Source organism: Calonectris borealis, chromosome Z, assembly GCF_964195595.1.
Source record: "Calonectris borealis chromosome Z, bCalBor7.hap1.2, whole genome shotgun sequence".
Lineage (NCBI taxonomy): Eukaryota > Metazoa > Chordata > Aves > Procellariiformes > Procellariidae > Calonectris > Calonectris borealis.
This window is the reverse complement of record NC_134352.1, coordinates 24,512,618-24,584,706: the sequence shown is the minus strand read 5'-3', so window position 1 is coordinate 24,584,706 and position 72,089 is coordinate 24,512,618. Positions and strand designations below refer to the sequence as shown.

Genomic DNA, 72,089 nt, shown 5'->3' with positions numbered 1-72,089 from the left:
GCATGAACAGTGCTGTTACTAGCAGTATCCAACCAAACGGCAATGCCACTGGCCCAGCAACGCACACAAATCAAGGCAACTGATGGCAGAGCCTTTACCTTGGGTTGCCCCAGACAGGATGGCTTAGCCTCCTGCTAGTCAGACCCCGGTCCGAGGTCTGCCCAGGGCCCTTGGAGGAGAGCCTGGAAGGCAGGTGGGGTTATCAGGCAGGCGGCTCTCTCCCATCAGGGCCACCCTGGCTCAGAGCACTGAGGTGGCCGCCTGCTCTCCAGACAGTCTCATGGCTTCATCCATTGTTCTTCTTCGCACACCCCTCACCCATTCATAAAACTTGTGGGTACAGATTTTACAGATGTCCAACTTCAGCTGCAGTAAAATGGGTCTCCAAAGAGTAGTGAAACACTTGCAGAAAAGCAAACTTAACCAGGAAGAGGTTTTATGATGTGTCCTCTGCCTCTTACCTCTTTTGAATTTCTTGTTCATGGAGATCAAAGTTTTATCTGCGGAAAGCACTTCATTTGAGTTTCTTAGTCAGCTCTGGTTCAGAGATGCATTAAAAAAAAACTTGGGGGAGGGAAGGGAAGGTGAGACCGTTACTGCTTCTGTGTCACCATTAAATCCATATGGACTAGTTCAAATATGGACAAGTTCCCACCATGAAACAACATTCATTCTCTGATGCTGCAAGCCAAAGGCACAACTCTTCCACAAAAAAATGCTGTTACAGTTTAATTGCTTTTGAATTTAGCAAAGGGTAAATTTTGTACCACCTTCAAATGCACTAGATCCAGGATTTAAGGAGGCTTCGGGTGGGTCTTTAAAGGGTGCTGTCACGAGCCTGGTTCAGGTGAAAGCGGTGCCATGAGCAGGGAGTCCTAGCCAGGCTGCCTCTCTGTCAGTGTCTCTCGCCGCCGCTGGTGCTGATGAAGCAGCTGAGGTCAGGAAGATCACGGGGGGCTCATTTACACTAGAAATCCACTTTGAATCAGGCAGAGCATTCAAACACAGTGTATCGGGTGACTGCAAGAGTAAAGTAACCGAGCGGTCTTCTGCCTCCGAGTCCCTTTGACGGTTCCATGTTGTGACTGGAATTGGCCTGGCTGTTGATGGCAAGTTATTTCAATGCTTCTGTTGCCTTCAGGCTCAGGTTTCAAGCCTGGCAAGTACATTGCAGGTTCCTCTTAGAGCCCAGGAAAGCCAGGCTCTGATTTGGCGAGGACCCTTCAAGTCAGTTGATTTGTCACTACCCCTGTAACTCCCCACGCATCCCATCCGAGTGCCCTAGCACCTACCAATGGTGTCAAAAAATATTTTCCTTGCAAACAGGAAACCCCTTCCTTCCCATATCCATGCTACACTTAGACAGGTACCCAAAAAACACAGAAGTTTTAAATAAAATATTTTAAAATTGTTCCGGATACCATCAGCAAGTGCTAACTTTCACAACTGTCCCTTGTTTCAGCACTATTCAAAAACTCTCAAATCCCACACAACCAAATTGAAAAAGCAAATTTACACTTCTGAGACTAGAGTGGGTCTACTGAGAAAACCACATTAAAATACAAAACAACACCCAAATCACAGTAAGTGTGTTCTCTCTTTTATCCCTCCTATTATGAGAGTGCTACCATGGATAAGGTATTAAAATTCTTTTGAGTATTTGTTTAAATACTGCTTATAGTGTTTAGTGTATTCATTATGAAAATTGTCATGTCCTTATGTTCATGGTTTCAAGTTCTGCACAATTAGGATATATCCATCAACACCATCATAAAACATACACATGCACTCTAATCAAATCCAAATATAAACTGTAAAAATCCCCTCCAACAAAATATTATAATGTGCACACTTTGGAAATTTTAAAAGGACACATCAGTCTTAAAACCCTTGCACTGAAAACAAAAAGAAGAAAAATTCAGGGCCCTCCTGACTCTGACTTTTAGCTCCCACATACATGGAACATTAGTTTGGTTCAAAAACTGATCAAGATCTGTCTTAAAAAAATAAATGCTCTTAAACACCTCACTATTCATCTTGGAAATTTGTTTCTGAACACACTGCTCTGATTAGAAGGTGCTTCCTAGCTATTCCCCAAATCATCCTCTTTTATTTTTGTGCTAGTATTGCCTTTTATTTGAAAAAGTTCCTCTCCTCCGACCCTGACCAGTTTCCTTCATCAGGGTTTGATCCAGCATCATTAAACTGCCCATCAAGAATAGCAGAGAACAGTAGTTAAAACTCCCATGTAGGTAATACATTTCTGCAATATATACATTGCGCAGGCTGTAGGAATAAATGGCTTCTGATATCTTGAACATCTGCTCCCTGAAAGCTATGCCAGGTCTGCAGCATTGGAGCTACAGCGGTGGACAGGGTAGAGGGCAGGCGCTTCCCTGCTGTCCTTCACAGTGAGACTGAGGTGTCTCCTCCTGCGAGGCCAGCTGAATCGCCGTCCAACCACTCCCCCTTCTACAGGTTACGTGGATGCAGAACAGCAAGCTGATGAAAGCAGAGGGTCAGCAGTCTTGCTTAATTCTTTTGTGTTTCAACAGCTAACCTTTTTCCTTTTACATCATAATTTCTTGAAAACAGAATTATTTGTTATGACTTCAGACACCTCATGTAGCAACAGATTAAAACAGATCTTACACACAAAAAACCTTTTCAGACCCATTGAGATGGAATTCTTGTAGGTTTAGGGCAAAACCCCTGTTATTTCCCAAGGGTAATTGTTGCCCAGTGAGAAATTGGAGCAATGCTTTGTAATAAAGAGAGAAAAAGTGGCGCTTTTGTCTGTCATGTTTCTTCCTTACCAACCAGTCGTCTTCCTCCTCATTACACACAACTTACAGCAAAATGGAGGAGTATTTTAGGGTATTGCATTATTGCAATATGCATACCTAGAAACATCTAACATCCAGTTTTTGAAAGAACATCTAGTTTTTGAAAGAAGAAAATGATGAAATATGCAAAAGCCTCAAGAAGGTTTGCTATAAATGTATTCAGCACTTCAAAAGTACTCAGACAAATGAAACCTCCTCCGAACTCCAGTGCACTGCACGATCATCTTTCCCAGCTACACCTAAAGGTCCTTCTGAAACACTGCCTGTAACAGCAACGTCTACAGACTATTGAACTGCCAAAGACTCTGACCGACAAACGTGGAGCACTGGTTTTCCTTGGACTTTTACTGTAGCATGCAAGAGGCAATATAATAGCCAAAATGATCAAGAAAAAGAGGGAAAAGAACGTGAGAAATTCTAGTTTCTTGCATTGTAAAATATAAATTGTCTGGAAGGTATTAAATGATTCTATTCACCCAGCTTCTGCTCAGTCTATATTTATGGCCACAATTGACAAGCAACTTAGAAAACAGAAAAAGTATTCAAATGTTCTAGCATAAAATGCCACGTTTCAAGGTGCAAAGTATCATAAGTCACTGTTGATTTATCTGAAAGGTCAATATGCAAAATTGCAGAAGCACATGTACTCTAGAAAGGCATGCTGTCAGCTTCTGGAAAACTCAAAGTAACAATGGTTTTGTCCTATATAAATCATATAATCCCAATTCCTGCCAGGTTAGTTTGTCCACTGTAGAAACTCACACTAATTCAAGATAATAATTAGATTAATACCTTTTAATTGCTTTTTTCTGTTTGGAGTTAAAAGGGCTAGCGTTTCTGCATTTCTCTTGGGAGGGGAAAGAAAGCAGAAACCAAATAAGAGCCTACTCTACAAGATCTGTCACTTGCCTTTCCAGTGTAAGCCACATTCCTGCTCTTATGGTCTTGTTCTGGGCACAGTGGAGAAAGTGTTCCCATGTGATTTGGGAGTCACAGAAGACAGATCCCCGTATCAGACCCCTATGCCTACACAATGTTGGGGAGAGGAGCTACCACGGCTCTGGATTTGCTCACCGCTGTTGGGAAGAGGAGAACGCTGTATATCCAGAACCAGGTAGCAGATGCAAACCAATGTATGACCCCCTTTCTACAGTACCAAATCCCCTTGCCTGCTTTCTCAGGGAAGAAAAATGAACATCATTGTAGAGATTAAGTCTAGTCAAGGAGAAAGCAAGGGGGCAGTGGAAGTCAGGGCAAGTAAAATGGGAAGGGCAGAAGAAAAAAGAAAGTTCAAAGAGGGAAGAAAAGAAAAGGAGGGGGGAATAACCACCCAAATTCAGGTGGGAAAAGAGGGAGAAAAATTGCACTGTAATCACTGTTATGCAGGTATAACTGATCTAGCACTATGTTAGCTGATTGACACAGGTAAAACTTGCAGTCCAGCTACAGTAGCATGGGCAAAAGTAGTCACTGCTGAACTGAACACCCCCACTGAAAGTCAAAGCTGTCCATTGCCGTACACAGGGGTCCGAAGACTCCAGCAGGAACCATGGAATTAAACAGCTTTATTGCCACAGATTTCCGGGAAAGACTGTGAGACATTTTTAGGCAGGGAGAGAGCAGAGAACATTTCAAACCAATGGGTCTTTGAGAAAGGTTTGAGTAACCAAGGAGAGAGACCAAGGCCTGCAGAGTGGTAGATGAAATTCAAAAGGAAAAAACAAAACAAAGCAAAACAGAACACATTTGATCAGCTGAAGTTTGTTTTTAGATGTGACATAAGAGGGTTTTCAGATGTTCTCCACCCCTGGTAAACAGCAATGATGCACTTAAAAGTGAATGGTAGACTTGCTCTTATTATAGAAAATAACTTGCAACTTGTGTGCTCTTATGCTGTTTTTGCATTAACTTCTCCCACTTCAGTGTTCTGCCTGGGACCCTCAATAGCTTGTTTGCTCCACCACTGCCTACGTTCTCATTGAGAAGGGTACATCTACATGCATACATACAATGTCCAGAATAATGGGACATTAGTGCTAGGTATTGAAATAAGAAGAAAATTCCACACATGAAAAGAAATAAGGAAAGCTGCATACACAAAAAGTTGTCAAATTCATAATATAAGTAGGCTGAAATAAATTTCATGCAATCTTGGTTAGTTCCTTGGGATGATCCTTGTAAGAACATGAGAAAGTACTTCCAAGAAGCAAAGGCTTGAAATTGATGTTACAGTAAGTACAGTCTAACTGATCTACTAAAGGTCTATCTTATGTGAAGAAGGAATAAAGCAGGTGTTTTTTTTTTTTTCTGTATTTGAACCAGGGAAAAAAATAAACCTTGCTATTGTTGAATGATTCCCAACTTTTCTCCATAGCCCACTACCTTTTTTTACATGCTTCCCCTCTGCCTGCTCCTGCAGCATTCTCAGGAGAGGGCAACCCTGGCTACCTGGAACATTTCAGTTCTTACCTCCTCACTTTTGCAAATTAGCAATGAATATTTTGCTCAGCAAGTTTGCATTCTGGTTGACAAAGCTACTTGCCAGTTATCTTCCACATTCTCTTTTCTGGCCATGCATTCCATGTTTCCACCTTCCAACAGGGGCAGAACAGATCAGCAGAGAGAAAAACCATCTCTTAAGTAAAATGCTGCTTGCTTGAAAACAGAACAAAACAAAACAGCCAGAGGTACAATCCCTCATAACCAACACAGTATTCCAAAACCAACCTTCATCCCTCCCTAAAAGCTAAAGCATCCCTTATTCTGGACCTAGCTGCTGTACACCGCAGACAAATGTAGCATTTCTTTCCCCAGAAATATACAGGAGCACTCAGGGCAAAGCCATTGCTTGTTTTACAAAATTAATCAAGGGGCACATGTCCTCCCAACTGCAGCACAAGTTCTGATTAAAAGTATTTCTCTGCTGATTGTTTCCTGTGTAAGAAGAGGCATTCCAACTATATTTATAGCCAGCTTAAATTTTAGCTCTGCAACTCAATGAGCAATCCTATGGAGGATTTAGGAGCAAGATTTTAATGTGCAAACTAAGAAGAAAGATCAAAAAGCATGGTATCCCACTAGCTCACCTGGGAACAGAAGTTCCTGTTTTGGGTGCAGCAAAGCTCTAAACCAAGAGGAGCCAGGGAAAGTTAGAAGGCTGGAAGAGATAAAGTGCATGGTCAGAAGCACAGCCTCTTAACTTTATCCAATAATGAATATTCTATCTGCTTAATATTGTGATGCTACCTTTTCAATGTCCATAGTACCTCTTTGAAATAGAGCTGTACCTTGCAAGGACACATAGTACTGTCTGTTTCTACAAATCTTTGCTGTCCTACATCTTTGTTGTCCCTTGTTCTAGCCACATCAGCACTACTACTGTTACAGCAGGACAAAAGCATTAAGGAAGGGCAGCATGATTTACCTGTTAGACGTCAATATCATGTTTTAAAAGTTGTAGTTGCATATTTAGGAGGTATGGCTAAGACAGGAGATATATAAGCACCTATTTGTCAGAGGGCAAGATCAAGTTAGTGAATACAGATGTTCTTTCGCGTTGTCTCTTTATACCATTATTTGATCCAGATACGTGACAGCTGTGCCGCACAGGCTGTTTACAGAAATATTCCTGCACGATTCTTTCTCCTTCTCATAAAGTATTACTGGTTTCTCTGACTGTGATGGATGTCCTCTGCTTTTGTTTTCCATTGATTCTAGATTGCAAAGAAACAGTAAAACAGCCTCTTTGCTGCATTTACATCATCCAATGACACGTCTGAAGTGTTGAATTAGGATTTCAGGTACTATTTGTAGCCTACGGTTTGCTACATCAGTTTAGGAACTTGCTGCATCAAATAACTCAATTGCTCATTTTCTTGCCTCTTAAAAATTGCTTTTGTCAACTTATCCTCAAATGAAGGCTATTCCATCCTTAGTCAGAGCAAGCAAGTGGTCTGCTGGAGGTCACTGCACAAGGAGGGTGTACAGAAGGATTTCTGTGCTAAACATCACCCCTAGGCAGCCTGCAATGACTGACAACATCACAGCTGCTAGGGTGCAGTTTAACTTCAATCAATGAGCCTTTTGATAAAGTTTTGATGCTGACTGGAATGCTGGGGAAAACAAAATTCCACTGTATGAGGATATTATTGTCATTTTGCTATGGAAAACAACATCTGTAGACAAAGGACCAAACTTATAGTTTCTTACAAGTCCAGCTGAAGTATACCTTGGATCAGTGAAATGTGTCTGCATGTAGCAGGACTTAAACCTATGCAGTAAGTGTGCCAGTAAATAGATGAAAAGAAAAGCTCCTACTGCAACATGGGCTGCACATAGTAGAGGACAAGAACATTTGTCACCAAGGCCTAAGTTTGGGCCACTTTGGTGAACGTTCTGCTTTGGGGTGGGGTAGAGAAGAAGAGGTTAGACAAAGATAGCAGGATTGTTCATTGCATGGTAGGATTCAATCATGCTTGTTTTGTATGCAAGGACCAGCTTCTGTTTCCGTTCCTCATACAAAATCAAATAATAATTAAGAAACCCCACAAATTTCCTTGGTAGGTAGCTGCACCAATGTCAGCATGACTACTCCAAAAAAAAGGGGTGCTGTCGCTAGGGCAGATGGCTTATACATTAGTGGAACAAGCCATACGGAGGCTGATCAGTCGTACACAAGTTTTGAACACAAGACACATTACACTAGCTCTCAATATTTCAACAATTGCATTGTTTTGAAGTTAGAAGTCCTTAGGTAATATGCTTCTGGGATTGCAGGTTTATTTTATGCCACCTAGGACTGCCATTACCAGAAAGCATTAGAAAGGATGGGGAGTCATATGTAAGCAGTGTAAAAGCCAGCATTTTGCATTACAACCTGGTCAAGAGATCCAAACTATCTTTTAAGTGATATCACTGGATTTTTGCTTTTTAAAAATAATTTTTCAAAAAAGAGGAAAATAAAGCCACAAAGCAGGCCAAAAGCGTTTGAAAAACAGTATTTCCAGCTTGGAAAAGAAAATGTAGAAAAAATACGATCTAGCAAGACTCCCTGGTGTCTTCGACAGTCTGGAGAGGATGAAATGGAGACCCGTTTAGAAGTTAGTCACCTTAGTTCAGCTTGTCAAGTATTTTGGTTTTCTCTGTCAGTTCAGATGTGCCTTTACTAATAAGTCACAATTTCAGCCCAAAGCATGCAGGGAGCTATACAATAATAATCAGTTTTGTGCTAAGCTCTGGAAAAGGGAATGAGTTAATTGATCCACGGTGAGAGATGAGGGACCTGGAGGAAGGAGAGGTAATAAGTGAAGGGACAAAGCACAGTTTTGCACCTTTAGGACAAAGAAACACAAAGCCAAGGAAATCTGCAGCAGTGCAGAAAGAAGAAAAGACACAGATGAAAGACAGCAGCAACTCATGAGAGTATGAAGACCAGGACATTTTAATTCTGATTCTGTCACAATTCAGTGTGTGAGTTTGGGGAAATGGCTTCTCCCATGACTCAGTTCTCCTTTGTTTAATACTGGAATGATGGTATCTCAGAAGTGCACTAATGTATTTTTATATCCCACTGGCCTTTCCACAGTGTGCTAACCACTGATAAAAGCATGTGAGCTTTTGTGTCAGGGTTTGCCATCGATAAGTAAGGATGTAACTGCCTATAGTTTTCAAGTTCACGGTAAGAAATGTAATGCTTCCCATGCTGTGCTGGACCTGTCATACCTGCAACACAGATTTTTCTCTTACTCCCTCCTGCACAGAGAATGCTTCTCTGGAATTTGCAGGTGTCCAATGAAGTAGTGAGAGTTGCCAAACACCCAGGGCTGACGTACGTTATTGGCAAGAGCAATGAAGTAGGCAGACAAGAAAAGAGCTGAGGTGACACGTGCCAGATTCATTACTGCAGGGACACAGACACCATCTGGGTCAGAGTCCAGGTTTGTCTGACATTTCATGTCATTGCATGGAGCAACTTCAGACTGAAAACCTGCTATGCCACCTGGATGCTCACAAGTCTATGGGGCCGGATGGGATCCACCCGAGGGTACTGAGGGAGCTGGCAGAGGAGCTTGCCAAGCCACTCTCCATCATTTACCAGCAGTCCTGGTTAACAGGGGAGGTCCTGGACAACTGGAGGCTTGCCAATGTGACGCCCATCTACAAGAAGGGCCAGAAGGAGGATTCGGGGAGCTACAGGCCGGTCAGCCTGACCTCGGTGCCGGGGAAGATCATGGAGCGGTTGGTTTTGAGGGTGCCCACGAGCCATGTCCGGGACAACCAGGGGATCAGGCCCAGCCAGCACGAGTTCATGGAAGGCAGGTCCTGCTTGACCAATCTGATCTCCTTCTATGACCAGGTGACCCACCTAGTGGATGAGGGAAAGGTCTACTTGGACTACAGTAAAGCCTTTGACACTGTCTCCCACAGCATTCTCCTAGAGAAGCTGGCGGCTCACGGCCTAGACAGGTACACTCTTCGCTGGGTAAAAAACTGGCTGGATGGCCGAGCCCAGAGAGTTGTGGTGAACAGAGTTAAATCCAGTTGGCGGCCGGTCACGAGCGGTGTTCCCCAGGGCTCAGTACTGGGGCCAGTTCTCTTTAATATCTTTATCAACGATCTGGATGAGGGGATCAAGTGCTCCCTCAGTAAGTTTGCAGGTGACACCAAGCTGGACGGGAGTGTTGATCTGCTCGAGGGTAGGAAGGCTCTGCAGAGGGACCTGGACAGGCTGGATCGATGGGCTGAGGCCAACTGTATGAGGTTCAACAAGGCCAAGTGCCGGGTCCTGCACTTCGGCCACAACAACCCCATGCAACGCTACAGGCTTGGGGAAGAGTGGCTGGAAAGCTGTCCAGAGGAAAAGGACCTGGGGGTGCTGGTTGACAGCCGGCTGAACATGAGCCGGCAGTGTGCTCAGGTGGCCAAGAAGGCCAATGGCATCCTGGCCTGTATCAGAAATAGTGTGGCCAGCAGGAGTAGGGAGGTGATGATGCCCCTGTACTCAGCACTGATGAGGCCGCACCTCGAATACTGTGTTCAGTTTTGGGTCCCTCACTACAAGAAGGACATTGAGGTGTTGGAGCGTGTCCAGAGAAGGGCAATGAAGCTGGTGAAGGTCCTGGAGCACAAGTCTTATGAGGAGCGGCTGAGGGAACTGGGGTTGTTTAGTCTGGAGAAGAGGAGGCTGAGGGGAGACCTCATTGCGCTCTACAACTACCTGAAGGGAGGTTGTAGCGAGGTGGGTGTTGGTCTCTTCTCCCAAGTAACCAGCGATAGGACAAGAGGAAATGGCCTCAAGTTGCGCCAAGGGAGGTTTAGATTGGATATTAGGAGAAATTTCTTTACTGTAAGAGTGGTCAGGCCTTGGAACAGGCTGCCCAGGGAAGTGGTTGAGTCACCATCCCTGGAAGTATTTAAAAGACATGTAGATGAGGTGCTTAGGGACATGGTGTAGTGGGCGTGGTGGTGTTGGGTTGACGGTTGGACTCGATGATCTTAGAGGTCTTTTCCAAACTCAATGATTCTATAATTCTATGATTCTATGATTCTCTCATGTGGGGAAAAATTAACTGCAGTGGCTGCTAAGGAGTTTGATTTATGAGGCAAAAGAGCTGTCACTCCTGGGTGTTCCTCAGAGGCACAATGGGGCTACCTCTGCAGCGCTTACCACTAAACCGTCTCTAGACTATACGGCTTGGTTAGCTTTGGTAAATAAGCAAACAGTGTCTCAAAACTTTAGATGTTATACCGGATATTTTGCCAAAGTGTCTCCTTGAAAGGAAAAAATGATGGCAAGAGATAATGTCCTCTGTAAGATAAAGTTTCAAATGAAAATAAGTAGAAATTATGTTACAGCACATGTGAGTTACATGCTGAAAACAACCATAAGTAATATGGGAAACAAAACATGCTTCCGTCCTCAAGAAAGTTTTAGAACAAACAAAAAATTTATTTTCCTCCTTTTTTAGGTATTCACATTAATAATACAATTTTTTATAAGTTTCATTAAAGAAATTAATTTAATATTTAATTCAATCTGTTGAAGTAATTTCCAGCACAAACACAGCAAGTTTTTAATTAAAATAGGAGTGCTTTTTTGCTTTTTTTTTTTGCTTTTTTTTTCATTATGGTTTCTAAACAGGTGCTGGAAAATAAATTCTTTTCCCCTTTCAATACTTAAGTTGCTACTTAATGTTATTGTCTGGCAATAATTTAACTTAAAAAAAAAAAAAAACCAACTTTGTGCCGTAGTTCCAGAGACCTTAACATGTTCATTTAATCTCCAAGGACAGAAAGCGTGATTACTATTAGGGAAAAAAAAAAATGGTCCCAGAGATGAGCATGGATGAGTCAAGAACTGCTGGTCAAACTCAAGGGTAAGAAGGGTATAGGGACATTGCCCAGTTTTGTAGGGATGGAGTTCAGGAAGGCCAAGGAGCTGTACTTGGCAAGGGATGCAAAGAAGAATAAGAAGGGCTTCTACAGATATGTCAACCAGAAAAGGAAGGTCAAAGAAAGCATACCCCCGCCTCACGAACATGACTGGCCAACTGGTAACAACAGACGAGGAGAAGGATGCCAGTCTTCACTGCCAATCTCTCTTCCCACACCTCTTGAGTGGAGGGACCTCAAGGCAGGGACTGGGGGAGCAAAGTCCCTCCCACTGTAAGAGACAATCAGGTTCGAGACACCTGAGGAACCTGAACATGCATAAGTCTATGGGACCTGACGAGATGCATCCCAGAGTCCTGAGGGAATTGGCTGATGAAGTTGCCAAGCCACTCTCCATGACATTTGAAAAGACATGGCAGTCAGGTGAAGTGCCCAGTGACTGGAAAAAGGGAAAAATTGCACCTTTTAAAAAAAGGGTAAAAAAGAGAGAGCCCTGGGAACGACCAACCTGTCAGCCTCACCTCTGTGCCTGGGAAGATCATGGAACAAATCCTCCTAGAAGCTATGCTAAGGCACATGGAGGACAGGGAGGTGATTCAAGACAGCCAGCATGGCTTCACCAAGGGCAAGTCCTGCCTGACCAACCTAGTGACATTCTAGGATGGAATGACTACGTCCATGCATAGGGAAAGAGCTACAGATGTCATCGAGACTTATGTAAGGGCTTTGACATGGTTCCTCACAGCAAGCTTCTCTCTAAACTGGAGAGATACAGATTTGAAGGATGGATAAGGAATTGGCTGGATGGTTGCGTTCAGAGAGTAGTGGTCAACGGCTCAATGTCCAGATGGAGATCAATGATGAGAGGCATCCCTCAGGGGTCCATATTGGGACCAGTACCGTTTAATACCTTCATCAATGACATATAGACAGTGGGATAGAGTGCACCCTCAGCAAAATTGCAGACAACACCAAGCTGAGTGGTGCAGTCAACACATGTGAGGGATGGGATGCCATCCAGAGCGACCTAGACAAGCTTGAGAAGTGGGCCAAGTGCAGGGTCCTGCACCTGGGTCGGGGCAACCCTTGGAATCAATACAGGCCGGGGGATGAAGGGATTGAGAGCAGCCCTGCCAAAAAGGACTTGCGGGTACTGGTGGATGAAAAGCTGGACATGAGACGTCAAAGCGCGCTCGCAGCCCAGAAAGCCAACCGTATGCTGGGCTGCATCAAAAGCAGTGTGGCCAGCAGGTTGAGGGAGGTGATTCTGCCCCTCTACTCTGCTCTGGTGAGACCCCAGCTGGAGTACTGCGTCCAGCTCTGGAGCCCTCAGCACAAGAAAGACTTGGACCTGTTGGAGCAGGTCCAGAGGAGGGCCATGAAAATGGTCAGAGGGATGGAACGTCTCTCCTATGTGGAAAGGCTGAGAGAGTTGGTGTTGTTCAGCCTGAAGAAGAGAAGGCTCCAGGGAGACCTTATTGTGGCCTTTCAATATTTTAAGGGGGCTTATAAGAAAGATGGGGACAGACTTTTTAATAGGGCCTGTAGCGATAGGTACAGGGGCAATGGTTTTAAACTGAAAGAGGGTAGATTTAGACTAGATATAAGGAAGAAATTTTTTACAATGAGAATGGTGAAACACTGGAACAGGTTGCCCAGAGAGGTGGTAGATGCCCCATCCCTGGAAACATTCAAGGTCAGGTTGGACAGGGCTTCGAGCAATCTGATCTAGTTGAAGATGTCCCTGTTCATTGCAGGGAGGGTTGGACTAGATGACCTTTAAAGGTCCCTTCCAACTGAAATCATTCTATGATTATATGACTCTATGAAATAATTTCCCAGAAGTTTCCGGGGGGTTGCTGTGGTGGGGGGCCTCGGGACAAGAGGCTGCTCAGTAAACACTTTTATTTGTGTGGGAGGCCTGGGAGCTTGCAGGAACTGCAGTAAGCAATGTTGAGGTCTACTCTTGGTGCTCTGAAATCAGGCAGTTGCCTTCATTTAACCCAGCATAAGACAGACCCCTAACTTAGGGTGAAAGATTCACTTTTATGAGGTAACACCACTGGCAGCTCCCGGGGTTCAGGGTCACCTCCTCAGCCCTGCGAGAGCCACTCCAGTCTTATGGGGCAACTGCCTCACTGTCCTCAGAGAGAGAGGAAAAAATATGCCACATATTTTTAACAGTTTATTTCCACTTTCTTCACCTGCAGGACACTTCCCTCCCCTGCCCTGCTTGTGCAAGACAAATAATAAGCAAAAGCCAGAAGCATAGCACTTCGTACATGAGGCTTTTGATTTCTCAAGGCCAAGCAACATTTGTCTTTATGCTTATCACATTACACCTCCTTTACTACCATTGGTACATGCACTCCAAAACATCTTTCAAGAAACATACATCCCTCCAAAGAGTCTCTCCCCCCGCTTCAAAATGTTATTGCTTAAAAGGCATTCCTTATTACCAGCCAGTACTTTATGTACAACTTACAAACAAGCAAATAATAGTTTTACTACACACTAAGTTATGTTCATTTTTCCAGGAGCACCTAATAGCAAAGAAGCACAAAAGCATAGAAAACTGGAGGAAAATCCTTTTTTTCCTCCTGAATGAAAAATAATGACTTCTCAACACTGAAATCTTTTACCACATAAAACTCATGAGTACATTTCAAAAGGACTTACTTTACCAAATGCAGCTGCTAAGGCACCTGAGCAGGTCCTCACCCCAGGTTTGTCGGGGAGGTTGATGCAGATCAGCTCTAACCTCCCAACCTGCAGGCCCCCCAGCAGCCCCCTGCCAGGTGCCTGGCGCTGAGAGGGGAGCTGTGCTAGGTGGCTCAGTGCTCTAATGAGTAAGACCATTAATAAATAAATTATGAATAAATAAATGTGGCAATAATTAAAGCTGCCTGGATTTTTATCTAAGACATCTCTCTGCTTTTTTGTTCCTGAAATTTTTTTTTCTTTGTTTTTTTCCCCTTAATTTTCTCCATTTCAGAGTCAAAAGAACTGCCTGATGAGCAGGCACCCATGCACGCAACATCTGGATGCTGCTCTCTGGGAGGCAACAGCTGGCAGCAGGGCCACCGCTCTCCATCCAGTGGGGAACCCATCATCCCTAGAGGGGAACTGCAAAAACCATCTGACGAGGTGAGGAACCACCAACAAGCTGATTAACAGCAGGCGTAAGCTGGTCCACATGCTCCAGCTGCATGCAGCCACAAGATCCCCTGGCAAGGATTAAGCTGCTGCTTGTGGCGCGAGGAGTTGCCTCCTTTTATTAGCTTTGAAGGTGACTTTTTGTTGGTGTTGCTCGCTGCTCACCACCTCTTGGGCTGGGGGAGGTGGTGAGTGGCTTATCACCACATGTGGCCTGGGCTACCCCTGCTCCTGCAGCCCCACAGCAGCCCTTTTCCAAGCCAAAAGTGTCTAGCTTCCTCATCCACATCCCAGCTGGGAGTTTTCATGGGAAGAGCAATCTTAACTGTGTTTTTTTCATAAAAACTCTGCTGACAGAAATACAGCTACCACTCAGTGGATTGAGCCAATGGATTTGACATTTAAATGTAGAAATCTCTCACTGCGAAGTGATTTAACACTCCACTGAAACATCACAGTTACAATATTATTTCATTTTTTTCAGAGTATGGAAAGTTTAAAGAGTCACCTGTCCAACGAACGCATTCCCAGAAACTTAACAAGGCCTGTGGACACCTCCGTTTGGGTAGAAACCCTGGAGCTGCTGCTGGCACCGGCGGCATTGCCTGTGCTTCTCCCTTCTGCTTCACATCTGTCCGTGAGCAGCCGGGAGCAGAAGCGAAGGGGACAGACGGGCACGGGGGGCCGCAGCACACCCCGGGCGGCTGCACCAGACCCCCTGCTCTCTGCCTCCCCCGGAGACATGCTAAAGGAGCAGCTTTTCTGCAAGCTGGTTGGAGAGAAATGTTTCAGCATGGGAAAAACAGCTGTTTGGGAAAGAAAAAGAGATAGTGGAACAACAGAGGAAAAGCTGAGAAAACAGGAGGCCCCCAAAAAATCTCATGACTAGACACAGCATAGGAAGAGAGGAGAAAGAAATCAGTTCTTGACTGGAGAAAAATCCAAAATAATAAATAGACAGTGCAGTGGTTGCCAAAACAACAGATTAAAGCAGTGCTTTCCTCTGACTTTACGGCAGAGCTGGTCCAATGACTGTCCACTTATTCACAGTTGAGGATAATATATTTTGTATGAGGATTAATGTGAGGATTATATTTTGCTCCTCTTTACTATTTCTGAAAAGAAAAATACTATATCCCCCCAAAACTAATAAGACCTACTTTTCAAATCCAGAATGCATTTTCAGGACCTTATAATCCAATATTGAGAACTGCTGCACTGTACAGTATAGTGGAAAGATGGGAAGGTTAAAGGACAGTGAAAGAGAAATAAAATACCTATGTTCCCACTGTCTTATGTCTTCCATTTTTCCTGAGAGATGACTTCTGCTTTCAAAAAATACTTTCACCTCATACATGTCTGAGTGCTCAGAAACATGATAATAACCAAAGGGTTAATAGAAAGCATTTAACTTTCTGCCACTTTTACAAGAGAAGTAATAGGTATGTGCTGTCTATCTTTCATTTTCATTGCCTGCAGCAAAAACTTTTTACACGTTTCAGCACAATGATTTCTTCCTTTTCTTGATGGTGCTCACCACAAGGATGTTTCTGATAAGGACAGTATGATCTCTCTTCTACACTTGCAGAGACTTATTTGTCTTGTACATAAATACACAGTGCATTGCCTGGACATAATATGCCAAAACAAACTAAGGGTAAGCATGAAATCAATACAGTTAATGCATGGCTGAATTTGGTTCAATTTTTTTCATTTCATTACAAATACAAGAACAATTTATCTAAATTCTTTTTTAAGATTAACCAGACCAATGACAACAACAAAGTTGCAGTAGGCAAATAATAAAAATTTCATTTTTTCTTGTGCATTCTATTTAAAAAAAAATTACTATTTCATTTTATATGGGAAAGCACTTCCACATATAAGCAGCAAAAAATGGGCATAGGTGCAATGAACAGAACATTACAGTCACATGTAAGATAATAATAACATAAGAAAAGAGTATGTTTGTTAAAGATTTCAGTTGTATTTGATACACATCACCATGAATCGTTATATATACACATACTTCTCTCATTGGATGCAACATTTGGAAACACATACCAGTGCATGGGATGAATTTGTATCCCATCATGTTTTTCAGATTCCATGAACTGTTTCTAAATTGCCTCACAACAAGGAGAAATTGTACTGCAGTTTAATATGAGATTTCCACACCCCCCCCCCAACCTTCGGGGTATTTCCTCCTAGGAGTCACTGCCGCAGCCTTTCGCTTTTCTCTGGGATGTTAGGAGAAGGTGAATGTTGGAGGTAAAAATACATGGGTGCAGAAAGGACAACCGACTTCTAAATGAGCTATTGAATTTTTATATTAAGCAATAGATAAAAGAAGGACATCTTCATGAACCCAGGCTTAAGCATTCTGTAACTATGTCCAACTCTGGGCAAGATTCCATCACCACTTTCAATCTCAAATTTCCTTTTCTGAAAAAAAAAACATGGGAAAACAGGCTTACAGCAAAAGGAGACCCAAACAGAAGAATATTTTGGTTTTAAAGCTATTTTAAGTACACCCCTTACAGTGACACATTCTTCAGTATTTGCTCTAGCTGATGTTACATTATCTTCATATATAATGCTAACAGGCACCAGCAGTACCACATATCAAACCGTTACAAAAACAAACGCAGGAGAGACCACCCAAAATGTGCACATTCCTGGCAGCTCTGAGAGATGCACAGCTGGAGGACAGCACTTTCCCCATATCACCCTGGTCCGATGGTGTAGATAGGCACCTCATTTCAATGTCTAAATGAAGCTGTCCTAGTCTAGGCTAACCGAGGGAAACAGTGGAGAGGCAGAGGCAGGCACCCAAGAGGGCTTTGGGAGCAGCTTCACTCTTTCCACTGAACACTCAGGGAGCCTATGGAGAAGCCACCTGTCTGACTTAAGAACCTCCACAGTCAGTTTTAAACCAGCAAGCAGTAAGAGACCTGGTCCTTTATGAATTTTTCTGCTCATCATAACAAAAATAATCCATATGAAAATCCATTTGTTCAAGGAATTCCTCTTGCTAATACATAAATCAGTACCACAAAGCTGAGCTTGAGGGGTTTTTAAGCACTAAAAAATAAAAATGTCAAAGAACCAGAAAACGTCAGAGAGAAAACCCTGTTTTTTCTTCCCACCCCCTTCCCAGAGCAGTGGTTCTTTTTTAGGTGAGGCTTAAAGATAATGTTGCAGACGTTAATGCTCTGAAGAATTAATTTATACATCTGTAAATGTTACCTGAAATGATCTTTTTCTAAAGTAATTAGGAGGAAAATAGATATAAGGTATCTTCTAGAAAAGAAAGTATTCAGAAATTAAAAAAGAAAAAATATTGCAATGATACTGATTTCAAAATGGTTTTCAGGAACAAGTGACATGATTTGTCATAATGTTAGGCACAGATCTCAAAAGTCATTAACAGAATGTCTTATAACTGTAAAAAGGAGCCCTTTTGATTGTTTGTTTGTGTGAAACTCTAAGTGAACATCACCTGTCATGTCTTGTAGAAATGCTGGTCTAATCTACTACAACTCCTATAGGACCAACACTGTGTTTTACATGTAAAGTAAGCCTCATTAGTCTCATTTTATGGCCATGAAGGTAGACATTATGAGATTTGCCCAGCAAAACATAGCTGAAAATAATTTTGAGCTGAGGGGTGTCAAGGACTTCAGTTTGCGTTGCTATGCAGCAATGTAGCATCTCTGCTCTTAAGACTAGTTTGCAGGAGCGATGAATGTGATTTTCAACAGGGAGGAAGAAGGCACCTCTCTTTTGGCACCCTTACAAGGTGACACTTGCCGTATAGTATGCCCATAAATGCAGACCCAATTAACCAGTCAGTACTTGAGTGATATAAATGAGAATGAAACAGAGGATGAAACATTTAGTCCCAGACAACAGCCAGAGCAGGAAAGGGTTATGTACTCTCCTAGACCTAGGGAATAAAGAAAGGAACTTATATCAAATAACTTGTTTTATACCCTTGACTTAACAAAGGAGTGAATATTTAAGTGTATGTGAATTTGTAAATTAATTGCTACATACTTTGCAGATTTTCTAATGTCAAAATTCCTTAAAACATTTCCATTCTGTTATGTCTAAAATAACTACGAAAACTGCCAAGTAAAAATAGTTCATGTATTGACAACAGAAACCATGTCATTTAGAAAGCCTCTTTTACCAGCAACACATCACTCTTGTACACAGTATTAATGTACATGACATTGCCAATGATGCAAAAGAGAAAAAAAGGAAACAAAAGTACAGCATCAATTTAAATGTCCCTGCGTTGTAACCTGGAATAGGATCGAACTGTCAGACAGCAACTGACCGCTGCAACGAGCTCTTAGCCTGGAGTACATCAGCTAGAGCAGTATGAAATTGGATCAAGCTGTTTAGCTGGAAAAAAAGAAAAAAACGAAGAACAGGTGTCTCTGTAGATCCAATTTACAAACACTAGGCCAGGTTAAACCCTGCTATAAACCCCATAAATTCAAAGTTAACAGGAGATTAATTTAGTCCAAACTGAGTTATGAAAGAGCTGAAATACATTAGAGTGGAGATGGAAAAATCCCATCGTTGTGAGCAGTGCTAGCACAAGGGAGGACTGAAAAGGAGGTATGGACTGCTAGGTCCTCCAAGCAACAACAATCCTGTGGGTGGAAAGGAGATTCACCAGGTCAAACGGGAATGCATGCTGAGGCGTGAGCACCGGGGAGCAGGAGAACCTAACCACACACCAACCCCATGGACTGTTTCTGTGAGTACATTGTTTGACAGCAACATTTAAAACCAAAACCAAACAGCATTGCTCAGTACCGTGTAACAAACCTCATTACCACGTAGGTCTCTCATATTTCCATTCTTAATACTGTAATCATCATGCCTGTGGAACTGCACAGAACAAATTCAAGCTTGTCATTTCCTACATTCCAATGCCATTATATTCTTCTTTCAAACAAATACTAAATTCATGCTTTATCACACATTTATTATGAACTACATTTTTCTCAGTCAAAATATGCAAAAAGTTAGGATTTACCAGTGCCGAAGTGTTAGTAAGGACCTTTTTGGGTTTGCTGTAGTAACTTATTCTGTTACCCTGATAGTAAAACAGATAATAGAAACTGCCCCCAAATGTTTTCATGTTACATCATTGTGTTTAGAATGCGAATTTTCATATGCAAAACAATTTTGAAAGAGTTTTCTCAGTTTCTTTCTATTCCTGATGATGCTGTGCTTTCATAAGTGTTTATGAATTGTGATGATGTGGCCTGTGGCCGCATTTTCCAGATGGGGATTCAGCACTAATTTCTGGTGCCTGTTGTTTAATTTGGCGCAGCAGGGGGTTTTGTTCGCTGGATTTGTAGGCAAACTGTGGAACTATTACACTGAGTTTCCAGCAGCTTGTAAAAGCAGCTTGTCAAAGGACATGTTGTACATATGCTTGAGGTTTTGAAATCTCTTGAAGACCAAGTGTCACATGAGTTATCCATGGTTGCGTGTTTGCTGTCCCATGGTTACTGTTTGCTGACAGAACTGCAAATCACAGATGGTAATTCTTTCAGAGATTCATGAATATTGGAATTTGATTTTGCTACTTAATTTAGATTACTTGGTAAATCACATAAATTAAAATACATTAAAGATTATTGGCCAAGTCATCTCCTTTAGAGGAAAAACCCAAATTCCTATGACTAATCTAGTCTTTGAGACACATACAGCTGGCAGACATTATCCTTACTTCAGAGGCAAAGTGATCAGGCAAAAGCAGGTTTGTCTGACACTCAATGCAATTATTGCCTATTATTAGTCTTGGTATTAAGGAAAATACATAGAAAAAACTATCTAATAAGCAGAGAAATCAAGACAATACCTGATTTTGCCCCTTGTCTGCCATAAATTTCATTGAAATGAATTTTCTATTCTTTTGCTACTACTCAAATGAATAGAGCCCCTTGTGATAAATATGGAAGTGATGGCATTGTGGAATAAACACACATGTAAAACACATTTCAAAAATGCAGCAAGATGAAGTTATCCCATATATGTTCTAATTGTCTATTAAGTATTTACATATACAAGTTACAAGTGCATTCATGTAGACTGACACTTAGGTATACATTCTAGCCATAAAAGTTTAAACAAGAACACGTAAGTCTACTGTACCTTGAGATTTTAGTACAAATAAAATAGTTGCCATCTGAAATTATACTGTACTCATTTTTCATTTAAAATATAAAATTTAATATATGCACTGGTGAGAAAAAATTGAGACTACAGTCAATTTAAAAAAAGCATATATTCTGAAGGCTGTCATACACACACACATATATAATTAACAATGAAAGTTTATGAGGGATATTTATTCTACTGAAGTTGACAAGAGTATATATTTAAGTGAATGAACCATCCGTTTCCACTACTGTCTCACCTTAATGTTGACATTTTACTTTTCTCTCCTGTGAATATATGTTCACAGATGCACACTGTACATTAGCAACAGTGCAAGCAGATGCTATGACTTACTTGCACTTGTAAAAATGTAATAGATTGCATTTAGTTATTCTGAAATTACATTGTGCACACAGCCATCACAGAATTGCACCAGTTATTAAATACACAAATCTAAACACTAATCCGTCTATTTAATGACTTCCAAAACAATACGGTTTATGCATCCTTCCAGATATTACAACATAGCACTGAGACAAAAACAACTTTTTTGGCTTTTAGTACTCTTGGAAGGGCACAAATGTTCTTGACAGGAAGTCACAAAAATGGCTGTTGGCTCAAATCCATCACCTCTCCTTCCTTCTATCCATTCGGGAATAAGGCAAAGCCCTGTTGCTCCACATAAGCCATCTCTAACCGAACCTGCAGAGGGCTGTCTGCATGGGCAGAAGGGCTGTAAAGACCTTGGTGAATATCCTCCTCATATGGCTGCACCCATGATCATATGGTATCCCACACTGTGCTCCATAAATCGTTCCTTGTCTCCTCAAATAAATGCTAGTTCGGTGATTCTCAAAACATGGGGCGTGGTTTGGACAGTATAAAAGCAGTACATTGTGATTACCTGTTAGAGCTTATTATCCCATAATGATGCACACTAAGTTCCTGGTGGCTACATGCAGCAATAATGGCCACCTTTGAGGATCTCTGTGCACAAACCATCTGCTTCCAGGTACCAAAGAAAAGAGGTATGCTAGGGGGACTAAGCCAGAAGTCCCAACTCGGGCAGCTCTCCTTAAAACAGTATGACTTAAACAAGGCTTAAAACAAAACAGATTTAAGAATTAAAACAGTATGACTTTTGAAATCAAATATTTTGCAAGACAAAATGCAGCAACAGATACATGTAAAGTGCACTAGTGTGAAGTCCCAGAGAGACTTCTGTCTCCAGCACCAAGATGCCTTCTCATATAATAGTGCCTATGCAATGCTACCTATCAAACACCATAAAGCCTCTGCCTTGTCCTCCTTCACATCCATCCTGAAAACTGCCGAGATGACTCTACTACTCTGTGATCTGATAACGCGGAGACAGCTGGCAAGCAAAGACTGCCCATTTTTATGTAAAATGTGTTTATTTTCCAGGCATTTCAGTCTCTCAGTCTCATCCACTCTTGCTGCACAGTTCTTGCCTAAGGTTTTGGGTAATCCTGCACTAGTTTATACAAGCATTTAGGAGATGAAATGTTTTTCTTTCCTGAAAGTACTGCTTTCCCTAATGCTTTATCAAGTGTTCTAGAATTTACCAGATCAAAATTATAAAAGCCACAATCTAAAATTTTATGAGTAGCTAAAGAAAACAAATCGCATATGCCTTGAGTTAGTGGCAAATAAATGCTTTTGGAAGAACTGATATGCTTCTGCACTGAATAATACCGCTGTGAAGAAAAATTTAAATATATTTAATATGACTTTAATTTGCTGACTTCAATGGGAATATTGCCTGAAAAGGAGCCACAAAACTGGTAATGTTATTGTTATTTTAATTTCTGGAAAATTACCAAACTTTTCTTTTTCCCTACCACACTGCAGTCTGTATTTTGCTACTGAGGCACAGCCTTTAATCTCCTCCTGCTTCCCCACTTTGAACTATAAATCACTACCCAGTTATATTAGACAGATTCTCAGAAAAAAGCTAATAATGATAGTGGTCATGGTTAAGAAAACATAATAAGACCATGATGAAGACATTTAAAGGCTGGAAGGCTTACACTTGAGCATCTAACACTATCCTCCCTTCATTAGTTTTTTAAGTAGCAGAGAAAAGAATGCAAATGCTTGCAGGCATATAAGTGTCTTTGCAATGAATATGTATTTTAGGATTTCAGACTGAACTTTCACAATATCTTTCAGCAAGTTTTGCCATTCTAAGTCATACTCTGATGTTTTGCAAAATTAGTCATCACCTCATACGTCAATTTGTCATACATACAGAAGATAAGAGACTCACTGATTTAAGGAAACAGACAAAGGTTCAGCAACTTTTTTCCTCTCTCACAGCTCCATCTCAGAAAAAAAAAAAGTAATTTTCCTCTGAATGAGCATGTGTGTCATATAACAGCAATGGCCTTTTGCATTTGGGGATTGAAAAGATATTTGAATTTTATGCATGGAAAGAGTGGTAAGATTTTGAAGTTTGAAGATTTAAATCCTCAAACCTTAATTTGTGTGATACAGAAAGTCATAAATAGTATTTGTTAATAAGAATGATATCTAAATGCTGCATGAGATCAGTTCTAACTGTAGCCAATATAAATATATACATTTATTTTTAAAGTGTTCGGTTTTTTTTTTTTTTAACTTGATGTAACAACAGATCACAATGTTCCAAGAAGTTCTTCAATATTAGATTGATTTGGTTTTCACTTGGATAATGCAAATACCGAAAGGATTTCTAACTCATCTTCTGAGCTTTCATACAAACCAGAAATTCCACTGTATGTTGTTTATAGCTGTGATCTCAGTTTTGAAGGCAGATTATTATGTGAAAAAAACTTTATTCAGATACTGTACTTAAATCTAGACTTGTGGTTTTATCTCTTAGTATTCAGATGATTATCCAGTGAGTGTTGAAATTATGCAGCAAAACCTATGAAAACCTGGAAATGATCAGCACTGACACGTTCCCCTTTTCTTCCTTTAGAAAATAATGTCTAAAATCTTTCTGACGAGCTGCTACCTTGCATTGCAGCGTGTTCTCTGAATGCATCTGTTCTTCTGATACACTAGAGGAGTTGGGACTAGGTAGCACTCTCCAGTATGCTCCAAACCACAGCATAACAAGGCAACCAGAATGTTAATGCAAGTTAACGGAGTATACCACCTTGACCATAACTTCAAAATGCAGGTGGATGGGAAAGAATATAGTCATCTGCCTCGGATGTGTGATGTCATGCATAACAAATTAAAGATGAACACTTGCTAAAGATGCTGGCATCCCAAGTACAAACCCTAAAATAATTTATAGTTGTTCAGAAATATAAGTTACTATTTGAATATCTGTCAATTCTGAAGATGAAACTTCCAGAAGTTGCTCTTGATGCTCTGTGCTTGAGTTATGCACATAGAGAGGTATCTTCCTGGGTAACATATGGAAGGAGAAAATATTATCTTCAGACATTTTCCCACTAACACGCTCTGACTATACTAGTAATAATATGCCTGTGTTTACTGTCATTCATCAAACCATTTTCAGTAACAGAAGAGAAAAATGAAATTATGCATCTTTCTTTTGTTTAGCTATGCTAACTGATTCAGAGTACGAGAGCATACAGTAAAACAGCCTGAATGAGCTGTGATATTTCAAGGCCCTTCTGCAGGTGATGTGTACTCCATGAGCACAGTACTAGATTACCTTTAATACCCCACAGGTCACATAGGCATCTTTTCTCTGTCCCCGACACCAAATACATGCAAGTTATTCCTCTCAATCAGAAAGAAAACTGTCTCACAAGTCATGTAAGATTTAGACCCAGAGAGTTTTGAATGTGGTGTAGTGATCAGGCTCCACCTTTCCTGAAGAGCAAGGAGAGTGCTGTGGGCCAGACAGCAGTGCCTGGGGAGCTTGTGTGCTTTGTGCTGTGGGACAGGGCTGCCAAAAGCATGATTGTGCCACACACCCTCTTTTGACTTCATCCCCCCTCGTACTCAACTGGATTTGGTCTTGGTGAGGTAGGTCGCTGAGATTCACTGAGAAGACCACACCTCCTCTGCTCTCATTTCTCCTCTTCCCACTGCCCACTTTCAGAAGAAAACTGCATGAAGTGAAAGGACCCAAAGGGCATTTCTTCACCAAAAGTTAAAAAAAACAGTGAATTTGAAACTTGTTAAAAAAGCTCCAAGCAAGATACTTGCTGTCTCACAGGGAGAAAGAGAACTGAAGGTGGACTGTGGCTGTCACGCTGCCAACAAACACTGCTGAACACTTGCATGTTCTTTTGCATCGCTTTTCTGTTTAAATGACGCTATTCACTCAGGTCTCAAACGCTCACTAAAGAGTAGCAAACTCTTTACTTAGGCTCTGCTATTTTTTGTGTGTGATTTTATAGTTGCTCTGGGTTGGTCCATTTTGTTATCTTTCATACTGTCAGAAAAAACATCTGACAGTCTCACGGACCAACATAGCTTTAATGTAAATAATGAGGACCAAACCCCTTTATCTTTACAGAAAAAATTTCTCCTTTCTTACATAGCTTGTGATTCAGTCATGTAAAGCAATAAAGAAGATAAAGGCATATATACAGAACTGCTTCTGTACAGGCTCCAATGCATTTCACTACAATAGCTTTACGGTATTGCTAACAAGAACATCTTCCTTGACTAGCAAATCAAAAGTTACCACCTTAAAATAGGATTCAGCTACTACCAAACCGACTGGAATATGCAAACAGCATTTTCAAATCTGTGTCAGTGCTTCTGCAGCTTCCTACTGCAGCATTAAAGCAGCGTTAGAAAACCATTTTGAGTATTTCTGTTTTTAGGAAAAGGAGGGAATTCCACTCATACGCAGCGAAGTTCTTCTACCCATTGACATTAGCAGGTCATGGTATTCAATATACAATAAAGAAATACTTTGACTTATAATTTTTATTTCAGCGGGTTTTCCTATCGCAAAGCTATCAAACAACCACCAGGTCCTAGCTATTATTAATCAGTACTCCCACTGTTACACCGCTAAAATTGTAGCCCTCACTTCTTTTCAGTTAGAAAATCCAACCTAAAATACCTAACCTGACTTGGAAAACATAATCCTCCCCACCATACTAATTTTAATTTACTTCCTTGAGATCTTTCCAAAGGCTCCTGTCTGGCAAGCTGAAGACAATTCTGCTTCACAACTGAAAAAAGGGCTTGTTTTTACTGTGGTTTAAAGGTTGTTGAAGAAACATTGGACTATAATCCTGTTTACACTATCCTTCCTTTTTGTTACCTACTTTACTTCTTTTTGAAAGCTTTTTCATATGCCTTAGGAGGGCAAAATGACTCTGGTATAAATGAAAATTATGCCCTTTACATTTTGGCCCCAAGACATCATTAAACCCTCACACTTATTCTTTAATAACCATCATTAATTGTTTTGTCTATCATTTATGATATATGGCTCAGAGCAAGATAATTGTCTAGCTATGGAGAGGCTTAACACTGAAAAAAAATCACACTTATGTGGAATTTTAGGACAACAAAGATTTATAAATATAGATTTTGCTTATTAGCCTATGAAGAACAAACACTTATTCTCCACATAGTGATATTCCTTCTCTTGCCTAAATAATTATGCATCTTAGTTGTCTGTGTGCACCACACTGACTAAAGAACTGCACATGACCAACATATTTTCCTACCTGTTTTCTATTGTGAATATCCTAAAGCATTAAGCAACATAAAATACAAGGGAAAGAGCATGGATTCCAAAAACATGCAGATAAAATAAAATTCAAATTACTGAGCTGGGATTGTTTTTCTTTTCCTATCTTTGACATTTTTCAGAACAGGATACCTATAGCAACAAGTTCTAAATTCACAGTATCAATTCAGATGTGCTCACAAAGTTACTCTGTCACCATGGAGAGATTGCCTTATTAAAAGGACAGTGTGGAACAGGATTCCTCCAGCTGCATACATTTGTTTTATGAAAGAGTAAGTGTAATCCTGACGCTGCTTTAAAATGTGTCACTTACAGCAATAGTCTTAAATTCACTAAAACACAATGGGCCTTTTTAGGATTGATGTCATTGCAAGTTCAAAGCAAAAGAGAATGCATCTGGAAATATACTTTGGGAGTACATATTGAAATTACAACCATACCAAATCTATCATTTTCTCAGCAAAATACCTTCCTCTCTCTCCACCTAAAATCATCTGAGAGATTTTGCTTTCAAACCCAAGGAAGAGAACTTTTTTTTTTATTATTTTATTACACTGTATGCGAGGAATGTGATGTGAGCTCATGTTGAAGCCTTGTACTGCCTTGATTCTGACAAGTACCAAATTTTGTTTTGATTAGTTCGGACAGGATTTCAATGACAAGGTAGCAACAGTCAGGGGCACTTCAGGACTCCTGAACAAAACACTGGTTTAACCTTTGATATCAGGTTCGTACATCCAAAGGCTACACAGAGATGATTGTCAGCCCATTTGTCTCGTGTACAACACAGGACAAGGAGCCTTATCCACTAGTATTTGCCAGCTGTTCTACAATTCACTAATTGATACCCCTCCATAATCAATCAAGCCTCCATTTAAAGAAGGCTCTCTTTGCATACCAACAAAATCTCATTATATCTGCCTCCACGAGAAAGGAAGAAGAAGAAAAAAATATTTTCAAGGTAAAAGAGTAGCCAGGCAATTAAATAGAAAACTTGTTTTTGTTTGGTTTAGTTGTCGTCTTGGTTTTCTGAGCAAGAACAAGTCTACCAACAACAGTGGTATACTTCATTCAGTGGCAATAGTTGTGTCTTATTGGGAGGTTACAGTATAAATAAATCTTCTCGATCTTTAATAACTAAAAATCTACAAATTATAATTCCATCCGTAAGATGCTGAACTGCTTCCAGTGATTAATATGCATTAAATGTAATATTTGAATTCCCTTTTTACTTAAATGGTGACATACACGTTTCCAAAAAATCTAATGAGTTTTCTATTAAATGGGCAAGCTTAATATGTCATTTAAAGTCTGGAATGAAGTCTTTGCCAGAATTGATTTCGTGGTTACCCAGCTACCCTGCTACAGCTAGCCCAAACATAAGCAAAAAGAGGCAGCTCACCCGCTCTGCTTACGTTGAGGCCAGGCAGAGTGCAGCTGGAGCAACCTCCCTAGTGTCTCCCTACAGAAGAGCGTGGCTGGAGGAGGTACGAAGGCGATCCACCCTTCTGAAAGCCCTCACTGCTCCCGCCTCTAGCAACACAGGACAAGCTCTGGAGCTTTTCCCTGACCACTCACCTCCACCAGTGTCCCAGGTCTGTAACTAGAACCCACAGCCTTTGCCTCTCTTTTTCCTATTTCTAGCAGCTGACTGGCCAAAAGAAGGAAAGCAGGGTCACTGCCGAGGGAAATGAACAGAGGAAGCTGTACTTGTGGGATGCCATTGTACCGGGGAAGGAAAGGGCACCTGCTGGTCCTGGAGCAAGACTGGAAGCTGGTGGAAAACGGTTTGCAGAAGTGGGTAGGACGAGACCTGTAAAAGACAACCCCTCCCCGCCTCCAGCGGGCAGCACACTCAAATTCCCTGTTCTGCTTCTCATCTCACATCTGCCCCTTCCTCAGAGTACTATCTTCTTCCTCCATTGACCCATTTTGCCATCACAACAAAAATGCCTGTGAACTTATGATGACTTGAGGAAGCCATGTATTGGACAAATGCTGTCAGCCCCAGCAAGCCCCATTTTGTATTCATATTCTGTTCAAGTAAGAACAAATTGAATTTTTTCAGCATACGTCAAAGTATTTATGTAGAAAAACAAGCAGTATCATTAAAGTATTAATACAATTTTAAGGATTCAAATTTGAAACAGTAATTCCCAACCAAAAGAAGTCTGTCAAAATAAAACAGAAAAAAGCAGAGTTACAAGGCCTTACTAGTGCCACCAAAAAAAAAAAAAAATTAAGAAAATATTGTGCTTTGCAAAACAAACAGAGCACAAATATCAAATAGAATCATCATGTCAACAAGTTATAACAGTTCCCTGCTCCCACGAGACATTATTATTATTATTTCAATTTAAAACTGGTAAATTATTTATGTAGGAAAAAGACCTCAAAAACTACTACAACATACTGTATCTTCATGTTCAGCAGAATTCTGTTGTTACAACACCAAATTTTTGCACAACACAACTTTGCAATTCTTTATGCAAACTGAAGAATAAGGGAGTTTACTGATGAATCTTTAAAAATGCACCAAAAAGGTAGTATCTTGGAAATAATTACAGATTTAACAATTCATCCTAAGGGCTGTCCCTACAAGCTTCATCATCTACATCTCAATTAAATTCAAGTGAACAGGTTAAAAGCCACACAAAGAAAATATTTTCAGTGTGCTCAGAGCAGAAATGGACTATTTCTTCAAAATGGAAAAAGATTGTTAGCTTTTTGCACACTGCAGCTACTAGATTGAGGGGCTTTTGATTGGGGTGTGGGGTTTTTTGTGTTTTGGTTTGGTTTTGGATTTTTCCCTTTTTTTTTATTTTTTTTTTTTTTTGATGTTGGGTCTCATTAGATATGGAGCACATCATGTCCCAGAGTGTAAAATGTCAATCTGATGATCAATGAATTCAAGCCTGGAAAAAGTTAAGTTGGCACACTGGTGCACTAGAATTGTATTTTGAGGGGTAATGACATCACACACAAAGCTAGAGACAGATTTACTTTAGATGTAGAGTATGAAAATTCAAGGGAAGTGCTAGGGCCACAGCAGCACCACATGCTGAGGCTCTGAGGCTGTCAAACAAGCACCAGAGCTAATAGTCCACTAAGTGCCAAGCAGTAAGTGGAATCAGTGGTGCAGAGTTCTGAAATAGTCATAACTGGTGAAGTCAGGCAGATGAAACGCTGCCTGCAGCAGGAGTTTCAACTCAACACTTCCACTCCAAACCAAGACCAAAGATGACTGATGAAGCATGTGAAGAAATAAGCTGAGGAATTAAGCTACTTCAGACCCAACAGGCTATTCCATGTCTTGGCAGAGCCAAAAGAGAAATGCATTAAATGTTTAAAACAAACATGGAGGGCACGGCTGTTCCTGAGTGTTGTTGGCTTAATAGCCTCAAACAGCTCCCAGATTTGTGATCTCGCCTTGACGTCATGCAAAAGATTAAAAATCCAGAAGACAATCCAGCTAGTACCAATCTCTTTCCAGAAGATGAGATGTAACTATGACCTGATTGCTATCATAAAAACTTGGTGGGATGAATCGCACGATTGGGGTGCTGTGATTGATGGCTATATTCAGAAGGGTCAGGCAAGGAAGAAGAAGTGGAGGAGTTGCCCTCTATGCCAAAAATGGGATTGACTGCACAGAGCTATCTTTGAAGAACAGTAATGCGCAGGTCAAGAGTTTATGGGTGAAAATTAGAGACCAAGCCAACAAAGGAAACTTTGTGGTTGGTGTCTACTACAGGCCACCCAATCAAGGTGAGGAGGTTAATGAAGAATTCTTTCTTCAACTGCAGGAAGCATCACACTCGCAGGCCTTGATCCTGATAGGGGACTTCAACCACACGGACATCTGCTGGAAAAGCGGCATGAAAACTACTGGAGTGCGCTGGGGACATCTTCCTAGTCCAGGTGATGGAAAGCCTGACCAGAGGAGAGGCACTGCTGGACTAGGAGAGGCACTGTTTACTAGTGCGGAAGAACTTATTGGAATGGTCAAGGTTGGAGATAGCCTGGGCTGCAGCAACCATGCCTGGTGGAATTCTCAATCTTGAGGGGTACAAGACAAATAAAAAGTAGAGTCAGGACCCTAAACCTCCGAAGGGCAAACTTTCAGCTGTTTAGGGTGCTAGTGCATGGGATCCCTTGGGAAACTGCCCTCAGGGGCAAAGGGGCAAAGGAGAGCTGGGAGATATTTAAAGACATTTTTCTTAGGGTGCAAGAGCTCTCAATCCAGATCTGCAAGAAGCCAGGCAGGGGAGGCAGGAGGCCAGCTTGGCTAAGTCAAGACCTCTTAGCCAAACTAAAACACAAAACCAAAATGCATAGGCAGTGGAGGCAGGGATACATATTCTGGGGAGATTATAGGGATATGGCCTGGAAGTGCAGAGAGGAGATCTGGAAAGCCAAGGCTCAGCTGGAGCTGAACTTGGCTAGGAACGTGAAAAATAACAAGAAGGGTTTCTTCAGGTACATAGGACAAGAAAGAAACTGCCTGCCCCCGATGAGCAAAACTGGAGACCTGGCTACAACTGACATGAAGGAGGCTGAGGTTCTCAACAACTTTTTTGCCTCCGTCTTCACTGTCAAGTGCTCTAGTCACATCGCCCAGTTCACACAATCCAAATGAGAATGAAGTGCAGCCCACCGTAGCAGATCAGGTTTGAGACCATTTAAGGAACCTGAAGGTGCACACATTCATGGCACCTGGTGAAATGCATCCCACAGTCCTGAGCGAACTGGCAGATGAAGTTGCTAAGCTGCTATCCGTCATATTTGAAAACTCGTGGCAGACTGGTGAAGTTCCTAGTGACTCGAAAAGGGGAAACATAACGCCCATTTTTAAAAAGGAAAAAAAGGAAGACCTGGGGAACTACAGCTGGTCAATCTCACCTCTGTGCCTGGCAAGATCATGGAGCAGATCCTCCTGGAAACTATGCTAACGCACATGGAAAGCGTGATTGGTGACAGCCAACATGGCTTCGCTAAGGGCAAATCATGCCTAACAAACTTGGTGGCCTTCAAAAAGGGGGTTGCAGCGTTGGTGGTTAAGGAATATAGCAGCCTTCCAGTACTTAAAGGGGCCTACAGGAAAGATGGGGAGGGACTCTTTATCAGGGAGTGTAGTGATAGGATGAGGGGTAACAGTTTCAAACTGAAAGAGGGTAGATTTAGATTAGATATTAGGAAGAAATTTGTTACTATGAGGGTGGTGAGACACTGGAACAGGTTGCCCAGAGAAGTTGTGGATGCCCCTCCCTGGAAGTGTTCAAGGCCAGGTTGAATGGGGCTCTGAGCAACCTGGTCTAGTGGAACCCCCCCCATGGCAGGGGGGTTGGAACAAGGTGATCTCTAAAGTCCCTTCCAACCCAACCCATTCTATGATTCTAACTCTTTTCACAGGAAAAATAAACAGCTTACATGGCTTTTAAGGAGTTATTTTTGTAGAGATAAAGAATAATTGCATTTTGCAGCTCTTCTATATCAATAAAAAAAGGCAAATAAAAAAGTTGCTTTTCCTCAGGCGTTCAGTGAAGCACAGAATAAGGAAACATGCAGGGAAACAGCAGCTTTCTGCATTGTGTAACAAGGAAGATGTCTGCAGAGCTGTGACTGTTATCAGACAGCTCCCCGAGTAACCTTAACCAAAATCCTAAGACATAGATGTGCACAAGAACTAAGGGAACTTCTCTCTGACTTGAAGGGAGGTTCTTTTCACACTATGTTAATTGCTTTCATTATGGCTATTTAAGAAAAATATATTACCTGGGTATCTAATAGCCGAAACAGATAATTTATCCTTTCAAAACCTGCCAGAATTTGAAAGGAGAAAACAAAACATTAAAAAGGCTCTGTTGTTGGGTTTTTTAAAGCCAAAATAAGCATTTTAACTTTAGAATGAATTTTTTTATGGAAATATTAAAATGAATTCAGTTTACACCATGTAGTTAGTTAAGTTAGATGCTTCCAATGTACTAGTGGATGTATAGACAACATGAACCTTTAACAGAAACAAGCTTATTTTTCACATTTTCTTTCTCATTCTTGTGGAATGCTTGGTTTTACTTAACCTGGGGAAAAAAGATTTTCTTCCTTGCAGTTCTTTTACTTGAAAATTCTCTTTGAGCAAAAACAAAATTAATTTTTATTATTCTAGGAAAACATTACACTTTGCAGGGCCTGTTCAAGAACTAGGCCCATTTTAACAAAACAATTTTATATTTGAAGCAGGAACCACAGAATCTGCACAGAATCTGTTATGACTTCATTTACCAAAAAAATTCAATAATCACAACAAACATTTGGACATGATCCAAAGGTTTGGATTTTTTTACTTTCTATTTTGTGTTAAACACTTCTACTGGTAATCTTTTGAGTATGACCCAGCATATGCTTTTTCAGACACCTTGTTAGAAAGACCTTTCATCTGCTATTTGCTCAGATGAGGAGCCAGGAAAGATCTGCGAATAAGACCTCTACATTCAAGTTAAAAAAAGAAAAAAAAAAGAACATGAACATTCTTCTTTTAAACAGCTGTTTAGAAATAGGAAGAAGTCAGAGCTGAGGCCAGCAACAGATAACAAAGGAAGGAAAAAGCTTCTATCTTAGCTCTTGACGCTGCTGGTTAAGTCTGGAATCAAAAGCTTCTAGCAAGAGGATTTCCAAATCTTGCCACAGAAGTTAAAGTAATTCTCTCTATAAAACACTGTGCTTAAGAGATTAAATTAAGGCCAACATATTGTGCCATTCCAGACAGAAACAAAGTACAGGCTGGTTAAAATACCTGTAACATTTGCTGCAGGGGGAGCCACTGAAGAACAAAAGGCCCTAACAAAGAACAAGTTTGATACTACCAAGTCCCCTGCAAGCAATACAAATGTCTTCATTTCCGCTTTCTCTTAAATCTACATACATCCCATACACACCTTAGATGAGCTTTAAAGGTTGCATTACTGTTTTGTTGTCTGAGGTAGTTGGTAGCCATGGATCAACCACTCTCCACAGCACTAGTTTGTAATAGAAATGCCGAAGATTATAGCACTCCTTGGATTAGTATGAATTCTGCTGGTATGCCTGGAAGTATATGTTCCTTGTCATGTCCAAATCCTACTGATTCTTACTTTAGCAAATATAAAGTTTTAGTACAGGAAAATAAGCCGGTAAGGAACTACACATATGCCACTTTTCACCAGTATCCTATTGTTTTGGCTTCCTTGTACTTTAAGTTTTGGAATTACATAATTGAAAACTCATGACAACTGCCACCAGTTCTTTGTTCTGTTTCAGTCCACAAGTTACACTGCAGAGTACATCACACAACTCAATATGTCCCTCAAACATGAACATTACTATCTTCTACTGCTAATAAAAGAATATATTAGTATTTGTAAAGAAATAAGACATTATGATGGTAGCCATAATCACAACTGAGTAGCTGGAGAGCTACTGTAAGATTATTAATTTTTAATCAAATCACTTTTCCAAGAGCTCAATTCAGCTTAATTTCAAAGTTACTGGAAAAACCTGTAACTGTTTTAAGAGGGTTTGATTAGACCCCTCGAATACTATTCCCATGCATCAACATTTTAGGATTTGTGTGTCCACCTAATTAGTACACATATACACATCCAAATATTAACTTTCTGTCCTATAACGATTAACTCCATGTCCCTTGAAGTTTTTGCATATACTGCAGTATTATTTATAGAAATACATTTTAGAGATCAGTCTTTTCTCCTTTAAAATATTGTGTAGCATAATTCACTGTAACCAGTGCAAATACCAGAACCATTACTAATTTTTAAATTTCTGAAATAACTTTACAACTATTATCCTAATAGCCAAGTATTCAAATGTATTTTTCAATTAAGTGTGTGAAGTTTCTACTACCTTTTTCAGACTTAAGACCCCAAGAGCCAAAAGTATTTTCACAGAATCATAGAATAGTTCGGGTTAGAAGGGACCTTGAAAGGTCATCTACTCCAACCCCCCTGCTGTGGGCAGGGACATCTTCAACTAGATCAGGTTGCTCGAAGCCCTGTCCAACCTGACCTTGAATGTTTCCAGGGATGGGGCATCTACCACCTCTCTGGGCAACCTGTTCCAGTGTTTCACCATTCTCATTGTAAAAAATTTCTTCCTTATATCTAGTCTAAACGTACTCTCTTTTAGTTTAAAACCATTACCGCCTGTTCTGCCACAACAGGCCCTGCTAAAAAATTTGTCCCCATCTTTCTTATAAGCCCCCTTTAAGTACTGGAAGGCTGCAGTAAGGTCTCCTCAAAACCTTCTCTTCTCCAGGCTGAATAACCCCAACTCTCTCAGCCTTTCTTCACAGGAGAGGCGTTCCATCCCCCTGATCATTTTTGTGGCCCTCCTCTGGACCTGCTCCAACAGGTCCATGTCTTTCTTGTGCTGAGGGCTCCAGAGCTGGACGCAGTACTCCAGCTGGGGTCTCACCAGAGCAGAGTAGAGGGGCAGAATCACCTCCCTCGACCTGCTGGCCACGCTTCTTTTGATGCAGCCCAGGATACGGTTGGCCTTCTGGGCTGCGAGCGCACATTATCAGCTCATGTCCAGCTTTTCATCCACCAGTACCCGCAAGTCCTTCTCGGCAGGGCTGCTCTCAATCCCTTCACCCCCCGGCCTGTATTGATTCCAAGGGTTGCCCTGACCCAGGTGCAGGACTTTGCACTTGGCCTTGTTGAACCTCATGAGGTTCACAGGGGCCCACTTCTCAAGCTTGTCCAGGTCCCCCTGGATGGCATCCCATCCCTCAGGCGTCTCGACCACACCACTCAGCTTGGTGTTGTCTGCTGACTTGCTGAGGGTGCACTCGATCTTGATGAAGATATTAAACAGTATCAGTCTCAGCACGGACCCCTGCAGGACACTACTCGTCACCGATCTCCATCTGGGCATTAAGCCGTTGACCACTACCCTCTGGATGCATCCATCCAACCAATTCGTCACGCACCTGACAGTTCACTCATCAAATCCGTATCTCTCATGTTTAGAGAGAGGATGTTGTAGGGGACCGTGTCAAAGGCCTTACAGAGGTTCAGGCAGATGACATCTGTAGCTCCTCCCATGTTCACTGATGTCGACACTCCATCACAGAAGGCCACTAGGTTGGTCAGGCAGGACTTGTCCTTAGTCCCTATCCTCCATGTGCCTTAGCATAGCTTCCAGGAGGATCTGTTCCATGATCTTCCCAGGCAGAGGTGAGACTGACTGGCCTGAAGTTCCCCAGGTCTTCCTTTTTTCCTTTTTTAAAAATGGGGGTTATGTTTCCCCTTTTCCAGTCAATGGGAACTTCACCGGACTGCCACGATTTCTCAAATATGATGGATAGCAGCTTAGCAACTTCATCCACCTGTTCCTTCAGGACACGCACATGGATGTCATCGGGTCCCACGGACCTGTGCACCTTCAGGTTCCTTAGATGGTCTTGAAACTGATCTTCTTCTACAGTGGGTGGCTCTTCACTCTCCCAGTCCCTGCCTGGTTTCAGCTGGGATAGAGTTAAATTTCTTCCTAGTGTTGTGTTTTGGATTTAGTATGAGAAGAATGTTGACAACACACTGATGTCTTTAGTTGTTGCTAAGTACTCTGCTAGTCAAGGACTTTTCAGCTTCCCATGTGCCAGGTGCACAAGAGACTGGGAGAGAGGATAGCCAAGACAGCTGACCCAGCTGGCCAATGGGGTATTCCATACCATATGATGTCATGCTCAATGTATAAATAAGAGGCGTGGTCCAGGAAATAGCAATCGCTGTTTTGGGTATTGTTCAGCAAGTGGTGAACAACTGCATTGTGCATCACTCATTTTGTATATTCTATCATTATTGTTATTATTGTGATCATTTTCCCTTCCTTTTCTGTTCTATTAAACTGTCTTTATCTCAATCCACAAATTTTACTTTTTCTTTTCCTGATTTTCTCCCTGATCCCACTGCAGAGTGGGGGGTAGGGGGTGGGGAAGGGGAGGAAGTGAGTGAGCAGCTGTGTGGTTTTTAGCTGCCTGCTGGGTTAAACCACAACACCTCCTTTGCCTTCTGCGGCTTGGGCAGTGAGGCTCAAGCACTTGCCAGTGAAGACCGAGGCAAAAAAGTCATTGAGTTCCTCCGCCTTCTCCATATCCCAGGTAACCAGGTCTCCTGTTTCATATATATATATCTGCATTAGAAAGCAACCCCAGCCCTGATAAATATATATATATAAAAAAATAAATATATCTTTAAAAGAGAGAGAGCACGCACACATGCAGGAGAGAGGGCAGAAGCCTTAATTAGTAGAATGGAATTTAAACACAAATCGAAGGAACCAGCTGCCCAGCTCTTATAGATGCTACTTCAAATGTTGAAGTTCCATAGTTCATATACCTATTCAGGACACAGGCTTAAAAATGGTGCTAGCATTTGTAAAAAAAAAAAAAAAGACAGTAGCAATTTAATAGCACTTCTGACATTAGGAAAAAAGTTTATTATTGAATAAACCGGTAAGAAATATTGTTCCATTATGCAATTTGTTTCCAGTGAAATCAAATTCTACCACTGCTGGCATGACAGAACATCTTTACATTTAATGCAAATATGAGAGATCAATTACAAAGTCACTCAGTGGCACTAACTTTGACAAAAACAAATAGTTCAGTTATATTACGTAAAACAGATTATAAGCATAACTTTAATAAGCTGCAACTGCACTGCAGCTGCAAGAACCTGAACAAAGTGCCACATTAATTATCTTTTTGGAAAAATTTATCATAATACAAACTTTAGACATTACAGTTACCAGCAACATTCTGCTAAGAAAAAAAAGGCTGCACATTCTTCCAACTTACAGTTTGAAAATTTAAGCTATTATTGTAAACCGAAAGAGTTTAGAAAGTCTTGCACCCTCTTTCTAAACTAAAATATATATAATATAGATAGTATTTTACATATAATATTTTATACATAGTTGTTTTCACATTGTAATTAAACAGACAAAATTTACATTTTTATTTTGGTGGCAGAGACTTAGTTTCAGACTCTAGTTTGAAGCTCCTGTAGCACTGTGAACAGAAGATGGGGAATCATGATCAGATAGAAAGGAAACCATGGCAGCAGCTGCTTCAGGTAGCACGGGTGCAAGCACATGACGACAAACTGGGCATGTTCCCGACTACAAAACAAGAGGAAAAAACCCAGGTCATTTGCACAGTTTGCACTGAATTCTATTGAAAGGCTAAAGGTTATTATTTACAAATTATTCAATGTTTTTACAACAGCAATGTCTCAAAGTCAAATTTGACTGGATGGCTACCTGGAGCTAAGAGACAGCTAACAATCTCAGAAGAAAGCTTTGTTTTGCTTTTACACCAGTTACACAGCGGATACATCAGGGTCTCTGCAAGGTCTTCTTCAAAGAATGATTTTACAGGTGGGAATTTTTTTTTGAGGCACAGATTAAATATAAACTAGGCACAGCCCAAATCTAACAGGAAGTATTTTGTCCTAGTTTTCAGCAAGAGCAGTTTACTATGACAACAGAAAAAGGCAAGACATATAACAAAAGCAGTATCAATGTGGTAATCGACACTATCAAGGTAAAAAAAATTATAAACCCATGCTAGAGGTGTTCTGTTCTCCCTGTCTGAATCAATTAATCTTCCCCTTGTACCTCTTGAGGAAACTATGTGTTACATTGTAGGCTCACTGAGAACTAGCAAGTCTAGGCTCATGTTATAACTCATCCATCTCTTTCATTCCTACTAAAAGCAGACCATGTTTTTTTCCTCACAAAAATACCCCCTCTATTCAAGAAATTGCCCTTCAGGTGAGTACAGATATAAATTGCTTTCCTCATTTGCATGAGAATATGGTTCCGTAACGCATAAAATTAAGAGTCAGTTATTTCTTGGTATTTCATCCCACATTTTGAAAAAGTTACAAACTGTTCTTCCCAGAAGAATGCAAATACTCAAAAACCACAGAAACCCCACCAATCCTGTAGTACTTACTTTCTCTAACCAAAGAGTTACACAAGGTTTGTGAAACAAATGATGACAGGGTAGCTCTGTTATGATTTCATCTTTCACATATTCACTGCAACAGATAGTACAACACTGCTCTTGACCTACACCCATGATGAAGAAAAAGCATTATAATTATTATCTTGTTTTACATCTAAGATGAGCTGAAATTAAAATATATAATCAACAGTATCACTAATGATTACAAAATAAAATCACACTTTCTCCAGTAAAGGTTAGTTTTCCAAACTGACCAAAGTTATATTCAGTCTGATTCAAGATTCAAAAGCTCTTGGAACAGAATTGCCAGCTGCACAGTAAGTATGTTTAAATACTGCATCGATGGTATTACAGAAAGTTAAATTTGTTCTTATAAACTTTGTGGAAATTAATTATTTTTCCATACCATCATGGTCATCTGTGATGATAATCTGTGGCAGACAATCTATGGTTTCTTTAGTAGCTGGTGGATGAGCCTGTTCAACATCAAATCCAAGAGACTCCAAATGTGCGAGAGCAGTCTGAAAAGGATGAGCAGAGACCAAGTTCTCTTACTCACAAATGTTAACATTCCATATAAAAACAAATAAGCAAGAAAAGGAATCCAATTCTAATAGTATTACTTTCTTAAAAGGAAGTTATGTCTGTCAGACTAACCATTACATCATTTTTATTTTCTTAATGAATGAGATGAAATTGAAGGTCAAAACAGTAACAGCTTGTTTTTTAAGCCTTCTTAAAGTACCAGGACAGAGTCACAACTTATTCTGTAATGGACATTTGTTCATTTTATAAAGTTTCTGAAAAGTCGAAAATGTAATAAAGTTTGCTAATACAAAACTGTCATTACATTTCGCTTTCTGAAAATAAAAGCCTCATTAATGTGTTTCCTAGCTTCAACTATTTAATTATTCAGGTACAAACAAAAATATTAAGTACCTCAGCTACGCTACCAATGTAAGCTTTCGGAAAAAAAACAGGATCCACATAGATGTTTCTCATCTGTATAATGACTTGAGACAGACATAGTGCTCTGAAGTCATCTTGTTTGAAAATTCAATTTTTCACCGTACAAAATCTTTAAGACTCCGATGCTACAGCAGGCAGATTTGATGTTTACATCATACATTCAACCCCATAAGACACTGAAAGGGTCTCCAGTAGAAAAAAATGCAACGCAGAACTCAGATTGGTTACATACACTAAGAAATGTACTAGATACACCTGTTTGAAGAGCAGAACAAACTGAAACTGAAGAGCCAAGAACACAGAAGCACTGAGTTCATATCCTGAATGAACTAGTCACACCCCTCAAGTACAACTATTTACTGCTCTAATCAGCATGAAAATTATTTATTCTAATGGCCACAAAATTCCCTTGGTAAGAAGTTTAAGATAACCTGGCTTTTTTGTCATGGTGGGGGTACACAACCAAAAAATCAAAAATATACTAAAGAAACATTCGATTACACACAAACATCTTCAGGACTCTTTCCCCTTAGAGAAAGTTACAACAGCTGCAGCCTGAAAACATGCCAATACTTTTATTGCAATGGCAAGGTAGCTCAGACAACCATCCCACCACAGATCTAAACTAGCAGGTTTACACCTACAGTCAAATGTTTGTGGCAGCAAAGAGATCAGCATGAGCTAACAGACAAATATTTGCAGCTCCTACTGCCACACTCATCTAGAAATCTGCTAATTTAAAGGAAATCCTGGGACAGCTATCCCTAGTGCAGTACGCAAGTCCACCTGCAACACAGGTACACTCCTCCAATTTAACAGCTTAAGAACATTCAATTCTGCTACAGCAGACAATACAGCCTTACTAACATTAAGGTGATTCTAGTATTTGTAATGGTATTTTGCTACAGCTGCAACAGTCTGAGAATAACTTGTAGGTAAAAATACGATGCTTCATTAGATTAATTATTACAGCTGGAAAAATTAAGTAAGATCCCAGGCAGACAGAAGTATGTAATATTACCTATGTGTCAAACCTCTGTGTCTATATCCAGTATTACTACTCTCAAACAGAAAACAATTTACAAAATCATTGTGTTGTTTGCTTTTGAAAGCTACACAAAAGAAATGTCACAGACAGAAAGCCTCACAATGACTTTGAGGCTTAAAACCACATCTTCAAAACCAAAGCAAAGAAGTGTCCACTTTATGACTTTCATAAGATACCTTTTAACTTCAAAGATACCTTTATTTCCCTCCTTTTATTACTTGTGCGACTGCTCCATGCACCATAAACCAAATGCTGGACACTGCTAAAAACAGGAGTGCTATAGCCTAGAGGGGTTTGAGCTCCTGATTCACATCTGTGAACCAGCACAGGAAGTATTCATAAATGAAGTCACTGATGCTGCAGAGACACCCAGCCTGTTCTATACTGCTAATGAAGTAAAGCAAACACTCCCAGCTAACTTCCTTAAAACAAATAGAAGTAAAAAAAAAAAAATTTACACATATAGGTTATTACATTTTAGGATCCCAGAGCCTTACAGAACATAGCTTTTTTTTAAAAAAAAATTTAATATATTCACTACTTCTCCCCTCCAAATTTAAAAAAAAAAAATTAATATATTCACTACTTCTCCCCTCCAAATGTCACAATTAATTGGGACAGATCTCTCATGCCCCTGCCCCCAAATTAAGATACACTTGAATTTTGGATGCATTATCATGTCACATCCCTTTCAAGTGTTTCATAACTACAGTAAATTAGTTTGCTGGATAGAGAAATTTTTGGAAAATTTTCTGAGCTATAATAGACTCTCGTAGTAAGTTACATTGTTACAGGTGAAAAAGATCTGGTTAATGAATATACTATTTCAGATAAGAGAATTTTGGGAAACTTCAGGAAGTGGATTAAGTAAATCAGTAACAGGTTGAATAAAGTCACAGTCATTGGACAGATTATTAATGATGTTTAGTTAAACTCAACCCAATATGTTCATCAAATCAGAATAATAGTTAAAGCTAGTCAAAGCTCAGATTTCTCTGTAACAAACCTCTGGTGCAAAAATACTTATTACCAGGAAGGAGAAAGGTTACTTTTTAAACTTGAAGCAAAAGCAGAGGTATGTTGCACCTATAAGGTAGAATCAGACTAAATGAGATTTAAGTAATAGCTGTTTGCCCTAAAGCCAGATCTAAATAATACTAAAATAGCATAACTGGCAACAAGCAGCATGTTAGAAAGCTGAGTATAAATATATAGATAATATGTAACTGCAAAGTGGCAAACCAGCTTAAGGTATAGTTGTTCAAACAGAGAAAGAAAACACACAAGCATGCAGTAAGATCTGGAAGGTGAGAACAAAAGTTGTAGAACAAGCAAGAACGGTATCTGGTGAAACTGAAACCTAATCATCCTGCAGAAAAATGCCTAGCAAAACCAGAACAAGTCCTGATCCCCAAAATAAGATGAACTTTTTCAAGAACAGATGAAATCACTCCCTCTACTCTCGGGGAGAGGGATGAGGAGCATAAAATACCAAGAGAAAGAAAAACAATTAGCTTCATTTGTCACTTTCCTCAAAGATCTCTCAAGCCTGATCACCCTGACTCCAGTTACTAAGATACCCCTTTTCAGTGATCTCTAACTCCTTACTTGATACATATATGTATAGTTGCAACAAACTACAGAACAAAAATTATTACGTTACAAATATTTTCTAAACACCCTATAAATGGAAAATCAGAAATTGCATTTTCTAGCAGAAAGCAAAGACATTTTCAGCAATCTCTCTTACCCAAACTTGAAAAGTTAGTTCAGTTTGGTCTCTGCATCACAAAAGAAGCTTTTTATTTTTTTAAATTTTTTTCTCCCCTGAAAATGCTGTATGCCACATTTTGGATATCTGAGCAAGCACTGTAACCACAGTACCAAACATAAGGAAAAGGCTTTGTAACCCTGAGATATTTGCTATTTCAATGAAAGATTTTACATTTTTAAATTTGTGGAACACACTTCTACATCTTCATCTACAATTGTCTGACAACCAGGAAAGTTGTGTTTAAAGGCTGTTCTGAATGTCCTTCCAGGAACACAAGTTTCTAGCCTACATTAATTCAGTCAGGGACAGAGTAACATCGTATTTTAGCCATTTGCAAGTCCTATTTTTTAGAACGCAGAAGACATTATATTCTGATCCTGTCTACATCTTGCTGTGGTCATTAAAAGATAGGATCTCAGCAACCAATTAAAATTAATTCTGGATAGATATACATTACAGAGCCTTTTTTTGCTCACTTTGTCTCAACTTCCGGAAATACCTGCAATATTGCCTAAGAGAAATGTTGAACAGTTTCGGTAATCCTTGCTTTTATTTTCTGAACAATTTTAGTAACCATCTTCACACTGGAAAGAGAGGTGCTCTATATATTCTGCTTGAGATTTGGAGGAAATACTCAGAATTCTTACTCAAAACCTGTGTTGTCCATTTAGTCACAGTCAATACAGCTGTTCCTTTTATTACTCAGTGACCATTTTCTGCTAATTCCAATTATGCCAGACTTCTATACCTGCTGTAAAGTTTCAGACACCTAAGTGCTAATTTCAAGCACAAATACTATTTAAGAGAATTGGCTTTCCCTCTTGTCCAACATCCACACTGACCTCTACCACAGGTAGCAGAGAATAACTACCTTTGTAGTCATCTACCTGCTTGCCAAGTGTGTTCAATGACACTCTGTTCCTGGAGACACTAACATAATTACAGCATCATCTCAGCCAGCTATGCACATAGCCACCCAGGACTGCTTTTACAGGTCAAGCCTGACAAGAGTGCACACATTTCTTTTGACAGAGTAACTAGGGAAATGTTGTTACACAGTAACGAGAAAGAAAAACTCAGAGCCATAACAACATCAGTCTCCTCTTCAAATGTTTAACATATAGATTAAAAAAAAAGAAAAGATGGGATTAGTTTCCCCTCTCTACACAGATCCTCTTTGGTGCAAAGGAGGAGGTCAACTGCCTCTGTAGTTCTGTCCTTTTTTGATGTAGTGAGAACCAATGGCTATGAAAGAGACAAGGAATTTTCTCCACTTCAAAATACCCCTTTTATAGTAAGGGTATCAACAGACCTCATACACATTAATAAGCAGTTTTGAAGTGTCTCCAGATAAGTAATGCTAACGAGATCCTACATAGCTGGAGAGGACCCTATGGTACTTGATCATGAATAATGCTGACCTCCCATATACCTTGGGGGATGCACAATACCTGGAAATTGAATGCCAACTTCAGGGAACAACCCTTCCACCCCCTTGGAAAATCCCTATGAAGTTTAGTCACACATCATTGATTTTGCACATATCCATGGAACAACCACAGATATCACTGCCTGCCAGCTTTAGAAAGCATTTTAAAGCATCCTTGGTATTTTGTCTGCAAGTACACTATGACATACAGTCTGCCCCGTTCACCCCTTTTAACTAAGAGCTAGTAATCAAACTGCCCCTTGATGCCCCTAAACTTATGTCACACACAAAACATTCAATTTAATTGTTGTAACACCATATTATATGTCTACACACCATTTAACTCTTATTTTGACAAATACCCTGCAGGGGAGATTTCTGGCAGAGCATGAATTGTAGCATTGCATCAAAGTGAATTTTAGCTAGCTCCATATTCACTCTGATAGCGACCAACATCATGTAACACAGAAAAGACAAAGATCATAACTATGCTTGTTCTGGATAACAAATGCTCTGGTTTATCCAAAGTTAGACAGATAAAATGAGATTAGAGCAAGGTAAAGATAAAAGGCTTTTTTGCTTTTGGGTGTGGCTTGTTTTTTTTTTTAATTTAAAACACATTGAGTCAAGACAGTCAAAGACAGAAAGTCTTCTGCTGAGGAATAAAAATACGAGACATCCAATTGTACTCTGGCAAAAAAAAAAAGCTGGGACAATTCACAGGCATAGATCCAGCTATGAACTTTCCTTTTTATCTTTTTTCCTTTAAGAGAAAATAAATACATATTCTACTAAAAGGAGTAGCCCTGATCAATGACTTCTTGCATTACATCATTTAAAAGAACTTCCGACATTTATTTTCATGCTTGCAGACCTGGAAGTTCAAGCTAAAACAGGAAAGCAATTTTTTCCCTGATTTTCCTGATTTTCAGATTATGCTGAAAAAGGACTCAATAATAAAAACTTATGTCACAACATCATTGATTAATACCACCAAGAATATTTTAATACCTCCATAGCTTGCTGTAAGCGTCCCTCTAGTGCCATAAATGTGAGAAACTGAGGATCCACATAAGGAATGGCTTGAGCAAGTCCTAGGCCATCACCAAACTCATCAAGTAGTCTGAAAAACATGAGTTAGGAAACATGATCTTCATTTCAAAGTAAATAGTAATAACATGAGGGCTGGGTACATCAAATTACTGCACATCACCTGTTAACAACTGTGTGTGTATACTCTCATGAGGTAGTTGTGTTGGGTTGACCTTGGCTGGCTGCCAGATACCCACCCAGCTGCTCTCTCAACTCCCCCACCTCAACTGGACAGGGGTATAAATAAGACTAAAAGCTTGTGGGTTGAGATAAAGACAGGGACATCATTCACCAATCACCATCACAGGCAAAACAGTCTCAACTTAAGGGGAACCTTAATTTAACTGAAAGATTGAACCAGATGACCTTTTGAGGTCCCTTCCAAACTGTGCTGTCCTACGATTCTTCGAATTTACTGCCAATAAAAATGGATTTGGATGGTGGGAAAGAGACAAAACCTAAACCACCTTCCCCTTAGCCCTCCCTCTCCTCCCAGGCTCAACTTCACTCCATCATTCCTGACTCCTATGTCCCCCCCCCAAGCAGTGTAGAGGGATGGGGAATGGGAGTTGTGGGCAGTTCATTGCAGTTCCTCTCTGCCACTCCTTCCTCCTCACACTGTTCCCCTGCTCCAGGGTGGGGTCCCTCCCATGGGCTGCAATCCTTTACTACTGCTCCGGCTCTCCATGGGCACAGTTCCTTCAGCAAATACCTACCTGCACCACTGTGGTCTTCTCCAGGGGCTGCAGGGGAATCTCTCCTCCAGCACCTGGAGCACCTCCTCCCCCTTCTTCTCTGACCTTGATGTCAGCGTTGTTTCTCTCACATCATCCTCACTCCTCTCTCTCACACTCTGCTGTGTGGCATTTTTTACCCTTTCTTAAATACACTTTCCCAGAGGTACCATCCTGCAGTAGGTCCATTAGAGCCAGCTGTGCCCCACACAGGACAGGCCTGGCCTCTCCCCACAGAGGCCGCGTTGCAGCACACCCTGCCAGTACCTGCTCCCAGTACACAGGTACACTTAAGACAATATAGCCTTCAGAAGAACATCATGGGAACTTTTACTGTTGACTACTCCAGAGTAAAAGGGCCTACAGCTCAGCTAATAAATTTCATACGTATGCTCTTAAGCTTGTTTTACAACTAGCATTCAGATTTTGATTACATCATGTATCACAGTTCATAGCTTGGCAGTTACTTTGAGTTCTGTTTTCAACATTCAGAGATCAAATCTTAAAACGGGTACAAGCAAAATCATGTACATGCTCAACAGACAAAACTTTACAGACTATTAGAGAATCATCTTCCTTCCTATTCTGAGTAATTAAGAAGCTTACCAAGACTAACTTCCAACACTTAAAAAACAGTTTTTGTCTATTTCCTACAAATCCTTTGTTAGCTTGCTGCCTGGCACTGTAAGAACATGTGCCTTACTTCCAGCCTGGACTCTAATGCATTAGTCCCTGTTGTGCTTTTTCAGAATATAACTTCACAAGGAGAAAATAGCAGTGGTTTTGGTATGTCTATGCTGTAGTTTAAAATATTTTTAATATGTAGAAGAGAGCAAGCGTTAAGTCTCTCACTGGAAAGCATTCTGTCTAGCTCACTCTTACTTTAAAAGAAATGCACTATACTATTCTAGGATTAGGCTGTGCAAGTGGCTCCAATCACATTCTTCCTGGTATTTGCAGAATTTTTGTAATAAATACATTGCAATATTCTTCAGTAATCTAATGACAGAAAATTGAGTAAAGCATTCAGAATTATGACGATATTAGGTAAGCACATGGTATTTCAAAGAGAAATAAAATAGGCTTATAACATCTAACTTACACCAATTGCAAAAGAGGAAAAGACCAATTATAAAATTGCACTAACTTCAATGCTGATCACATCCATATTGCTTTACTTTTGTTATACTTCCACAATATTTACCATCTTGAAAATTAATTGGAAAAGTATACCCACCCCTTGAATGCTTAGTGCACCAGAATATTCTCAGATCACAGCCTGATTTAGCAAATCTACATCCTTTTTCTCTTGTTAGAAGAAACATAGCACTTGAAGTACCTAAAGCCTTAGAACTCAGATTATCAGCCTTTGAAGCAAGTGCATATTGAGAGCCATGAGTATTTCTGACATCTTACATAGAAAGCATAACAATAACTATAAAACCTCTGCAATTGATGCAGAAAACCATTAAAGTCATACCTCCACTCCACATCCAGGTCTTCACTCACACTGGAGTCATCCTCAAGGTTGTTATTTCCATCCAACAGGAAGAATCCAGGATGCACAAAATCACTAACTGGATCATTTTCCTCATCACTGCTACTTTCTACTACTTCCCGGTACTGTAACCAAGGAATCTCTCCTTCCTCCAGTAATGTCTGTTCCCTTCAAATAAATAAATGAAAAGCTAAAACTAAAAATCTAGGAGAATTTACAAACACATGCAAGCAACAAAAGCTACACATATTACAAGGGCTGCAGTTGCATGTTTCCCAGACTGCAGAGTCCCAGATTAGGAATTAACTATTTGCTATAAAAAACAAGAGACTCCCAGTGGTATCAGCTCCAGACTCAGAATCTAGTAACACCCATGATTCTGTGGCAAAATTATTTGTCTAATGCTCAAGGTCAGCAGTACAGTAAGTAGCTTGCTTTGCACTTCCCCTAGTAACAGGCAGTATCCCTGCCAGGGCTAGTAAATTTGGTACTAAAGAGTTTCTTATTCATCTAGAAGGTCCTAAAGCCACTAAAAAGACAGGCTTTCTTGACACTCTGCAACAGTCTCCATGGCGAACCTTGGCTTGAATGCAAAGAGATATTACTTGCAAAAGAAGCTATTTGCATAAGGAGAAGAACTCCTCTCATTCCTCGATTTTCTAGAGGAGCACAAGTCACATGGATGTTTAGGCCACAGGGCTGTGAATCCCACTTTCCTTATCAAAGCGCAAATAAACAGGAATCATGTTAGAAATGGGTATATTTGCAGGCTGTCCACATCAAAGAAAGCTAAAGAGTACACAGCTCCATTGTTGTTGTTCTGAAACAGATGAGTTTTCATAATGTTTTCATAAAGCCACACTAATTCGCCAAACCTCAAGAGACAGCAATACTAAAAAAGCAGAGATTTGGACTGCTTGGTAATAGGTACTGTCTACCTAAGAGGGGAAGAAGCTGAAAGAACGCTCAGGCATGGCTTGTTCCTTTATAAAAAGACCCAAACTAAGAATATAAGGTCAATATTAGATGCTTAGGAAAAAAACCACCAAACCAAACTTTCCTTGGCTATTTATAGTTACAAATTTTGCCTTGCAACAAAGGCAGATGCATTTTATACAGTACTGAATGACTGGAAAAATAAGTAAGTTCTCAGCAAGCAAGTAGTTGAAGTTTACTTTAATCACTGATAGGGCTACAGAAATAAAGAGCAGCAGTGGAATGAGAAGCAATAAAACAAAGAGATAAACAACTGCTTTGCAAGGAGTACTAAGCAATATCAGAACATGTATATGTAACATATATGTCTTTACAATTAACTTGCCTAATCTAGGTTTTTAAAGTCGGTATATCCAGCCTATTATCCTTATTGACACTACATGTCAATGCCCTCTCATTATTTCTGTATCTTTCATAAAACAGAATTGTTTGCATGACATGCCATTTTTTCCCATTTGAAATATATACAACTACTCAGTTTATGTTGATGTACACAAATTATTATTGCTAGTATAGTAACTACTTTTAGAATTGATATTATTCTGTGTAGTGTCATGTGGATACCATGTTACTGCTGATGTCAGAACTTACACGAAGTTAGCTAATAAAATAAAACCATACCCTCCTTGGAAACAGAACTCTGCGTTCTCCTCTTCTACACCACTGCTGCTGCTCTGCACTTCAGGCTCACGTTCCTCCCTGCCCGGGACAGTCTCCCAGCTCTCATCACTTGAGGACTGGTCTTTTTCTGTAGCAGTAAAATAGGTAGGCACAGCTGTAGACCATTCTCCATCACTGCATTCTGAGCTGCAATTTAAACAAGGCAACAGGGTGTGAATTTAAACACTACTTTAGAGGAAAGAAAACAAACACAAACATTCTGTGATTTCCAACTTTTGTATGAACATTGCTCTCAATATAGACTATCTTTTCTAGCAGAAATTAAGTTTGTACTATTTATAGACATATTATAAGGCAAGTATACATAAAGAGCTGATTAAAAAAATCAGTTCCTAAGAAAGAATTCTGCCCATTCTACTTTGCAAAAAGGTTTTGTTTTTCCTCCTCCACATTTGCAGAGTACATAGAACAACTCAGGAATATAAGCCCAGACCCACTATACACAAAGAGAAAATAGCAACAGCGACACTGAGAACACCAATGCTCCTTAACAAACAAAAAGCAATGTTGGCCTTTTACTTTAAATTTTGTTTGGCTGAGAAAAAGCTCTCATAACCTCCAAGCCATATACAATGTCTCTTTCTTTTTTAAAATCATAGAAAGATACAATGGATGACTTACAGCAAATTATATAATTCAATAGCCCAAACAGATGAACAGCAGGGAGTTTTTCAAAGAGAATTTGCTCAGCCACCACACAGAAAAGGGCAGTAAATAACAAGTTGTGGGCAGCTAAAGCAAAATAGTGACATTAGCAGAATCTCAAGAAGGATGAACCCTTATCTACTGCTACCTTTGGTAATGCCACTTAGAAGATTTACTCAATACTAACACTGACAGTTGACACCTACCAAAATTCAAAGTATAGTCAACTAGCTATGTCACTTCAAAAAGTTACCAAAAATTAATAAATATGTGAACAGCAAATATGCTTAATAAAGCACATCTTACACAGCAATCCACCACACCTGCAGCTCAGAGTTTTCAATCTGCTAAACCCAGTATGTTTATGTGTATCAGTGTTATCTCCCCACCTACAAACTCACTCTAAAGAAACCCTCCTTCTATATAGCATTACAAGCATACGCCAAAACTTGCTATTTAATGAATTACAAGTACTTTTGAAAAACTGCACATTATACATTGCAAGTTTTACAAGAATACAGAAGATCAAGACACAGATTATATGGAAGCATTTTAATTTGAAGCAGGAACATATTTTTCTACCACAATTTTGAGGACTAGGAAAAGTGATGGAAATGAGAATATTCATTAACTTTGGGCTATTTTAAAGGACTTCTTTACAATAGAAATCGTATCTGTTAAGAAATTCTGATATGCAGTCTAATGCATCTTATATTATACCAACTAAAAGTGAATACTAACGTTTTAGAACCTTGTTGTTTTGTTTGTTTTAAAAAGGTTAATTAAGCATACTGTAAAACTAGCACAAATATTCAAGTCTCTTATTTTAGTTTTCTCTATTTCACAATCCAGGAATGATTTCCAATACAGTTTATAATAATATTCTTATGTTGTTAGTCAATTTTGTTCTCTTTAAAGTTTATACTGCAGCCTATCAGTACTTAAAGGGGGCCTATAAGAATAGGGACAAACTTTTTAGCAGAGCCTGTTGCAACAGCACAAGGGGGAATGGTTTTAAACTTAAAGAGCATAGATTTAGACTAGATGTAAGGAAGAAATTTTTTACAGTGAGGGTGGTGAAACACTGGAACAGGTTGCCCAGAGAGGTGGTAGGTGCCCCATCACCGGAAACGTTCGAGGTCAGGTTGGATGGGGCTCTGGGCAATCTGATCTAGTTGAAGATGTCCCAGCTCCTTGCAGAAGGGTTGGACTAGATGACCTGTAAATGTCCCTTCCAACACAAACTATTCCATGATTCTATAATTCTATACACAAACACTAATTCAAATCAGAAAAGAGAGTATGTCTAAAGTCATTAATACTGAACAAAGGAAGAACATTGAATGTGTGTATTTCAAAACTTAGATTTAACTGTGTCCAACTTTGCAGAGAAGCAGAACATCCCTTAATGGTTAGAGAGCTACAGACTTGTCACCTGCCAAAAGCATAACATTAACTTAGCATCTGCTCACGGATTTTCTAGAGTAGTCTCTCCCGTGGCTAAAATGGCCTGTACTTGCTATATGATCCAAAACTAAACGGAGGGAGCTAAAGGATATGATCCTCATCCCACCACCCCTGCCCTCCGGGGACCTACCATGACCCTTCCAACTTAGAGCATATGTGGTTCTAACAAATATGCAAGACTCTCCTTCTCACACAGCTTCTACATGCTAACACCATAATAGCTGGGCACTTCTTTGAAGCAAAAATGTGAGGTGAAGGCCCAGGCTGCAGCAATCAGCAAAGTGAATTTCTCCCTGGGTTGGAAAGAAGTGAAAGTTAAGTCACAGGATGTAGTTGGACACATAAGTCAATTCTGCTTTTTATGCAGCTATATATGTATATTTAAACATGTAATATGGATAAACCCTTTAAACATAAAACTTTACCTTTTTAGGTAAAAACATATTACTCCTTTGTACAGAGTAATCATTGACAATGTACTTCATAAGGATAAGTGTTTTGAAGGTTTAGGATACCAATTATGGTTTTTTTAAGTTAAAGAACACATATGCTTCCTGTTTAGTGGTTCAGTTATTGCCATCATGATGAACATAGTCACTTTTAGATATGCAATCTGTATTTCTTTTTGTCATGCTACAACAATCCACCACCTTGCATCATGGAAGCCAGTGTATAACTGTAAAACACAGTCCATTTCCTCCATTGCATTTTAATCTTCTAGTAGCTGCATTTCAGAAGTTGAAAAGAAAAGATTATGCAGAAACAAAAATTTTCGAAAAGTAAACCTTACAAGGAACTAAAGGATTCATTTGCAAGTCCACCTATATCTTTAATAAGGAAAAACAAAATTAGGTCTACTAACCCATTTTACAATGCCTTAAGGATTTTATTCTCTCATGACTGGGAGTCTCCAATATTTTAAGGACAAGAATTTATGCAGATTAATTTTCATGCTGTTCTCTCCACAAAAGCAGTGGAAATACAAGCTACTAAGCAAGTTAGCTTATGAAGCCTAATGGCAAGCACACACACAAAAAAGCCACATCAACATCCAGAAGACATGTCTTGTAAAGAATGCAGTGGGAACAGAATCAACAAGATGAAAGCAAACTAGAAGAAAAATAGGAAAAAAAATCCAACAAAAGCCATCACAAACACTACCGCATCTACCATAAATGAACAGAAGGTTAGACATTTCTTTTACCCTCAAATAGCTCAGTTACATAACACCAATTCACAGTGAAAGTTCTTAACCAGCATTATATGAGTAAAAGTTAATCAACATAAGGTTTATACAAATTAGTCTGTCTTCTGGGCAGAGAGCCCAAAACAGGAGGTGCCTGAATACTGCTCCTGGTGTCCATTTGTAGATCTGAAACTGTATTCATTAACAGTTACTTTGCACCTACTAGTCTAAAAAACTTTCATTAAAAACGGTATTATAAGCAATCTTATCAAGTTATTCTTCAGATATGACAAGGAAAAATAATTTCTTTCAAAAGGCTGGAGATAAGAACATACATAGGCTGTGATGCAGAATATTGAGATTTGATAGCAAAAAGAACAAATTCTGAAAATAACAGGTCTTGAAGGGAACTTCAAAAGACCCATAATTTGCCAAAAGCCATGCTGAACAAGGTTTTCCTTCTCTACCCTCCATCCACTCAGTAAAAAATAAAATAAAAATAAACAATCTTCGTTAGTGGTAAGGCACTTTGACCTAAACATAAGGAAAGGCTTTTTCCATTACCAAAAGACTGCACATTACCATTTCTTTAGATGGACTTGAGGAGTAGTGAAGGAGAACGGAAAGGAAAAGTTGGCATCTTGTTATCTGATCATATTCTGAAATCACTTGCGTTTTTATGTCCCATTTGCTAACAAATTATTCAGATTTGCACATTATTTATGGAAAAGATTCAATACTAATACCAATATAAAAATGAAATTTTACCTGTCTTCATCTTTGTGGAACATTGAGAAGTGTCCACTGCAGTCTTCAAACTCATCCCAAAAAGTGCTATCATCTAGCACACTTTTTTGTTCTTGAGCTGCAGCATTTTTCCTTAGGTCTATTTCTGTGTTCTTTCGATGACCTTCGAACTCTCTTGAGTCAAAGAGCATACTAGAACTCATCTCTTCTTTGCTACTTCTCAAGGCACACTCAGCATGGCCTTGCTGGACTTCAGCAATTTCAATTCTCCTCCAGGAACCACCTTCCTCCTCCTCATCATTAGAGAGAAGCTTTTCTCTCTCCAACTGGTTAGCAGTATTTTGTTTTCTTATTTTAGGTCTCACTACTAGCTCAGCTGAATGTCCTTGGTCAGTCTTTCCATCACTGACACTCAATTCATTAGCAATTGCTATAGGGGTTCTGATTCCAACATTCACTGTATTTTTTATCTGCTGTGTTTCACAATTGGCACCACTCAGGTTGCTTTTCGGTATAGCTTGATCTTCAGCAGATTTAAATGTCCTGTTGTTTGGACATGCCAAGTCTGAATCTATGCTAAAATATCTCATTAAAGGCATTCGTCCTGCTTCTTCGCAACATTCTCTAGAAACACTGTGGTTGAGAGCGGACAATCGGGACTGTAAGTCAGTAAAAGACTCTACGCCTTTTTCTAACTCAGAAAGCATGTTATCTAGTGTTTCCTGAAATACACCTGCTTCTTCTCTTGCCAAAGAGAATTTGTCTTGAGCATCACCTTCCTCTCCATCACTGCTATCTGGCTCATAAGAGTCAATGTTTACAAAAGCAATTCCATTCTGACCATTCAAATCATTACGCCCTCCAGACGCATCCTCTGCAAGGTCCTCAGAATTTTCATAAGGATTCATAAAGTTCCTTGAGATTTTGTTGCCTTCCAGACCGTAAGAGAATAGAGAAAATGGTGACGTGTTCGCTTCAAAAGTTTGGCTCAATACACTTTGGTAAACGGGTTCTCCAGTTCCAATATTTTCTAACAAAGGCTCATCCAATAAACCAGAAGAAACTTGAACCAATGGACTGGAACCTTCATAGAAAGTTGTAAGAAAGAATGCATTGGAATAATCAAAAACAATAGAAATATTCTTATCTACAACAACTGCTCATGAAAAAAAAAAGGATAGTTCACTAGGACTGCAGTGTAATTTGATAAAGAGAAATATTTACCAGAGATGTAGTCATTCTTCACCAATATATTTAAATTCTCATTTATATGAACTAAGCATATAGAAATAGTCTTAAATGATACAATTTCAGCTCGGCCTGTGACAGCAGAAAAAAAAGTATTAAAGGAACATGTTCATAAGCACCATTTTTACATTGTTTATATAAAAGGGAATTTTAAGATGAGCACAGGAAATCTGAAAAAACACTAGAAGATTAAAAAAGCTGCAACATTTCTTTCTATAAAAATCAGACTATCCATTCATTAACTGGCTAAATTGTGTCTCCTGCCACACTCAGATAAAGCCATTTATTGCTACTATAAATTACATACTAATAGCACTATATTTTGTGCATGCAGTTGTGAGTGCAACTCCTCAGAAGAAGAAACTAATAGCAGGGATGAATGTAGAATTACAGTTAGTAGTTACCACCATTGCAAATTCAGTTTGGTTATATTACACTTGAACACCTCTTGCATAAAGGGACAATAAATATCAGCAGCAAGAGTCAGCAGCAAGAGTTAAAGAAAGTAAAAACACATATACTGCTGCTACTACAAAATTAATGCTTAGTTCAAGTCATTTGTAAACTCCTAACCAAGGCAATAGTACAAACTATTTTTGAACACACAATGGCTTGCATAACTTGATGAGAGTACTTAAAGTTTTTAAGTCAATATTAAGAGATTTGGAAATATAACTACAAGACAAAAAAAAAAAAAAAAAGAAGAGACATGCATGGTTAATTGCAGGGATTTCCTAGCATGTTATTTTAAAAACAGGTAGAGGTAGGAAACCATGCAAAATCACTGCTCCAGGGTTAAAAAACTTAAGAAAAAAGAACCTCCTATAAATAGCTAATCCATGCCTAGGTTGATGAATCCATGGCACTGAACTCTTATGAGAGCTGTGTCTCTCAGCACTAGGAGTCTGGTTTGCAGAAAGCAATACCGTGACATTACATTTGACCTAATTAAAATCTTGACGCTCCTTCACAAAATTGCTAACAGCTGAGGTTGGTAGGCAGGTCCCTCTGGTTACCATCCAGTCCACCCCTCTTGCTCAAGCAGAGTCACCTATAGTAGGTTATCAAGGACCAAGTCCAGTCAGATTTTAATATTTCCAAGGATACCTCCTTCTACCCATCTTCCACAGTTGCTTACATGTATATAAGATGTCAAGCCAATTAGCAAGGAAATATGCAGCATATTTTAGGTAGTACCCATCCATCAAAAAAAAAGTATTGGCTGGGGAAAAATGTAACCTAGTTGAGGTAAGGGAAATAAATCAATCCAAAACATTTCTCAAAGAGAAATCTGAAAAGCCGTAATACAAAGAAAAACAAATATAAAAAAGGAAAGGCATTTTGTTATTAGATGTAATACAGAAAATGAGTCATTCTTAGAATTTATATATAAAGTAATTGTATTAAGAACAAGCAGGTAATACACTCTAAATTGCATATTTCTTATGACCCCTGAAATAATAGCATGCCCATTTCTGAGTAACTGAAACAAGAAAGGTGGTAGCATTATAGAGAGAAGTAGGAAGATCTCCACAAGTGTCAATACTGCCTTACAGGAAATAAACCTTTAACTAGATGAAAGTGTAGAAAAGGTATGAAGCACAGACAACTGTAAAACTGTAAATTCAAGTTACAAAAAAATAAAACCACCCCAAGATGATATACATGACGTAACAGTCTCCAAGAACAACGGCATATGACAAAGTTAAATTAACACTATGCTATCATAAAAAAAAAGACAATTAGAAGGAGAAAGCAGTTACAAAATAGCCTATAAAGGAAGGAGAAAAAATGCTACTTTGGAAGATCTGAGGCTACATCAAACTTTTTTAGCAGAAAACCTCATACACTCAAGGAGATGGGACTATGTTTCTGATCCAGCAAGCCATTTTGTATTTCTCTATGAAATGATTATTCAGATGCTAAAATCACAAAAGACATTTTGGGAAATACTAACATTCAATATTAGGTAAACAAGAAAGGGAAATGGTCTGACTGGTATAAACAAATAAAAAGAGAACCTTTAAAGATGTTTTGTAGGCTTAAACTAATTTCCACTCTAACTACACTAAGGCTGACAAAGATAGAACAACCTGGCCCATGATACATCAAATATTTCACAGTCTAGTTCCAAACAGAAGGTTAGAATAGGTATTCTCTTCCAAATGTGATTTGTAATTTGATTTGAAGACAAAATAATTTGAATTATACAATGTTATGGCTATCTGTGTTGGTTAGAATGCATTAACTCATTCAGGAATGTACTTCTTCAGGCAAAATTAAACAGCCTAAGATAGACTATACTTTAATTTGCCTTCATGCTAAGTTTCATTCTATGAAGCCACATGAAATGCACTTTACATGTGTTATTTAAGTACCTACTCTCTTCCCTTCACATTTCTCTATGTGCCTTCCCCCTCCACCTCCATGCATCCCAGTTTGGATTTAAATGGCACATACACAAAGATATGCACATACATAAAGAATTCTCTTTCTCAACATCCTCCACATCCTCCAATCGTTCACAGTCTTCATTGTGTCGATGTTCATCTCTGTCTTGGCTATTCAAAGATGGTCTAAAACCGACATAGGCATGTCTTCTTCCATATCTTCTACCTGTAATAGTTTGATATCCTCCTGCTGGTTTGGGCCAGGCAGGTTTGCCAGCTTCTTGCCCCATTGCTACATGAGATTATGGAGGAAAGAAAAAGACAGAGAGACTGCGTTAGACAACAATATGTCTTTATAATTTCCCTCTTCCCTAACATTTTGATATAATTTTTTTAGCAAGGAATTTCCCATTCCTCTGAAGTCTTGAGCTTCACTAACAGTACAATTATTAAGAAACTGAAGTGCTCTGGGCATATATGTTATGAAAGCACATAACAGAATTTTCATCTACACTAAATAATATTGACAATTTCCTATCTTGCCCCCATCTTAACATGTTTGTAGTAAATAACAGAGACTTTATAAAAAAAATTTTTAAAAAATCAAGTCCAGATGTCACATGACCTTTTTTTTTTGAATGGGATACACTGCTGCACATAGCTCTGACACAACACATATGTCAGTTTGCAGAAAACATTTGCAAGCACTATAATGGAAAAGCCTTCAGGTAATGCAGCACAATTCAGTCAGCCCTAGCTAGCTTACCTCTGTGACAGGAAAAGTACAATTAATCAAATCACACCTTCTAAAACAAAAGTCCCAAGTCCCAGGGAGAAGGCTTTATTCTTTAAACTAGGTAGTATGTTCAGGCATGGCCATACAAGGCAATTGTCCACATATGGCTCCTATTATTATAGCAGTACTGCATATTAATGGATCTTAATGTTTTTACCAAGAAAACATGGGATAAGTAGTACAAGGAAACTTGAAAAACAGTGGCGGAAAGCTGCCGATATTGTAATGAAGAGAGATTTTAATACAGCAGTAGTATCGGCTATTAATAATCTAACACTAGTGTTCATGTCCAAAGGCTGTTGCTTGTACAAATGCAATTAGAAGTTCAGTATTTCAGATGTTCAGTGGTTTTTTTATGTCCTTCTAAGTCACTTCTAATCTTCACTAGATATGAAATAGCTTTTCTGTTCTTGAAACTCACCAAACTGAAAAGGAGACATTGAAGTCCAGGAAGATAAAGTTTGCAACCATTAACACAGAGTTTTTTGAACTTCAGAAAAATAAGAAAGCTTTATTATTTCCTGGCTGTTAAACCAATCTCTTCACTGCCCTTAAAAAGAGAATACCTATATGCAAAGACACCATTTATTAGAGTCATTTTATGCAGCTTCAAGTGCTATAGCCACTAGTAAGGCTGACAGTTGCAGTATGTGGACTGCCCTGCCTAAAAGATACAACTGCAACATGTACCAATTGTCAAAGAGTCCAAGCAGGTTTTTTATTTTCTTTGTTTTTTAAACTAGCATCACTGTTGAAGCTATCATTTTGCTAGGACTGACATACAGGAAACTAACTCTGGTGCTGCGTATCTACATAAGGGAAAAAAATTACATATTTTTCTTGGGGCTGCACTCTCAGAAATCACATGATCCCTTAAAACGTTTAATGAAGAAGCAAATAGAAGCAAGCTACCTATTGTAAACTACAGCTTCTAAAAGAAGCTAGTCTTAAGAGGTTCAGACACACAACATCCTACAAGAATTTGGTCTACAATTGCCAGCATGGCAATTATGAAAACATTTCCTAGCCATCTGCACTTCAGTCAGATTTCTGTGGAAAAAATCCAAATACCTTCTGCCTGATCTTCCCCACAGGAAAAAAAAAAAAAAACACCACCACAAAACAGAAACATGAGTAGTATAATGATGGTGGAAGATAATGAAGGCCTCAGAAAAAATGCAAGTTCCAGGAAAAGAAAAACAATAACTTTCTCTTTCAGCCTGACATAGAGAAAAATTAAGGTTGGAGTAAACCAAACAAAATTACTCTCACAATATAACACCTGCCACAAGAGTCTAAAATATTACTGTTTAATTCCCAGGTGAATTGACAGCAACAGTGAAGATACTTCCAGTGCTTAAAATTAAAAGGCAAGTATTTACAATTCAATTGCTTAAAATTGAAACATTTAAGCAAATTATAACATGAGGAGTCTTTCATCTAATGTTGTCAGCTTCACTTTTTGTTATCTTTAGCCAATTCTAAGAAACCATTTGCTACAAAAATGTTGTGCTATAACTCACCACATTGTACCTATGGCTCTAAATATCTCTTAAAACATGTAATCCTAGTCATGTCTTCTTTCCACTCTTCTTGCCACACATGAAGTCTCTCCAAACAGCCCAGTTCTATGAACACTGCAGAAGTCCAAACATGTCCATCACTAGCTGCAATATGGTGTTACTGCTTATTTCCACAGACCTGGGATACAACTCAGTTGAACCTTTGCAGAAAAAATTAGCAGGTATCAGAGGTTTTTTTTCTCATTTATCTATGAAGCTCTTTGCAGTTTGATTACATATAATCTCCCTTGAAAATATTTCCAGGTATTTGTCCAAGCCTGCCCATCCCACATTACACAACAGAAGCTAAAATGGTCAATTCGTTATTAACTATACTACTCCTGTAATCCTTGGAAAGGTGAAAACTCTCTACCATCTTTGCCAAAAAAAGTCTCTGCAACTAATGCAAGAAAAAGGGGACTCACAACTATTTTTCTTAGTAAGGATATTAACTGGCTGACTAATTAAGTCAACCAGCAAGTCATATTTATTCAAGCAAGCTCTGACAATTCTTACATTTCCACTGATCATAACATGGCTGGTTAGCAGACTGCCAGAGGGAGCTGATAATAAGCAGCCACATCCGAACTTGCAGAGCAGAATCCAACAGTTAGATTAGTACATCCGCACAGCAACAGAGGAATCTGCCCTCAAACACGGTAATACAAGAGGTTGAAACAAAAAAGGTAAAAATGCAACGTAACTGGCTAATTCTTAATTTTAGTTTGTTCTCTAAAACACCAGTATTGTTCAAAACCAGATGTCCACTCAAGAGAGTCAACTCTGAATGCTAACGTTTTATTTTTTTAAATTGATGTTCACAGCATGCAGAATCTTTACAGCTGGGTGCAATGCACTACATTTTTTTTGTTCCAAATAATTCTCTCACATACAGAGTATCTCATCTTGTATTCAATTGTTCTTAAAAGATACATCATGCAGTTATTCTTCTGCCTGGGTAAGATTTATTGGATCAATATGGTGAAAGCTTTCACTGAAAGTTTGCATGTCACATTTGGTTTACAGGAGAGGTTAACTTCTACCTAGACAGAAAATATCTAAAAATAAGAGAAGGAGCCATGCATTTTATTTGCCTACATGCCTAAAATGGGCAGCATTTAGGCATCTGAATCCAGAGACCAATTTCCAAGAAACCCTTCAGGCAATCAAGTTCCTGAGAACACATAATACCCTCTCTCAGGTCCTTCTTCCAGGCTAACCCAACCCTAAAAATAGGTATTGCTATATCTTCTTTCAGAAGCTCAGTTTAGTAGGCCTGTTCAAAACATACCCAATACCTGCTGACAAGACAGAGTTCTGCAAAACTGACCAGTCTTAGAGATGCAACAGACTAGTGACTAAATAATCAAGGTAGGGAAAACAGTCTATTTATTAAACTTCTTAGGCTAAAGATGTTTATACACACACCGCCATCCTTTCAAAAGGGTACTACAGTCACCTGAATTCCTCAAAGGATCAAAGCAGCTGTCATAAAGCAGAAAAGCATTTTAGATTAACAGAGCTGGATTAAAAAAAAAGCAGGGGAGAGTCTCCTAAAACAGAGTGCACAAACAGGTAGGTCCAGCCCTTCCTTGCCTTAATCACCAACTCAGAGCAGCATACTTACTCTTTACTTCTACAAATACTGCACTAAGAGCCAGCAAACTACAGGCTGTAACATAGAAAGTGTGAGAATCTAGACCCAATCCATCTGACTTGCAGAACCAACTTCTCCTCTCCCACAAAAAACCCACTGTTTTTCCAGAAGTAACACAATGTTCAAGGTTAACTGTATGCATGCATACATGTGTTCACAACCTAGCATCATAACTTGAGCATTCAGAAATTGTCCATCCCCTTGACCACAATCCTCTGTATAAATCTCAAATCATTCTGATTTACAGAGCCAGATTTAGGACCACTGGAGTCTCCTGCTTAGTCACATGCTGAGTCCTCTGACAGGATCCCAGTCCTCGCCCACTGAAACCCAGATGCCTCCCTTTATTCTCCTCTCCATTACCTTTCCTTCTCCCCTATCCTCTTGACTCCCTCACACCCTACACACTAGAAAAAAAGAGAAGCAGCTTTCTGGGATCAAGTAGTGCACGACCTAGATCTACAACACCACTCAAACAAATCACCATTACCCGTGCAGATGTAAAACACCAATTGTTGCACACACCTAACTCCTGAACAGGGTGATGTTGACTGCCACAGAGGCAGGCAGGCAGGTCAGTCTTATTCGTGACTCCCAGAACTGCTGTGACCTACCTGGACAGCACCACTTTATTGGAGCAGAGTCTAATCCATAGTAGCAACTATGTAAAGTAAAAAAATTACATATATTAAAGAAATTGCAGTTTATCTGAAGCAGTTCTGAACTTCTGAACAAAATCTTGCCTTTTTTCCAAGAGCTGAAATACTGAAAACCTTCCCTCACATACCTAGCAATTTTTGTAGTTTAAGGAGAAGGCAACTCAAGGAGTGGAGTTTTGTAACTGCCACCGAAAAAATATATATCCCATAACCCTAGAAGCTTCACAAGGACATTTTCAGTTAAGTATTCCATCAAATTTACCTGGATCTTGTTTTCACCCTATTATGACCAATTTTATTGCCTTGGTATCATTCATTCACACATACAGTCACCTCTTAGGCCTATTATACACCTCACAGAGGGAAAACAAAATTAGGAGTCTGTGGCATGGGGGGGAGAGCGGGAAGGAGGGGAAGCAGTCCCAAGTGTTCTTCATCCCAAAAAGGGGAAGGGGCATCATAATTTTCTGCTGCAGAAGATATTTAACTAGCTTTTTTTTTTAAGACACAAAGTGAGCTTGAAATATCATTCTAAGAAGCATTTTTTCAATTTTTTAATAACTCGTAACTTTTTCCGCTCTTCCTCAGATTCTTCCCAGCATTCTTAGAAAACTTGTATGCATATTCTGGTCTCAATCTCAAATCTTTATCCTACTCAGCTGCTCTTTTTTCTTTTACATCTATGAATTACAGAAACCATTTTCTTCCTCAATGCAAGAACAGGATCTCACGTTCAAGGTTTGAAAAGGGAATGCATATAATACTGATACAATTAATGTTTTCTAGGTTACCGTCTCAAAAAAAAAAAAATCTGCATTTACCCCCAGAAGTATATGAATGCATTTGGCTGTCAAATGGGTGAAACTTAAAAACAACTTACATTCTTGACACCCTCTCCCTTACCTGACTAATTCTGAATCATAATGAAAGCATATCCCTGATCAACTCAGATAAAAGTTGCAGGTAAAAATAGTCACATTATCTTTCAAACTGTATTATCCAATATTCTTTATCTGTTACCAATATTCTACATCTCTCTTTCCTGCAGGTATTGAAAGCTTCCAAGAGCAGGTGAATTAAAAAGAAATCTGAATTAGAATGGGGAATATTCAGTTTTCTAAGCACCACTACTCAGGTGGTCGAGAGTACTGCTGTACTCCGTTTCAGTTAACAGAAGAACGGTATGGAATAATCCTAAAAAGGGAGAGAAATATTTCAATAATTTAAAACAACACATTACTGTCACAATTTCCCTCTCTTGCCACTATGGGAAAATTAACACTGAAGTTCGTTAAATATTTTATTATGCTCACAGCCTTCAAACTACATATACTGGCAAATTTCCACTCAAAACAATGAATATTCAGTTAGAACCTACCTTCACTGTCTGGTGGTAAAATTTATCTAAACCTCAGAAAGCTGTATGTCATGGTCTAAGCCTGGTAGGAAGCTAAACATCACACAGCTGCTCACTCACTCCCCCACCCAGTGGGACAAAAGAGAGAATCGAAAGGGTGAAAGTGAGAAATCTCATGGACATAAAGACAGTTTAATAATTTTTTTAAAAGGAAAAAAGAAAAGAATAAAGAGGAAAAGAAACAAAAGCAAGGAAAAAGTGTGATGCAAAAAACCCCTAATTGCTCACCAGCAAGCCACTGATGCTCAGATAGTTCCAAAGTGACAGCAGCCCGGCCAACCTTCTTTTCCCCACCAGTTTTATTGCTGAACATGACATCATATGGTATGGAATATCCCTTTGGTCAGTTGGGGTCAGCTGTCCCAGCTGTCCCCTCCCAACTTCTTGTGCACCCCCAGCCTGCTTGCTGGTGGCGTGACGTGAGAAGCAGTAAAGGCCTTGGCTCTGTGTGAGCACTGCTCAACAAGAACTAAAACATCCCTTGTGTTATCAATGCTGTTTTCAGAAAAAAATCCAAAACATAGGCCCATACAAGCTCCAGTGAAGAAATTTAACTCCACCCCAGCTGAAGCCAGTACACCATATCATAAGCAAAAATTAAACGTTTTTCTAAAGGATCAGATTTACTCATCCACAAGTTCCTTCTTCAAAGTCTTTGGCTTAGCAGTTTAGGCTGCTCACTAGCATATTTGATTAGTAGTGATTATTTCTGTAAGCAGTATCAGCTCAGCTACATGTACACTGAAAAATGGAGTATGCTTCAGGGATTTATTTTTCAGGCATTAATTATTGTCTTTTCATTAACCTTCCAGGTCATTTTGCACTCTTCTTTGAGCTATAGATTCCACTAAGTCAATGTTTTTACTTAGTATAATTCCCTCCCTTTGCCTGAGGCTGAGAGTAGCCTGTGGTCCAAGTTCTATAAGCTGGCAGGCTGGCCTACCACGGAATTCACTTTAAATGAAAATAAAACTCTTTTTTTACCTCTCAGATAACAGCAACTGATTATTTTGCTAATGACTGAAACAGCAGCTGGTTGCACCTTCAAACAGATTGACCAGTTTAGGTCTCTGGAATCTCAATAGTGTAAAGTATCCTTTCAGCAAACATGGATCAGGTATTTTTTCCACTCTGGGCCTAACTTTGGAAATAGAGCATAGGCAATTAAAGATATCTGAATACTTTTGTGAATAAAGGAAGTGCTTATTGTCACCTTGCCCGCTTTAATGACAAAAGTAACTCTGTGTTTAACACTATTTAGAGAGCTAATGAAAATATTAAATCACAGCAAATTTGTATTTTGTGAGCTTCAAAAACACTGCTGGGCTTTTCACACTACTGTTAGTCGCTCCAAACTAAACTCATAACTTAAAAGTGTGCATGCACACTTGGTGTCAACATGTTTAAACTTATACTTCTAGCCTGACCCTATCAATTTTGATATAACCAGACTCAATGCTAGCGACAGTAAAATAGCGATACAGTGTCTTATGACACTAAGCATATACAGTACCAAAATTAGGTACTGATACTTTTAATACTGTTCACTCATCCTCTGCTTCGTACTGCCCTTACCCACCCCCAGCCCTCCCCACAGACCTTGCAGCCCTCTCCCTAGAGTAAGGCTACCTGCACAGGCTTTCAGCTCCAGCAGAGGAAGAAGAGGTCAGAACCAGACCGTGCTCCCTGCAGCAGCAGGGCTGGAAACCCCGGCAGCAGGGTACAGCCAGTCATCTGATAACAGGCGAGAAGAGGAGGGTCGTGCATTGCCAGGGCTGAAAGGGAGGGGAAGGATTTAGTTCCAGTGCACGCTTCCACTGCAATTTTATCACAGGCCAAATTCCCAGTCTCCAAGGAATATCAAATCAGATCAAAGAATAATGAGTTTGTTCTTTGGGAAGACAGAAGGAAGATGAGACCACCAAATAGACCCCATCTCCCTGATATTTAGTAGCATTTTAACGTAGGACACTTGGTGATATTGTATGAAGCACGTAATTTGCACTTAAAATGTAAAGGGTTAGTAATCAACAATTTAAAGGACAGAAACACCAAAATGCTGCTTCAGAAAAAAGCTTTCTACTTCAACAGAAGAGATCTGAAGATAAATTTGAAGCAGGCTTTATGTCTTTTTCTTCCTCCTCTTACTGACGAATACAATTTGTCTTAGCTCAATGCCATACAAATGCTTCAGTGTTAGATTACGTTAACAGACATCCCTTGGAATGAAAGTGAAAAGGTAATAAACAAATATATAAACAAAACACTACTAGCATCCACCTCCACACACACATATTTTGAAATGAAAGACCCCCAAAAGCAAGATCATTGTAAAATATTCTGATACTGATCTGAGCCACTTCCCTATAAACAGTTTCTGTTTTGCATTTCCCTGACAGTTTGCAGTTTTGTATGCGTCTTGTGCCATAAATGCAAAATTGAGGTTCCGAGATATTGTAATCCATTAGGCATACAAATATAAATAATTCAATTTCCGCATTTATCACAGCATTAGTCAACATGCAGGTTAAAAGAAGCAAGTCGATTAGTATTTTGGACATTGTCTACATAATCCTAATCTCGATGAATGACCTCCTATAAGCAGCATATACAATTCACAACTCTATCCAAATTATGAAAAATTTTGCCAAACTTTAAAGGGAACAGGTGCTGGCACTATACAAACAATAGTGAATTCAAGAATATGCAGGAAAGTCTAAATGGTTGCTCTGAATGAAATGCATTAGATACATTCACAGGGCAATTAGTATTTAGTAAAGTCATGAAGAAAAACCCAGACACAAAATTCCTTCAAGTCCAGAACTCCTTTTACAAGCAGAACCCAGTCACCACCTCCCATGTAGAGATGTCTGAATGGGTGAGTTGCTACAATCCACCATCTTGATACAGTTCCTTTCTATCCTTAGACATTCTCCTAGAGTTCAAGATCCTGCATGGTTCCTATTCCTTCATGCAGGCTCTTCCCACCAACATGGGTGCACAGAATCCCTCTACACAGATGTCTGCCATCTGTTCACTTCAGCCAAGGAGCCAGAGTTAGGCTGGCTTGCTCTGAGGCAGCTTCAGCTGTGGTTACAAGTTGGCTGTCAAGCTGTATGTTGGACTGAGTGAACTTACTCAGCTTTACCAAATCCCCTTCTTTGAGGATCCAATTCTTTCTTTGTTTCTTTAAACCTCAGCATATAGTTGCACTAGCACAGCTGAAGCAGTAGAACTGAGCCAGACACAAGCAGATTGTGGCAGGAATCGCTATGCAAATTCTGCTGCCGAAGCCCTTGCATCCCTGAGCCATGGACCTACTCTTCACTAGGTACTGATCTGTAACCATTCCAGTGCTGATTTTTCACTGTCCTCTGACCATCTAGCTGCTCCAACATTATATTCAGCTTCTGCCTTATTTCCAGTTTATTTGCACTGACTTGCTCTGATCTTAGCCCAGCTCTCTTTACTTTCTTACACAAAACTGTAAGTAGTTTCAATGCATCACTTTCTTCTACCTTGACTTTGACTCAACCCTGACTTTGGTAGGACATGCAAATCTGTCCTACCAACTGCCAGCTCTGGCTTACTACAATAATTGCTTTTCCAGTTTTCATCCTGATGAATAGCTTCAGCAGAAATTCCACATTAAATCTCAACTCAAAAGAGAGGGAAGATTAAGTAACTGAAGTACTAAAAGCTTTTAAAGATAAGGATGGTGTATGTGTCATGTACTAACCAATTAAGAACAAGTCCCATCCTCCCTTAGAAAGTTAGCATTACAACTTTAAGAATAAAAAGCCTAACTTTCCTAACTTTGCCAGTAGCCCCGGTAGCGATGTGTTAATACAGAACACTACTACGGGCTGCTAATCATCAGCTGAACCTTCATATCTCTTTCCCAACATCACAAGTTTTCGTGTTGTAAATATATGTACTAAACCAAGGGCATGGAAGCAATAATTTTTACCTACCGCTTTTCAGAAGATATCCAGAAATTCAGTCCTTATTTTTAATAAAAGGTGTACTGGTAGTCTGTCTCCTTCTCTCCCTTCCACTCAAATCACTCATCCCCTAAAAAAAAAAAAGCACCAAAACCCCCCATATATGTCTTTTTCCTTTGCCTATGACTTTCACATTTTGCATTTCTATTACAGCTCCAATTACAAACTTTCTAAAGGAGGAAGCATCTCTAGAGCTGAAAGACAGCAAACAGAAGCCAGTACTACACAAAACGCCAAAACTTTTCTATAGTTTAAGCAGACAAAGTTCACTTTTACTTTTGTCAGTGCAGATGACCTCAACATACTTCAAGTTAGAACAGTCACTTCCTTTCTCCCTTATAAACACAGCAAATAAGAGATGGCAAGAGAATCCCAACGTGGAAGTTCAGGTACTTGAAACTCTGACATGATGGAGAGATACAATTCAGCAAACTATCACACCCAAAGATGCATTTTTGCATTGCTGTCTTTCATAACTGTCTTTATTAAAGCAAAGTTAACCCAAAACACATAATGGATCCTTATCCACTACCAAACAGTGAAAATCATTTTTTGGAAGTGTGTTCCTTTCATAAACAGAACTCTGTATCTTGGATACAAGGGTAACAAAAGCCTCCAATCCAACCGACAGACAGGAGAGCTCACCTGAAGTCAGTTGGGCCATCAAGACTTTTAAATTTTAGAAACAGAATGTGAAGTGATTCTAATATAGCTGTGAAGAAAGTGAGCTCATTCTCAAAAAAAGAAGTGCAGGGTATTATTGTCAGGTAGGAATAAACAACTGAGCAAGTTACCAAAGAGAGAATAACTGGCAATGTGCAGCTAAGCAGAAGGGCAGTGGAGGATTATAGAGGACCACAGGTTACACACAAGTCAATACTTCCCTCTGTTTTATCAAACAGCAACATACAGAGCTGTATTAAGAGTAAAGGCTACAAGACAGGAAAAGTAACCCTTCTATCCTGATCGATGATGTTAAAATCGGATCTAGCACTCTGCATATAGTTTTAAGCACCATACTTCAAAAAAGGCTTCCCCGACACTTGGAAACAACACATGGAAACGACATAAGGGAAATGTTTCTACCAGTAGGAATATCGTATCACTTAAATAGATTGCCTGGGGAGGCTGAAGAATATCAATCAGCAAGGCAGCCCAGAGAAAGGGTTTCAAACAAACATTTAGTGTAAGAATCACTGTGAAGAAGAGTTGGGAGAGAGGAAAAGCCTGACAGGATAACTGTTTGAGGTCCCTACCAGCCCTATGATCATTTCCCTAAACTCCCTAGCCCTCCACAATTTCAGATACTTATTCTGCTCCCAGGGTCGGAATCACAATCGTGCATAATTATGTTAGGGTGGAAGGGAAAATCTGTGTGCTTTTTTCCCCAAACCCCTGGTGTGTAGAGTAAGATACGACCTACAATGTGACTCCCAATCACTATTTGCTTGCTTTCTCATAACTTAGAAGATAAATCACAATTTCTGTACGATCAACTTCTCTATTAATTTTTACACATTTTTTTCTTTTTTAAAATTTTCTAGAAGGTTACACAATTGATATGCTGTATGAAATTGCACCAATTTTACTGGGTGTGGTATAAATAAATATAAATACTTTGTCATCTCCTTTTAAAAACAAACACTTTTCACTTAAAGCACCTTATCACAATCTTGGAAACATATTACAGATCAATTACCTAGGAGCCAATTTTTAGGCCTCAGAAATATTTTTGCAGATTCCTGACTGTGAGAACTGCTCAAAATCTTACTTTTTTTTTTTTAAGCTGTCACCAAGCTACAAATATCCTGTTCATCAAGCATATGATGAAGACACACCTATTTAAGATGTAAAGTCAACTACAGAGCCACTAAAACAGAAGGTGGGTTCTGCTATTGTTTTAAAATAATTTGGGTTACGGAAACATCTCTCTTGATTGTTTCAGACATTTCACCTCTGACGGGGTAGGACATTATGGTATAACTGATTATCACTAATCTCCTGAGCAATCACCCACAATCCACCCTCAGAATCAGAACCATTTCTCTGTATTCTACTTTTCTATAGTATCAACTGGGGATTTTAGCATCTCAACAAGCACAAACTTTTCAGGTCATGTTTAAATAACTGTAAGCACCTAAAGGACACACATATGTGTGCCAGCTGGCATTCTCTCTGCTTCCATAGTCACGTAGTTACCTACCTGAAATGCTGTATAAGGATCTAGTATCAAAACATCACACTTGACATTAATCAAATTTGAAAAGCTGTTTTAAAACTATTCAGAATGATTAACACCATTGGCAGCAGAATTTCTAAATACTTTCCCCCACTGTGACACATGAGCATTCAGCAATTTACATGGCCATCCACTCTTTCATCTTGCAGAGTATTCCACTCATTACTAAAAGCTCGTTAATAATTACCTCCATTTCCCATATAAATAAGTTATAGCCCTGCTCCGTAAATACCACAAAAACAGCCAGCCAGGTGTGGCCTATAACAGAACCAAGGTTCTTGCAAGATCTACTATATTTTACACTTTGACAACTCAAATAGATGCCCCTATATTAAACGTGTACAGCATTACTCCAAGCACTTCAGGATATTCCTGTGATAAACCGCATGAAGTGTGTTTTGCTCAAGTTCAGGCTGTCAAAACCACAGAACCTGAATGGGAAGTACCATCCTAAGCTCAGGTTAGTGTGTCTTTTAAGGACATTCAAAATATCACTTCTCCACAGATGCTCTGAACAGAATGCCAAGGTTAGCTAGCCTTTCCCTCCTCCACTGATTTGGGTTTACCTGTATTTATCCCACATTCAAAGTTGTTTCTGTAACTCAAACATTGTTTCAAGGTATTAACTGAAGTTTTAAAATACATTTGCCAACTGAAATAAATGCAAAGTAGAGCTCTGGGACCTGTCCAAATACACTACTAAACATACAGATAAATGACTGCTGATGCTTTATCGTAACTCTGCAGTGAACTCTATCAGACTTAGAGCCCTATCCATAAAAATGCAGGGGGAGCATTAACGTATCAGTGAATAAATGAATTAGAATAAATTTGCTCCCCATACTTTGTTCAAAATATTATTCAGAAATACTAGGATAGATCTTCACTGAACTGTAAATTTTATGCTCGCAACTTCAATTACATCCACAACTACCAATTACCTCAGATACCAAACAAACATTACTTATAGTGCACACTATAAGCCAGGGACTGTCTGCCTTACAAATGTATTGTCCTCAGTACAATGGGATTCTGGTCTCTACTGCTGTAGAGCACAGTAATACTTTTTGTTCTATTTGAGCCTTCCTAAGAGACCAAGAATCAAAACAAACACAACTCAACAAGTACTATGGACCACAAGGGAGATTACTATGTAAAAATGGTAGCAATGCCAGCTTAACCTTTTGCTACAAATACCCATAATAGTATTTGCTGAATTAACCCAATACATCATATCAGTATTTTTCATTTGCTGTGGCTTCTGCAGAAGCAAACATTTTCATGGGAGCAGCTGACTTAAGGAGGTAATTCATAAATAAGTCTTACTTTGATGAGGCTTTGATCAATCAAGAACTTTTGCACACCACCTACACTGCATTGCAATTCACTGAGTTGGCAAAGGAAATTAAAAAAATGCATATTTCACAAAAGTTTCCTGATCCTGCATTTTAATGCAACTTCAAAATAATGATTTTTCTGAACAACTTTTTGCAGACATCTTCCTTTCTTTAATGGGTGAGAAATCAATTCTGTGCAAGTCTGACTCAGCCGCAAATAAACTTATTTTATTACATATATCTGCTTACACAAATTTAAATATGCATACTTCTCCTAAATGAAATTACATCTATAAAGTACGTATTCTTCATGATTTGTGCATTAACAGAGAATAGTAACAGTCTGACAGCACTCTTTATTGCTACAGGACATAATTTATTTTTTTCTAGACACAGCATAACAGAACTTTAATCAAAAATCATTCCTCTGAATCCCTTAACTGTACACAGACAAGGGCAAATCAAGAATCACACTTGAAGAATGAAGTGTCTGAACATGTCAGAGTATAGATAAAGGACCTAAATGCAGCCTCTAAGCTTTCAGACACATCCTATACTCAGCACCACAGTTACAATGCCAACTTTTTATACCTTTTTATATCTTTGTGCACCGTGGAGATTCATATGTTATGTAACCAATATATATTCTTCATAAAAAGTGTTAATTCACCAGCAGTATCCAGTGCACAGAATTCTGAGAGAACTCAGTTCCACCGCAGTCAGCTCAGCTGAAGACAAGCAGTTCAAGCGAACTACTAAAGGTGCAACATAAAGCACACACAGGAAACGCCCTCAAGGAGGCTCTCATCCAGGTGCAAAACCCATTCTGCGCAGTGTAACTACAGGTTATGCATTTTTGCTCGTGTGTAAGAAAATGCATGCTTCTAGCAGATGCACCTTAACAAATCTCCTCTGGATTCCGGACCCACGACACATTCCTTCTGCCTCTGAATTTGGGGGTAGTTCTGCTCACAGCCGGCTCAGACCACCTCTCCTCCAGCACACGGGTACTGCGAGTACTCCGTAACTGAGCAAGGTCAAGTGGCTCACTTCAGACGTGAGCCGGCTCACATCCATTTTTATTTCGTCTGAGGTAGTGCCGGGAGAACCCAACCCGCCCAGCTGGCAAGACTGCTTGCGGAGGCTTGTTGCGCAGGACGGGCAGCCCACGCCCGCCATCGCCGGCAGCTCTCCGGCCTCAGCACCAGGCTCGCCCTTCCGCCCCGGGGCACTGAGTCACCGTCACATTGTTGGGGGTGGAGGGGGGGGGGGGGGGGAGCGGAACCACAAACCAAAACCAAACAAACACAAAAAAAACCAAACAAAAAACTTTGAACTGAAAACCTGCCCGTGCCTGCTCTCTAGCTACGTGCCCCGCCGGCTTCCCTGCGCCCACAGACGGCCTCGGCCCCCTCACGCACAGGCACACGTCGGGCCACCGCGGCCCGCTGCCCTGGACGGAGGCGGCCGCGGTGCCCTCTCGGCCTCTCCCTCGGCCACTGGCTGCGGCCCGCGCCGTCGGCCACAGCACCACCGGGGCCGCCCCCGCGCCGGGCCGCGCCCCGCAAGCCCGTCTCTGAGGGGAGGCCGCCGTTCCGCCGCGCAAGCGACCGTTCCAGGGGCTGAAGACGGCCGCGGCGCGGCCCTGCCTGGCTCCACTACCGCCCTCCCTCCCCAGCCGGAGGCCGCACGCAGAGCCCCGGGCTGGAACCGAAGCTCGCCCGGGCTCGACCCGCAGCCGCCCAGCCGGGCCGGGCCGCGCCGGCCCCTATTGGGGCCCGCACTCACCCCTCCCGGGCCTGACTCGCCCGCCTCCCCGCAGCCGCCGCCTGCCTGCCCGCGTCCGCCACTACAGCCAATCCTGTCATTTTACAGCCGCCAGCGGCGGCCAATACTTGGCCAGAGTGAGGACGCAGCGACCAATCCGGGCCAGGGGGGCGGGAACCCAGCCAGCGGGCTCGGCCCTGCCGCCCAGGGAGATGCCTCGGTGGGGGGCGGGAGCGGGGGGCCCGGCTCGGTCCGGCGAGCGCTTGTGCCCGTTCCCCAGCGCTCGGCCGGCAGGAGCTGCCCCCTCCTGAGGGCCGTGTGGCCCGCCTGCCGCCCGATGGTGCCCGGCGGGGGTGGAGGTTGTGTAGCTACAACCGGAGGCCGGCGGCGCACCGCGGCCGTACCGACTCAGGCGAGCTCTCGCGGCAGGAGG

General features: G+C 40.0%; 1 protein-coding gene across 6 annotated transcripts; it reads right to left on the bottom strand.

Annotated features, from left to right (window-relative positions):
* Window positions 1-36,757: 36,757 nt before the first annotated feature.
* Window positions 36,758-71,755, bottom strand: PJA2 (praja ring finger ubiquitin ligase 2). Of its 6 annotated transcripts, none has more exons than XM_075138124.1 (9): window positions 71,678-71,731; window positions 56,307-56,510; window positions 52,602-53,664; window positions 48,476-48,661; window positions 46,841-47,026; window positions 44,546-44,657; window positions 38,721-38,835; window positions 38,303-38,418; window positions 36,758-37,464 (listed from the first exon to the last, which is right to left on the bottom strand). In XM_075138124.1, the coding sequence occupies exons 2-9, from the start codon at window positions 56,506-56,508 to the stop codon at window positions 37,333-37,335; spliced, it is 2,112 nt and encodes a 703-aa protein (XP_074994225.1). In that variant the 5' UTR covers window positions 56,509-56,510; window positions 71,678-71,731; the 3' UTR covers window positions 36,758-37,332. The 6 variants fall into 6 exon arrangements, with proteins under 6 accessions (XP_074994225.1, XP_074994224.1, XP_074994226.1 ...); XM_075138123.1 differs by lacking the exon at window positions 71,678-71,731 and adding an exon at window positions 70,481-71,622; XM_075138125.1 differs by lacking the exon at window positions 71,678-71,731 and adding an exon at window positions 70,787-71,622.
* Between the last annotated feature and the right edge of the window lie 334 nt (window positions 71,756-72,089).

Coding starts and splice junctions, on each gene's coding strand:
- PJA2 (XM_075138124.1), bottom strand. CDS start 56,508: ATGGGGCAAGAAGCTGGCAAACCTGCCTGGCCCAAACCAGCAGGAGGA. Junction 53,665..56,306: donor TGAGAAAGAGAATTCTTTAT/GTATGTGCATAT, acceptor CTTTCTATGAAG/GTTCCAGTCCATTGGTTCAA. Junction 38,836..44,545: donor GCTTACAGCAAGCTATGGAG/GTATTAAAATAT, acceptor CATCCTTTTCAG/ACTGCTCTCGCACATTTGGA.